The sequence below is a fragment of the Schistocerca americana genome, chromosome 11 (assembly GCF_021461395.2).
Source record: "Schistocerca americana isolate TAMUIC-IGC-003095 chromosome 11, iqSchAmer2.1, whole genome shotgun sequence".
In the NCBI taxonomy this organism is placed as follows: Eukaryota; Metazoa; Arthropoda; class Insecta; order Orthoptera; family Acrididae; genus Schistocerca; species Schistocerca americana.
Window position 1 is genome coordinate 21,913,012 of NC_060129.1, and position 72,089 is coordinate 21,985,100.

Genomic DNA, 72,089 nt, shown 5'->3' on the forward strand with positions numbered 1-72,089 from the left:
AAGCAAATAAGAGAAGACTACAAGGTGGAAGCGATATGTAGAGAGGAGAGGGGGAGGGGCTATACAAACTGACATGGCCACAACGTTAGATTCCTGTGAAATGTCTGAACACGAGAGACAATACAGTTCCTACCACTCAGCTAAGAAGGGACAGACTGGAGAAAGGAAAACCTGTGTTCATAGCATTTCCATATTCAGAGCAAAGTTTCGACAATGTTAACTGAAAGACACTCTATGAAGCTCTGGAGGTATCAGTGATAAAACACAGGGACACAACATTATATGCTTGCCGGTTTGATCGAGAGGTTCTACGCGCTTCAGTCATCCTCGGACATGGATGTGTGTGATGTCCTTAGGATGTTTAAGTAGTTCTAAGTTCTAGGGGACTGATGACCTCAGATGTTGAGTCCCATAGTGCTCAGAGCCATTTGAACCATTTTTTTGTTTATCAACACGTTGCCAACCTAACGAAGTATTTAATGAAAAGTAAAGCCTGTTCGTTCTGTTCCCTTTATATCTATGTGTGTGTCTAGTTAGTGAGGGTGAGTTTTTATTACTAGTATCTGTTTCGATAGCTTAAATAACTTGCATTCGATAATCTAACAATACAGGCTCATAAAAACCACACAATTTGTGTAAAAATTTCTTAGATCGCAGCTGAGCAGCGACCACCTGATATTTCAAAGAATATCTTACGCGCCACGGCGCAGAATACGAATTGTTCATAATTGCATCGATAGAGATATTTTCTGTTTCTTATTTTCTGACAGCTGAAGAATTGTAATCCTCTCCTGTTACCACAGTCCTGCTATATTTTTTAAAGACGGCGGACGCGTATATGGCGTGGTCCGCAATCGCTAATTAGTTGTTATAAAATATTACTATTGTGAGAATTTATGTGTGCAGCTAAGATAAAATGTCGAAAATGCTAAAGGACTTTATTTACAGAAACAGCCAGCATGATATAAAATTGAAATGTACGGAGCCTATTGTTAGCACTACTGACTAAGGCAATTAGATTGGTTATTGTGCTCTCAAATGCTGTAGTGCCTGCTGAGTACTTAAAGTATTTCAATGGTATCCATCTCCTATTAATGGCAACAGAAATAACGGTGTTTCTATAGTTTTCATACAGCTACCAGGGACCGACCGCATGTCGGCAAAACGTCGTAGTTAAGGCAGAAGGCTCATTGTCATTTACCTTGTTTGTGATTTAAATCCAATTTCTTTTAATGTGTGGTGTAGTATAACAAAGAATTTCCAGCTCTGTCTGGTCCCTTAGGTCTCTCTGTTCGTAGTTGCTATCTGTCGTATCCGGTCGTGATCGAACATGATCACGACACAAGTAAATTAAGTGGCAATGCGAACTCTGTTGTTAATCTTGAGAACGCTACGCCTTCTGCAAACGATTTCAGATGACCTATAAACTATCACATACAGTACTTAAGTTTTTGAAAGGTCTTTGCTCTTCCAACCAAGAAGTGGTGGAAAACTCACAACAGATTTCTAAATCTTGACGAGACAATAATAATTTAACGAAAATATAAATACATTAAAAAAAACACCACACTTTGCACCCGGACAAGGACTCTACTGAAGTCACGAAAATCAGTCCTCTTGTGTTTGCTGCTAATATAGATCGATGTATTTAACAAAAGATTTATTTCTCATGCGCACGCTACGCGCTTAAAAAAATTGTGGAGGAAAATTTCAGAGAGGAAAGACGAGCCGAAGGCGGAAAACGGAGAGATTTTACATCCAGTTGCCAACTTTCAAGACATCAAACGTAAGTTACGAAAAAATTTCCATATGCAGTTGTGACACTTCAGTAGTACAGTTGTCTTTCCAGCTACATTACCATTCTTCCTTTTACTTGCACGTGCACATTTAAAAAATCAGCTTGAAATTCTTTTTTGGTGAAAATGTAGTAGGATTTGCAACGTAGTATCTAAATCCCATTGTTGAGTCTTGGTTTCAATGTGTAAATATGGCGCCGTGTTACATGTAAAATGCTAGCGCTGTGTGCTAATTCAGTTGTTTAGTATGCCCGTCTTCATCTTCGCCGCTTCAGTTCACAGACGTTTGTTAGGCGAGTGCAACTCCCATACTTGACAGACAGCACGTGACCTGACGTCACAAGCAAAGGACAGACGAACCGCGTTGCAGACCACGTGTAGCTGACGTAGTACTGTTGACAAGCAGACACCGCGAGATGGCGGAGGGTAAACAGAAATGAATCCCGACAGCAGGTGGCAGTGACGATATGAACAGCACTCAATATTCGCTGCGCTCACGTGCGATTAGCATGCGAGTGGAGGCGGAGGCTAAGGGCCTGCCGCACTGGGATGCCGCGGCATCTCTGCTGGCAGAGACGGCCGATACAATACGTCGGGCTCGATGGGGCCTCCCGCACCTGGCCTCCAGCTGACGCTGCCAGCAGACCCGCCGCTCCAAGCCTCTGCTGGCGGCGCTGCCGATGAATCACGAGGCGGCTCATGGCAGCTCCCGCAGACCTGCCACGCGCTACCTGGCTCTCACCTGTGCTCAGTTTTGTTGCAGTTTTGCACGTGTGCCACGACGGATAGTTTCCATACGGAAGCTTTTATATGTGAAATTCAGGCGACACCAGCAATTTGGGACACATCATCCGTGGATTATTCGAACCGCGAACTGGAAAAAACGTGTTGGGAACAAGTTGTTGATATTTTCGGAGGAAAAGAATCGTCTTTGGAAGTGAATAAAGAACTCGGCAAGTGCTTCAAAAACATATTTTTCATTACTAAAGTTTACTGAACGTAAGTACTTTGCCATTTGAGGGGATCCTGATTAACAAAATACTCTGAAAATTTGTCTCTCACTGCAAGTGCAGATCGACCGCTTCTGCCCGAATGGGCTGCACATTCATTCTTCTCAAAACCAATTACTTCGAGTGAGTCTTCATAGACGAATCCATCTCTTGCACGTACAAAATTCAACGACCTTTAACTATATCTTGCGCAAAACCAATGCCCACATTTAGTGGTCGATGAAAGATTCTCGACTTGTTGGAGAGGATGCCAAAGGCACATTCCACACAACGCCTAGCCCTGGATAATCTGTAACTGAAGATCTTCTTCTCGCAACTAAGATTATTTCCACCGTATGGACGCACCAAATTTTCACTCGTGCCAAAAGCCTCATCTCCTACCAACACATAAGGAAAAACAGCTGTATGTTTTTCTGTCACTGGTGAAGCTTTAGGTATCTTGAGGGAATTGTTCATTGGTTTCTTGTAAAACAAACTGTCTTTGAACATTGCCGAATCATTACTTTTTCCATAAGCTCCGACGTCTACGAAAGTAAAGTTATAGGTAGCATCGCACAAAGCGAGAAAAACATTGGAAAAGTAATTTTTGTAGTTGTAGTACAAGGAACAATTTCTGTGATTGTTGTGTGCCCGAGACGGTATCCGTAATGCAGTTCCATGAAAGAACAGCCAGTCGCCAGACACCTGTAATAAATTAGGCAACAATGAGTACGACAAGCGATTCGTATGACTAGTTTTCTTCTTATATAAGGTAAAATGCCACATGAAAGTAAACGACTTTTCTGTGAAATATTAAAAGCTGTGCTATAATGGACGCAAAAACCAACCTTACAAATCCTCTTGCAAAAGTTAATTTTTCTGTATTCATCACTTTTCGATGTTTACTCGCGTCTAGATTATCAAGTTGGCATGTGTACATCAAAATTGAATAGGTATTCATCTTAATGTCGCTTATCGTAGAAAAGTACCTACTGTACATCGTACTTATCGACTAACTCAAGACGAATTTCTCCCCTGTTTTAGTGAATTATTAGTCATGTTTATCTTTAAGTGATGACGCCATTCTCTTGCGCTTTCGCGTATTTAAGAACTGAAGCGACACGGCGCCGCGATTGCCACTTGTTTGACATGCAATTGAGTTTGTGGTCTTTGTAACGCGCGATTAGTTAGTCATCGCCCGTGTATTTTTGAGCGAATAGTATTCAGCATGGAAAAGGAGGCAGTCTCCATGTCTGGAGCCTGTCCTCAATTTAAATAACGCAGTAAACACAATTAAATGGACATGTAAATGAAAAGAGTGATATAAAGAGGAGTGTTCTCAAAGAGGAAGACAATTAAGTAGAGAGGATATAAAATGTAGACTGGCAATGGCAAGGAAAGAGTTTCTCAAGAAGAGAAATTTGTTAACATCGAGTATAGATTTAAGTGTGAGGAAGTCGTTTCTGAAAGTATTTGTATGGAGTGTAGCCATGTATGGAAGTGAAACGTGGAAGATAAATAGTTTGCACAAGAAGAGAATAGAAGCTTTCGAAATGTGGTGCTACAGAAGAATGCCAGAGCGAGAGCACCAGCAGCAGCGAGTACTGTTTGTATAAATCGTTTTTGTACTTATTTGCTGCGCTTAGCTTTTAAATAGTTTTTGTGGGAAAACCTAGCGTAGTTTTCGCGTCTCGTATTTCAGTGAGTGTTTCTTGATTATCAGAGTAGCTCATCAGAAGATTTTCTTGGGAATTTGTCACCGTATAGAGTAGGGTAAACATAGTCATGTGTACGGACTGTGGTTGTTGTGAGCGGACGCAAGGAGAATTGGCCACTCTTCGGGGGCAGGTGGCGGCTTTGTCTGTTAGGCTCATCGAGCTCGAGGCGCAGGCGTCGGCTCGTAGTGGCGTTGGGGCAACTGTGGTGAGACCTATGCCTACTTCGGTGGCCTTGGAATCACATGGAACCCCTGATGTCGCTGCGTCTTCCGGCAGTGAGCATCTTACCGGTCAGCCATCACTCCAGGGTGAATGGCGGACAGTGGTGGGCTCGCGCGTGCCTGGCCGAAAGGCGAAGGTGGGATCTGGCCGCGTGGCAGCTGCCTTACCCCTTTCCAACAGGTACGGGGTGCTTCCTAGTGGTGATGACATCGTTTCCGAGCCACCACAGGATGCCTCGCCTGTTGGGCCAGTGGCCGATTCTCCGGCAAGGTCCCGACAGTCACAGAGGGCGGGCCTATTAGTTATAGGGAGCTCCAACGTTAGGCGGGTTATGGAGCCCCTCAGGAAAATAGCGGGTAGGTCGGGGAAGAATGCCAGTGTGCACTCGGTGTGCTTGCCGGGGGGTCTCGTCCGTAATGTGGAGGAGGCCCTTCCGGCAGCTATTGAACGCACTGGGTGTGACCGGCTGCAGATAGTAGCACATGTCGGAACGAATGACGCCTGCCGCTTGGGTTCTGAGGCCATCCTTGGTTCCTTCCGGCGGCTGGCTGATTTGGTGAAGACAACCAGCATCGCACGCGGAGTGCAAGCTGAGCTTAATATCTGCAGCATAGTGCCCAGAGTCGATCGCGGTCCTCTGGTTTGGAGCCGTGTGGAGGGTCTAAACCAGAGGCTCAGACGACTCTGCGACTATAATGGTTGCAAATTCATCGACCTCCGTTATTGGGTGGAGAACTGTAGGGCCCCCCTAGACAGGTCAGGCGTGCACTACACACCGGAAGCAGCTACTAGGGTAGCAGAGTACGTGTGGCGTGCACACGGGGGTTTTTTAGGTTAGAGGGACCCCCCCTTGGGCGAAACGATAAAATACCTGACGGCTTACCAGAGAGGGCATTATCATCGTTGATAAAGAACGTCCGTCCTCAGAGACCAAAAACAGGAAAAGTTAACGTAATATTGGTAAACTGCAGGAGTATCCAGGGCAAGGTTCCTGAATTAGTATCTCTTATTGAAGGAAATAGTGCGCATATAGTATTAGGAACGGAAAGTTGGTCAAAACCGGAAGTGAACAGTAACGAAATCCTAGACACAGAATGGAATATATACCGCAAGCATAGGATAAACGCCAATGGTGGAGGAGTATTTATAGCAGTAAAGAATTCAATAATATCCAGTGAAGTTATTAGCGAATGCGAATGTGAAATAATCTGGGTTAAGTTAAGTATCAAAGGTGGGTCAGATATGATAGTCGGATGCTTCTATAGACCACCTGCATCAGCAACCGTAGTAGTTGAGCGCCTCAGAGAGAACCTGCAGAACGTCGTGAAGAAGTTTCGTGATCATACTATTGTAATAGGGGGAGACTTCAATCTACCAGATATAGAATGGGATAGTCACACAATCAGAACTGGAGCCAGGGACAGAGACTCTTGTGACATTATCCTGACTGCCTTGTCCGAGAATTACTTCGAGCAGATAGTTAGAGAACCAACTCGTGAAGCTAACGTTTTAGACCTCATAGCAACAAATAGACCGGAACTTTTCGACTCCGTGAATGTAGAAGAGGGTATCAGTGATCATAAGTCAGTGGTTGCATCAATGACTACAAGTGTAATAAGAAATGCCAAGAAAGGAAGGAAAATATATTTGCTTAACAAGAGTGATAGGGCACAAATCGCAGAATATCTGAGTGACCACCATCAAACGTTCATTTCTGAGGAAGAGGATGTGGAACAAAAATGGAAAAAATTCAGAAACATCGTCCAGTACGCCTTAGATAAGTTCGTACCGACTAAGGTCCAAAGCGAGGGGAAAGATCCACCGTGGTATAACAATCATGTACTACGGAAACAAAGAAAGCTTCATCATAGGTTTAACAGTAGTCGAATCATAGCTGATAAGGAAAAGCTGAACGAAGCGAAAAAGAGCGTAAAGAGAGCAATGAGAGAAGCATTCAACGAATTCGAACATAAAACATTGGCAAACAATCTAAACAAGAACCCTAAAAAGTTTTGGTTATATGTAAAATCGGTAAGCGGATCTAAATCCCCTATTCAGTCACTCGTTGACCACGATGGCACCGAAACAGAGGACGACCGAAGGAAGGCAGAAATACTGAATTCAGTGTTCCGAAACTGTTTCACTGCGGAAAATCGTAACACGGTCCCTGACTTCAGCCGTCGCACGGACGCCAAAATGGAAAATATTGAAATAAACGATATCGGAATTGAAAAACAACTGCTATCACTTAGTAGCGGAAAAGCATCCGGACCAGACGAGATACCCTTAAGATTCTACAGTGATTATGCTAAAGAACTTGCCCCCTTTCTATCAGTAATTTATCGTAGATCGCTGGAAGAACGTAAAGTACCTAGCGACTGGAAGAAAGCGCAGGACGTTCCCATTTTCAAGAAGGGTCATAAATCAGATGCGAATAATTATAGGCCTATTTCGCTTACGTCAATCTGTTGTAGAATAATGGAACATGTTTTGTGTTCTCGTATTATGACGTTCTTAGATAATACAAATCTCCTTCATCATAACCAACATGGATTCCGCAAACAGAGATCATGTGAAACTCAGCTCGCCCTATTTGCCCAAGAAATTCACAGTGCCGTAGACACTGGCGAGCAGATTGATGCCGTATTCCTGGACTTCAGGAAGGCATTTGATACGGTTCCGCACTTACGTTTAGTGAAAAAAATACGAGCTTACGGAATATCGGACCAGGTTTGTGATTGGATTCAGGATTTCCTAGAAGAAGAACACAACATGTCATTCTTAACTGTTCAAAATCTGCAGATGTAGAGGTAATTTCGGGAGTACCGCAGGGAAGCGTGATAGGACCTTTATTGTTTACAATATACATAAATGACTTAGTTGACAACATCGGTAGCTCCGTGAGGCTATTTGCGGATGACACGGTTGTCTACAAGAAGTAGCAACATCAGAAGACTCGTACGTACTCCAGGAGGACCTGCAGAGGATTAATGCATGGTGCGACAGCTGGCAGCTTCCCCTAAACGTAGATAAATGTAATATAATGCGCATACATAGGGGCAGAAATCCATTCCAGTACGATTATGCCATAGGTGGTAAATCATTGGAAGCGGTAACGACCGTAAAATACTTAGGAGTTACTATCCGGAGCGATCTGAAGTGGAATGATCACATAAAACAAATAGTGGGAAAAGCAGGCGCCAGGTTGAGATTCATAGGAAGAATTCTAAGAAAATGTGACTCATCGACGAAAGAAGTAGCTTACAAAACGCTTGTTCGTCCGATTCTTGAGTATTGCTCATCAGTATGGGACCCTTACCAGGTTGGATTAATAGAAGAGATAGACATGATCCAGCGAAAAGCAGCGCGATTCGTCATGGGGACATTTAGTCAGCGCGAGAGCGTTACGGAGATGCTGAACAAGCTCCAGTGGCGGACACTTCAAGAAAGGCGTTACGCAATACGGAGAGGTTTATTATCGAAATTACGAGAGAGCACATTCCGGGAAGAGATGGGCAACATATTACTACCGCCCACATATATCTCGCGTAATGATCACAACGAAAAGATCCGAGAAATTAGAGCAAATACGGAGACTTACAAGCAGTCGTTCTTCCCACGCACAATTCGTGAATGGAACAGGGAAGGGGGGATCAGATAGTGGTACAATAAGTACCCTCCGCCGCACACCGTAAGGTGGCTCGCGGAGTATAGATGTAGATGTAGATGAAGGTGGGTAGATCACGTAACTAATGAGGAGGTATTGAATAGGATTGGGGAGAAGAGAAGTTTGTGGCACAACTTGAGTAGAAGAAGGGATCGGTTGGTAGGACATGTTTTGAGGCATCAAGGGATCACAAATTTAGCATTGGAGGGCACCGTGGAGGGTAAAAATCGTAGAGGGAGACCAAGAGATGAATACACTAAGCAGATTCAGAAGGATGTAGGCTGCAGCAGGTACTGGGAGATGAAGAAGCTTGCACAGGATAGAGTAGCATCGAGAGCTGCATCAAACCAGTCTCCGGACTGAAGACCACAACAACAACAACTAATACGTTTATTTGAGGGAAACAGCAGAGCAAACATTCAATGCGAAAAGAATCTGTCATGTCGGTAGTAAAGCCACGGATGCAGTCGAATAACTCTGCTGTCTAAAATCGTTTTGTTTATGTACGCCCTCATAGTAGGTGACGAAAATTAAAGAATATAAGAATGCCATAATGTAGAAATACCTAATGAAAGCAGTATGATATTTGCTTATATGACATATTTCGTTAGTATTTGCATGCGTAATGGGTGAATTTTAACTTGTAAATTCTTCCAATGCCATACCTGCGCATTATAAACGAGGTTATAAAGTATTGTGGCTGTTTGTGTGTGATTAGTGTCCTCTATGCTGTTGCGAACCTCACAGGAAAATGATCTGTCGATATTCTTTGTCCTGTCTGTTTTTAACCATAAAATTTATTAATTTCGTAAATGTCATTCAAACCATTTAAAAAAAATAATAATGACGATGTGTATGTTTGTCAAAGAGCAGTTATGGAGGAAATAAATGCTGCAGTGTTTCACGACTGCAAAACGTCCTTCATGCTGTGCTACCTCTTCTTCCACCCCTAAAACTTTTCAGGAAAACTATTCAGTGAATAACGCGTAAAACAGCTTGGATCGATCTAGCAAGAACAAAGTGATTTCGATGCCCTCTGGAAGTATAGTGAACATTGGTGCTTGATTCACACATACTGTCTGAGTTCTGAAACTTAAGTGTCAAGTATACTGTGGGTCCTCTTCCTCCAAGCAAATTATTCTTTGGGGGGTAGGTTTTTCCTGTCTTAGCTTTGGGTGCTTTTTCTGACATTGAAGTATGTTTCTTCGTAGGCTATTCATCTGAATACTGAGTTCTCCCATTTAAAGAATTCGGTACTAAATTGTTTTCTCTTATGTTTGCTGTGGAAGTTCCTGGCACAGGTGAGGCCAATTGTGCACGTTTTTTGTAACGCGTCCTTTAACTATCTGGCCAAATTTAAGACCCAGCAAGATATTAATTTAACATTCACCCCAAGCGCAGCCGAACGCGGTAAACCACGTGCGTCAACTGAAACGACGCCCAGGCGCCGAACAAAGACCGGGGAAACCGGGGGTGAGTGGGCGGGACTTGTTCCGGGTTCAATCCTAGCGCTAACGATTCCTCACAGAGCAGGAGGCCGCAGAACCACCGGGTTTACGTCACGTGACCGTGTGGAGCAGCTGCCGGTGGCGGGCAGTGCTGCACGGGAATTCGCGGCTGACTTGAAGGCGAAACCTGCCGCCGTCGCCGCAACTGGCGTTTACAGCGCCGATCAGTCGGGTTTGGTGAGAGAACTGCGTGCGGCCCGCTCTTTATCGTGTCGGCGTGGAAAAGAGACGGAGTCGGCTGCCCACTCAGTGAATGCAATGACACATTCTTGTACCGTAATGCCGGTGGTAAGTACGGGCGGTTTACTGTTTCTGCAGCTGTACATCTGTTTGCAAGAACCGCAACACAAATTAGGACCAAAAATAGAAAATGGACTGTGTAAGTGCAAACATATTGTGATCAACGTATCAAAACGTGAAAAAAATGGGAAAGAATAATTTACACCATTTCGTTCGAGAAGTATTCCTACCAGCTCCAGAAACCAATTCATTGCTTTTGCTGGATTCATGTTCTGGACATATCGACGCCTCTGTTTTTGTGGAGGGTGACGAAAAATCTGTGGACGTAATATGGAATCACTAGTGCGATTTGACCTCTCGATAAAGGATGTTTTCGACAGTGGAAAGCATTTTATCAGGAAATTACCAGACAACATCATTTCCGATACCTCTTTCTCGTTTCTGGTTTATCAGCGGAAGAGTATTCTTAAGCTACCGCCATTTGTGCATCGCCAGTTGTCTTGGCCACACTTTACGAATTACGTCAGTCACGCCTGGAATGAAGCGCAATGTGCAGAACAATGGCCGGGACCACTTGTGACTCCATCCCAGTTCTGTCTAAATAAAAATAGTGGTCGCTGCATCAATGTTTCCTTTGTCCGGTTTCTTTTTCTCATTCAACAGACACTTTGCATTTTTGTCACGACTACACAGAATAAAACAAACAACTGTTACGCTGATAGTCAAATGTACAACATTCGATCATCATTGCAAGCAATGGCCTACAGGAAATGTTATAAAATGTGGTACTGCAAGACACATTCCAGTTCAACAAGTTACAAGTCCTCACTGATGGAAGTCGCCTGCCACATCAGACACTGCCATGATTTTACTGTCTCTCCTAGCCACTGATACACGTGCAAGAGTGCAACAGCCGGTATGAAGTTATTCAGACAGTTGTCTGCACAGTTCAAGGCAGGTTTCCACAGCGGCAGACGGGCTGACGAGCGCGAGCGGCAGAGAACCCGCCCGGCAGGCCTCTTGCAGGTCTCTCTGGCGGCCGCACTGCAGCTGCTGGCGCCTCCCTGGCCCTCCCCTGTCACCTGATCGCAAAGTGGACACCTGCAGTTTGACGTGGAGTCCCAACCACGTGTCTTTCGTGGCCACTCCAACGTCTGAGGAAGTGCATGCTCGGTTAGAAATCACATTGAAAGCAGTTGTGGTCTGAACGGGATTTGATCCCGCTCTCTCTGGATCACGAAGCGGGCGCTTTGCCACTACATCATAGATCTTTTAGAGGAAAAAAGGACCATTAGACGTTACAAACCTAGTGGAAACGCTAGCTGTGTCGCCTCCTCTTCAGATGATACTCGAAGTCGGTAACTGGCGTCCTGCTTGTAATTTCCCCTCAGTGGTAGTGAGAGGCCAGGGAAAGGCGGCAGCCGACATACGAGGAAAACTTTGGACCAGTGGTAACGAGAGATGGAGATGCAATTCCAGTGCAAAGTGCACGATCTCCGCGCATGTCACGCTTCCGTAGAAGTTGAGACACTTAAATGCTCGCTTCCCTGCGCCATTTTGGATGCTCCGTCAAGAAGAGTGCGCTTGACAGGCAAAATAATCCTCACTGAACACCAAAGTTTCGCGTTGTGGCTGTAGCAGGACGGAGCTGTATCCTGTGTGGCGAGTATTAGCTCCAGAGAGTAGAAACCAGTAAGACAGCGTTCACAGGCAGTTCTCCTCCGTACAGACGGTTCCAGCCGCACACCAGAGAACGGCCTCCCTCCAGGACGACAACGCGCCACCAGCGGCCATCGCGTGGAGGCGGCGTCGGCGCCGCCCCCGACTGCAGGCGGACCGCGGCTTCGGCGGCGGCTGCCTCTGCGTAGCACAGACTTGTTCGTCTCTTACGATGCAGACTGACTATTCTGTATCCCGCCCGTTGCCTGCGACACGTATCAAAGTTGAGTAATCGTAATTGTGTTTCGCAATGAAGCTGATTCGTACGAGTTGTTTGACTGTTTATGTCTAGCGAACCGAGTATGCAGGATTCCTAGACACAACGTAAGCCAGGCTTCAGGTGCTCAGAATTGCTGTCTGCGTGTCCAGCGCTAGCCGGGCAGGGCTGTACAAACCGCTGTCGTAAGCTGCTCTCGGCGCGGCGAAAATGTGTGCACCGTATCGTCAACATTTTTTTACAAAACACTTGCAGTGCTCCTTAGCAGCTAAAAGTTTGGCAATCCATTTCTTTCGATGTTTTCTTCCTCTGTAAAAAATTTCAGAGTAGATTTCGACATGTCTTACTGGACTGTTCCGTTGTAAGTCATAGTTTGTATATACGCCCTGAACACGGAGCACACTGCAGCAGAATTTGGAGACGGAAGACGTTACAGCAGTGGTGACCTGCAGCCAGCACAGGTCACGTGACCGGCTTGTAGAGGCAGGAATAGAGCGGGAAACAGGTACTCGTTTGGCGCTTCTAACCTGGAGCGTAACAAACGGTCTGACAGATGCCCGTCAATTGTGTGTCTTCAAGGTGTAGCGCAACTATATTATAACAAAAGGTAGACACAATAGAATCCAAAACTCTTTGTTTCGTCATAAAAGGGTGAATCTTTCAGGGTACTAAATGTATTATATAGGAGAGAAGAACACGAGGACAAGCTCACTAGGGTATACGCCATGGTGCGAAATCGCTCGCGATAAATTCTTCGCGGCTGTCCGTGTTGTGACGTCACCAAAGTCTGTCGTGGAGAGAGCACTTCCGCTATCCGTACTTACTGGTACAACGTCGCAAAAAAACCTGCACAAATACTCACTAAGGCTTTGAAAAGATTCTTCCCTACGCGTTGCACGGCAGCAAAACATTTTCGTATTGCGATCAGAAAGCCGGTGACCGAAATTTCGTATAACATCTCGTCGCACGGAAAAGCGCCACTGTTTTAATCTCTGCCACCCCATCTGCGGTATCGTATCCGTGACACTCCCCCCACTAATTTCGCGATGGTGAAGGAGAACTCTGAAAATGACCAGTTGCTGCTCGATACAGTCTGCAGTTGGTTATTACAACGTTTACAATCTCCCTGCCGCACGGCTACACAAGAATATGTCAGCAGGATCGCAAAAGATGGGAGGTAAACTACACAGCGATCTAAAACGGCGTGTCGAGATTCCAGAAGCACTACGGCTGGTCCCGTGTAGCGAAATGACGAGGAGAAGAACGCATCAGAACCGCGCAACGCACAAGGTGGGCTCCTCAAACAAAACTTATTTTCTGATCTGAGGGGAAAATGAAAAATTTCCGCAACAGGTATCGCGAGCTACGTAAGTGAACAAGGAGGTTGGAATGCACTCTAGCACGCAACCAAACCGACAGCGGAAACTGGTGTAACGAAACGTTAAAAGTTCACCGCCTCAGGCCTAGCTGTTTTGTGCATAAAAAGCCACACTGATGCGGTATCTGACTACCAAGTAGCAAATTTAAAGCATTTGCAGAAGACGGTAGGAAGGCGAATGAGGTGTGAAAAAGTTGCATTGGTGAGGCATTTGATTTTTTTAAAACAGGTTCCTTGAAACCACGCACTTAGTATAGGACATTTCGTGAACAGAAAGTAGTAGGAAGACAAGGGACGCGTGAAACAGTTTATCTTTTCAGAGCCTAAGCTGTTTTGCGCTTAAAAGGATGCGTCGGTGTGATATTTAGCCGGCCGTTGTGGCCGAGCGGTTCTAGGCGCTCCAGTCCGGAACCGCGCTGCTGCTACGGTCGCAGGTTCGAATCCTGCCTCGGCCATGTATGTATGTGATGTCCTTAGGTTAGTTAGGTTTAAGTAAGAGTTAAGAGGCCCTCTGCTGTTGCTGGTCTCCGTACACCACTTACGAGACAATCTGAGCAGTGCTCTTAGATAGTGTCTAGCTGGTGCAGCCACTTACCGTCATGCAATGCCATCAGATGACCAAAACGAATTGCAAAATGACTTGGACAAGGTATCAGAATGGTGCAAGGAGTGGTAATTGACTACAAATCATGGAAAGTGTGAAGTCGTCCACATGAGCACGACAAAGAAACCACTAAGACGATAAATCACAAAAATCTGAGGGATATAAATTCAGCTAAATACTTAGAGTTTAAGTTGTTTATACCTTAAACTGCAACGATGACATGGATAATGTTGTGCAGAAAGCAAGCTAGAGACTACCATTTACTGACAGAAGAAGTAGAAAACGTGACAGGTACACTAAAGAGACCGCCTACACTACACTTGCACGCCCCCTTCTCGAGTACTGCTGTGCAGTGTGGGACCCGCCTCAGACAGGATTCACGGAAGAGATCGAAAAAGTTCAAAGAAGGGCAGGTCGTCTTGTATTACCGCGAAATGGGTGAGACAGCGCTACGGATATGATACAGCAATTAACATGGCAGCCGTCAAAGCGAAGCCGTTTCTTGCTACGGCAGGACCTTCCCATGCAATTTCAATCGCCAGCTTTCTCCTCAGAGTACGATAATACTTTTTTAAGTGTTTGTTTCTCCCGCGACTGTTCGAGAGTGGAACGGTAGGGGAGTAGCTTAAAGGTGGTTCGATCAACCCTCCGCCAGGCACCTAAGTGTGAATTGCAGAGTAATCATGTAGACGTAGATCAGGATCTGCACGGCCCCTCTCACACTGGACATGAGCCACACTCTCAGAAAGAATGTTGCCTCCTGCCTGCTGCTACTTCCGTGGCATCGCGCAACACGCCCTTCAGCTGCCACCTTTCTGTTTAGCAGCGCGCAGTCTGTTTTCCGACTAATCGTCCAGTCACCTACGTTTATTGTTTACGTTATTCGCAGTGTGCTCCGAAGTATTTAACGGGTTCGTCTGCAGGCATCTGAGCAGAGTTATCTAAATGAAAGATGTCGCATCCTCCAGCCACGCCACAGCACCCTCTAATGTAACAAATACGAGTCGCAGACCGGGGACTTCGAGTACATCAATTACCACGTTACGAGTTTTACGGCGAAGCCCTCCAACCTTTGGAGTCTTCTGCAAGTAGCGGAAACCGGTAAATACACCTGTTGCACATGAATAATAGTGGTAAACGAAATGAATGGTACTTATTCTCGGCAATTCCTGTAGTTCCCATCGCTAGTGGAACCAACACGACAATGTCAGCTTTTAGAGTAATTTACCCGAGATTTTAGGGGCAGAGCGTGCCCAAGTCAGGTTCCTGATACAGAGAATAATTTTTACCCGACGTCTTACTTACGTTGTGGGAAAGTGTATTTGCTGCTTCTTAAAGGTCACGCATTTTCTTTGGCCTCCAGGATTCTCACCTCTTTTTTGGTTGATTCTTTTACTGGTAATTCAGGGTGTAAAAATATGCTTTTCCCCGGGTGAAAATACACTTTTTCCGTGCTAAGTGACGGTAGGTTTCCAGTAAATTTTCCCTCGGAACTGTAAAACTTATCAATCCTTTGAATGGTTTACGGTTTATACACTGGCGTGGAACGTCCTGGAAAAAATGGAACGGGGAGAGAAGTTTTTGAACGGCCTTTCATTTGCAGCAACATATAGGCCTACGCTGCATACTTTCGTATTAGGAAACTATAAATTTGAATTGCACCAAACACGGCACCCTAGTTTCCGGAGCTTTGAAATCGAGATTGCGACGTCATGGCACGTGATTTGGCCAGCCGATGACAGCAGACATTCAGAGCATAGGACACGCGCTGTATTAAGCCAATAGCAATCACCTACGTAGCGCGAACACACAAATAGGAAAAGTTAGGTTCAAAAATGGCTCTGAGCACTATGGGACTTAACATCTTAGGTCATCAGTCCCCTAGAACTTAGAACTACTTAAACCTAACTAACCTAAGGACATCACACAACACCCAGCCATCACGAGGCAGAGAAAATCCCTGACCCCGCCGGGAATCGAACCCGGGAAAAGTTAGGGGTTTACATTAAAATATGTAGTGTAGCAACAAGAAAAGCCAAGCTTTCACATACAATATCGACGTTTATTGCGTGTGTTGTACTTTGAGGTACGTCGCACAAATTTGCCAGTAAATTTAAAATACTGACGTAAATGTCTGGTCTTCAGGGCTCGAAACGAGAGTCGAACGCTCTGTTTTTTTAAGACATTCATCCCACTTCCTCACACGCAACGTAATTCATCCTGCGTAGAAGCATATTTACTTTGAAAGTAACACTTTTCAAACCACCATTCGCAAAACTATCCCCAGACTGTCACAAATATCTTCGGCTTAGCAGTTGCCAGAGAGCGCCAGAAAACAGGCATTACTGCGCGTGCGCAGCTGCAGTGACGTAAGAAGGCCGCATGTTTGTGTGTATAAAGCACAAAGAGGTGTTACATTACACCATAAAAGAAACAGGACGTCAGAGGATACTCTGAGTGCATCGGAATTTCGTAAACTATACTAACGTGAATACTTCGGTCTGAAGTGCACACTGTCCAGATTCACAGTTAAGTAGGTCCCACCTGACATTAAGCTTTTCGGTGTGGTTTTTGGGACGTAAGTTTTCTTTCAGTAGCAGTACTGTAGCATCTCATGTTTTTTTTTCTCTTCATTATGACATAATGCCATACATGGCAGAACATGAAAACGTGCACTTTACATTCAACGAACAGCTGTGGAATGAAGCACTTCGTTTCAAATAAATTGACTTCCTCAGCGAGAATAGTAACGCCAGATTTGTGTAGCAAACTGACAACAATAACTTCATAGTTCTGCAAAGCAATTAATGCTTGACTGCCAAAAACTTTGAAATAAAATCCAGAAAAGTGAAACTAATAATATATTTTTGCCTTCAATAAATATGTTAATGTATTTTAATTCGCTTCATAGCTCCCGGCCACAGAAATACGTTTTGTGTTCATTAGACGTTGGAGCTGTATATGAAGAGGAAGCAGCGAATTATATCACTGAACGCAAACACGGGTCACGTGGACACTACCCCCCCCCCCCCCTTTCACTGCAACTCAGATAACTCTGCGCATGCGCGAATGCGGCAGCCAGGGCGCGCGATACAGCTAACGGCCGGAGCAGTCCGAGCAGCGGGCGAGTCAACTGCGCATGCGCATCAGCCCGCTGGCGACTGCCCAGATGAACCTGACGTAGCAGCTGTGACGTCACGCTCACAGAAAGGAGTTTATTGTTACAAAGTATCACATCGTCTTCGCCCCAAGGCCTTTGACATATTTTTAGCTGTGTTTTCTTGTCGTAAATGGCGCATTTCCTTTGCAACTAAAGATTTATTTTTTTCCCTCCCGTTCATGTTTCATTGCTGCAGTGTTATTCTCCAGTAGCGGGATACAATTTGCCACAGAATCAGTTCCCACCAGCCAAAATTACAAAAAATTATCTGTAAACTAAAACAATGAAAAAATTCACGGGTTCTTCCCAGATTTCCGGTTGTCCTCAGTCGTATACAACCTGTAATTTTTGAACACCCGTTCTTTGTACAAATATTTACTCGTCACTTTTCTTCCGAACGCTTTTTTACGCGCAAGACCCTCATTCGGTACGAAATCTCCGTACATGTTTCTGAATGTAGCCACGACTCCGAAGAAAGCAATAAACACACCGTAACTTCCCACCCGAGACTGCTGCACTTAACTATTTCCTGTACGATGTTAGTGAGCCGACGCACCGCAATCCCTCCTGCTTGTTCTTCGTACGTCTCTCGCTGATATGGCCACTTGGGCAGTTCTTGCAGCAGAACGGATAGCTATTTAGATGCAAGCAGGCGATCTGTGTGTCCAATTTGGTGGTGAGAGTAGCTAACCCATTTGAAGTAAATTCCAAGACGCCATCACAGTACATTTATTAAAGAATGCAGTAAAACAGTTAGCATTTGAATAGGTGAAACGGTTCACCACATGAAGTTACAAAAATCGGGACGTGTGTGTGTGTGTGTGTGTGTGTCAGAGGAGTTTGAAGTCTGACATGTGCTGAGATGAAATCTTGTTCAGAGCCCAAAGGCGACATTGCAGTTGTGAAAATAACTCTTACAGTAAATGGCGAATATCTACATACATTATTGAAAACAGGTTCCCCTTTTATGCAGAAAGAGTAATTTCTCTTGTTACCCAAACATGTTTAGGCACCTCTGTGCCATACCCAGTGGACATCTGATTATTGTAAGCTGTAGAAAGTGAACATATTTTATGTTTTAATTGATCTAACAAAGACAGGCCTAAAGAAAGTTTTTTTTCCTCTTACCGTGATTTTTACATTACACAGTTTTGCAGGACTATCTGTATGGTGTCCTGCACTGCACACCTCTTGATTATTCAGCGACGTAATTTTGGCGTCAAAACATTTAGCGTATACATGTTATTGCTCAATTTTTTTGCGACATCATTCTTTTTGCGTTCTGAGGGCACTGCACGCACAAACACACGTTGTGTTTGCTAAAGCCGTTAGCGTTCAACTCTTCTCGAGAGTATTTGGCGACGAATTTGAATTTTGTTTACACTATCGGTCTCTCTCTCTGTCTCTCTCTGTGTGTGTGGGCCAGTTTCTTTTCTCTCTACTAATTTGTTGGTTTAATTTCTGGATCATATGGGACTTGCCACTATTTTCCTCTGGTATATGTTTTATTGTGTGTAGCTGCTTTGTGTGATGGTGTTTGCTTACGGATGTTCTGTTCAGTCTGTAGAGTCCAAATCTGAAGCTTGTGCGGCACCGGGTGATTCGGCGGTTTGTGGACGGCGATGCTTCGTGGCTGTCGGTTTCCCGACTATTGTGAAGCCATGGTGTGGCGTTTCTCTTTCGGACGGCGATATTCAGAAAATTTAGTGTGTTTTATGTTTCCGATCATAGCCTGGTGTGAATGTGTGGGTCTAAGTTGTTTGTCTCGCCGTGTAGCGGTTACACACGTGACCGCCTGCTGCGCCACAGGTGGGCCCTGGCGGCCGATGCTGACTGAGGGGAAGTTGCAGGTCCGTCTCGCAGCCGAGTACTGGAGGCTGGCGGGCGCGAGTCTCTGTCGCGGCCCCACGGCTGGCTCGCGAGCCCTCACCCCAGCCACTCACCGTCACACCGCGCGGCGAATCCGCTGCCGGCGCATGGGCGGGGAACGCCTTCCCGCTCGCCGCCGCCACTGCTGCTGTATTCTGCACTGTTCCCTTAGCTGCAGCGTCACACTGAAACCTGAAATCTGGAAAAATCGATAGGGAAAGGAACCTCCCACGCTCAATCCAGCCAGTTCCCTTTCGACGTCAACATTTTATGAGTCTTTCACATCGCTTGGCACTTTATAAGAACCCCCTCTGTGCACACTGGACATGTATCTCTTCCCTATGTGTAACCACCAGGTATTCGCTTCAGTGCAGCACTGCTGTCAGAGGAACCGTGTTTCAAAAGTTAGTTGTCGTAGTGCGTTTCTTTTTTGAAATCCCCGCTGCTCGTTCCGTCATTTTTATTAAACGCCGTAGACTCAGGTGACGAAAGTTAGGAAATAACGACACGCTCATGTACAGATGGCGACACTATGGGAAAGTGTGTAATTTACATCGAGAGTCAGATCTACATTTGAATTAACGTAACAGCAAGTCGCTCATTAGAATCTCACCAGCAGCTGGAAGCACTTGCTCGATTAGTGGGCCAAAGTAGAGAATTTTATTTATTTTAGTTTTCGTCATAGTGTCACCTCTACGAATCTGCCTGATGCGTGACTCATTCCGTGTGCAGTGTTGCCTGGTATGTGGTGTAACTCTTGCTGGCAGTGTGAGGCTGCAATTAAAGGCGGCAAGTATTTTCGTACTGCAGATACATAAGTGAACTCGGCGTGAGATCGCAACTGAAGACACATTCTGACTGAACGACTTGTGTGCCAGTAATCTGAGTATGGTGCAGTTTATGCTGGTGTAACATAGCACCACGCACGCTAGCAGCATATAGTTTCCAGTAATGGGGTAATGCAGTGGTCTGGTCCGAACAACGAACGTTAGTGCAGCTGCGTGATGTGGTAGACAACCGACAATATTGCGCCATTCGTGTCTTCAAAGAGATTGAGTGCTGACGTTATCTTGAGAGGGACAGGTGGTGCTTAGTAATAGTGCAATGTTTATCAGTTGTTACTCAGCTTTTGCAAAAACTGATCGTGAAGTATTTTACAGACTGAAGGGCTCCTCACGTTAGTTTACAGGTATCTCTCGTCGTTGTCCCGGTGTTACCGGAGTTGTCATACGCAGCACAAAATGGTATGTACAAATAAACGAACAAAGGATTGATTTTTTGTATTCTTTATTTGAAAGACCAACGCATATGGTGTAACTGCTTGTGCTTCCTGAATGCCGTATGTCAGCGTTGTGTCAGCATATCCACCAGCTCCTGCTTTCTGTTCTGCCTGGCGAGGTCCAGGGGGGTCCTGCCACCCCTATCCCGGGCCCCCCTGTCCGCCCCCGCCAGGAGGAGCTCAGCCGCCGCCCCTGCGTGGCCCTCCTCTGCCGCCCAGTGCAGCGGCGTCTGCCCCCACCAATCCCTGGCGTTGAGGTCAGCAGAGGCGCCGACCAGCAGCCGCACCACACCAGCGTGGCCACACCGTGCAGCCCAGTGCAGGGGCGTGCTCTGCTCCAGGCTGGTCCTGGCGTCGACCTCCGCGCCGGCGCCGACGAGGCAGCTGACCGCCACCACGTGACCCCCGCGTGCTGCCCAGTGCAGGGCGGTCCAGCTGCTCCCCCACCAGTCCTCCTCCCTCGCCCCCACGTCCGCCCCCGCCGCCAGCAACTCGCGCAGCTGCTCCGCCGCGCCCTGCCTGGCCGCCTCTATCAGCCTCCTCCCTCTCTCCTGTTGAGAGAGGCTCCTGCACAAAACACCGACACTCTCTCACTCTACTACACACACACACACACACACACACACACACACACACCGAATGAAAGAAACCATCACAGACGCGAAACTTCCAGCAGCCCTCAATACACTTCTGCCTAGCCATGAGTTACAAATGTAGAAATCTTCCCTCTACGATACAGATCAACCAGCGTATGACAGACACATACCAGTATCCCACTATCGAAATCTGCAGCCGCTTCCCGTTAAAAATTGGTCCGCTCCATCTCATTACCAGCTGTTTTAACTTTTTCTCCTAATTCACTCTGAGGAGTCACCTCCTGTGACCTCAGCATCCTGCTGGTAACCGATGTTTGAGCTTCACACCTCTAACGGTTACTTGTGTGTGGAGCAATCCCTCCCGACACTCGGGAAGAAAACATAGGTAACTAATCAGATATCTAAGTACAGAAATACGTTTTTGAAACCACCATTCTCAGTATTTTCCCGCGACCTGTTAGAAATATGAGGTTCGTGTCAGCAGCTGACAGAGAGCGCCAGGTGGAAGGAGTCACCGCGCTTGCGCAGCTACGGGATGACGCAGGACGCCCTCATGTTCCTACGTGTAAAAAACTCTGAAAGATCTTACATTATGTCACGAAAGAAACAAGACATCACAGGATTACTTTAAGAGCATCGGGATTTCGTGCACCACGCTAAAATGCACAATTCGCCTTAAAGCGCACATTCCCAAGTCGAGATTCCGATGTTAATTTCCTTGCAGCACCAGTACTGCATTACATCATGTTTGGTTCTTTATTATGCCATAATGCCATAAGTGCACTTGATGCGCAGCGAACAGTTGAAACTAGGCAATAGTGTGAAATTAAACACTTTGTTTCAAATAAATTGACTGCCTGAGCGGAAAAGATTATTAAAAGCTTAATCTCTTTAGAGAACCTTGAAAAATAACTTGACTCTTCTGCAAAGCGATTACTTCTTGCCTGTCAGAAAGGTGGAAATAGAATCTGAAACTAGTAACATACTTTAGCGAACGTATTTTAATTCAGTTGACAGCTCCCTGTCACAAAAATCCGTTTTGTTTTAATTTAACGTGAGCGCAATAAACGAGGAGGAGACAGTAAAACCGCTGAAGGTATACACAGGCCACGTGGAGGCGACCCACCCGCCCACCACAGCTCGGGCTGCTCTCTGCACCAGCCCCGGGTCCACCGCATTTCCCAAGGGCGGCGACGTCAGACTGCGGCTCCCAGCCACACTTCTGTAACCACAACAGGGAGCAGGGACCGCTCACACGCCACGCCACTCAACTGCGCATGCGCGAGAGGCAGCCCGCAACTGCTCACACGAATCCAATTCAAACAGTCGTCACGTCACGCCCGTCGGAGGCAATTTGTTGTTATCGAGCACTGCACAGTCTTCCTAAAGCCTTCGACATACTTTGCTGTTGGCAGACGCTTGTACGAGCACTGTGTTTTGTTGTTGAATGTGGCGCATTTCCTTCGCAACTAAAGTTTTATTTACGTTTCTTTTCTGTCGTTCATGTTTTGTTGCTGCAGTATTATTCTGCAGTGGCAGGGTACAGTAGTATCCTTTGTTATAGTATTGGTTCTCACCAATCAAAACCACAAAAATTTAACTGAAAACTGAAACAGAAAAAGGCATGTGATGGGTCCATCGTGGTGTTTCGTCACCACAGCGGGTTTGTCCGGAACACTTCATGCCCGCTTCCCTGCTTTTCCATTTCTGCAAAGGCCAGGCACCTACCAGCTGCAGCGTCGAAATTCTGCGGCCAAGTTAAAGCGTGCTTTTTCCGCTGGCAGCGCTGCCCGCCGATTACGTCAGCATTTCCCCTCACACGTCTGCGCCCACGGCTTGTCATTTACATTTTTGTTCTTCATTTTCAGCAACTGTTTTTCAAGAATTTCGATGTGCAGAAATAGCACACTAGTTCCGCTGAAAATTATTTTTTTAGGAAATTGGTGTTTTGTTTGTTGACGTCGTAAATCTTGTCATTCCATTCAATCCCCCCCCCCTCCCTCCCACGCCACGGTGCAATCGGTGTTTTTGTTCTCTGCCACAAATACTTGATTCACACACTCAAAGGGCAAGATTGGACGTGATGAAAACTCTGAAAGTAGTAAGATTATTACACACTTGAAGGTGAGAATCATGTCCCACTACAATTTGAAAATAAGACAGCTTCAAATATTTATCGAAAATATAATATAAAATAAAAATATCACAGTCGATATTGCCGTTTTGATATCGACATATTGATATACCGACAGAGAATGATGTCCGATATACATCAATATTTTTTGGAGAAGATATTGATGTAACTACATTTCATCAACATCCTTAAGCTGAAGGCACGGGACATTCCATTTTGGAAATTCTTACGGATTCGAAAATTACGACATCCACAGTGATGTGAGTACGACAACAATACCAGATTTCAGGTATTGTCTGTCAGCACAGAGAACACAGCGGCCGACTGCCTTCACTTTACGACCGAGTGCAGCGGCGTTATCACAGTCGATTATTAGGCGCAGACTGAAGCTTGAGTAGAGACTGATGCAGACTAATACAGACTGACTAATCGGAGGTTATAATACCTCGCGCGTTCAGGTATCACTGCGCGAGTGTGATCCGCGAGGAGAAGAGGTTCTACGTTAGCAGCAATCTCATTGGCTGCGTTACACATTAACACGCGGATCGGCGGAAGCAGAATTTGGTCCGCCTCTAAGACAGCGCCATCTCGTAGTGCGGAGACGGACGAGCGCTGCGCCTGCGCTGTTGTGCTTAGCGGGGCGCGCTCTAGTGGGAAAGTTGTGTACGCGCTGACTACGCGGAACTATGTACACAACAACACGTCAATCACCGTGCAGGGGAGGATACTCTGATTGAAAGTCATTGTCAGCTGCTGGAGGATGAAGACGATGATTCCTTGCCTGTGTTGTTGATTGTATCTTTTTAACAGCTGTTGTTGTCACTGTGCCTCTTGCTTCGGACATGCGTTCGTGTGCAAAGGACCTCTACATCATTATTCTTAAGAGGTAGGGATACTGCAGCCACAAGAACGACAGAAATCGGCTCTCGGCATATATGCTGTCCAGCGAGCAGTCCGATCCGTGAAGGTGTCAGGGCTTGGTTGCACCATCACTTTCTCCCAGTGGGGCAGGGAGCCAACTCCAGAGACTTACTGGAACGTCAAACAACAGCGGCCAGCAGCAGTGTACCACATTGGTTCAGAACTGTGGTGTCGGTTAATGGGGAATACAGTGTTTGCAGTTGCTCACTGGATTTGCTGCCTTGTTTCACTGATGCACCAAATATTCTCAACTCCAAACCTGAACGCTTTGTCATTGAAACTTGGATGCAGCACCAGTGAGGGGCAGGCAGGGCTCGGCCTGACAGCTCCACCCACCAGCCTACAAAATGCAAGTGGCCGCTCACGCCGCGTTAAACCCTGGCCACGCCCTGCCACTGCGACGACACAGTTTGCGGTGGAGCCCCTAATTACTCTCATCAGTTTTACCCTCGACAGTAATAGTAGTGTAAAGTCCAGCAGTAGCTGTGGGTAGCTTTCACTATTAGTGTGTAAGCTGAATTTCACTCCTCTGCAGTCAGTATTGTTATTCCGTGGTGCTGTTTTGCCAGTTGCCCACAGTGATACTGTACAGAGCGTGAAGAGGCTGTTTCCCGTGTAAGAAGTTAATGTACCTGAAGTTCGCACATTTATGGAGCTATGCAGGTGGGAGTGGCACACAGTCAGGCTGTGTTTCCATGAAAGGCAGCTGACAATCGCTATATATCCGAGAAACGTGTCAATGCACGAAAATAAACCGTCGTTATAATCTAGTGAACTAGGGGGGAAAAAAACCAAATCATTGAGGCAGCCTGGTAGGGTTCTGGGCGGTGCAACACCGAGACGTTATCACAGACGGTTCTGGTGGACAGAACGATGCAACCCTCGCTTCACTAATAGAATAACGAAACTGGATTGTAACAGTAGGAGGCCGGTGGTTCGATGACAAGTAGATCCACACGCTGTACGTGTCTAAAGCTCAGCACGATATGTAACCAAGCCACGAAATCCGTGAGTCTCCGTATAGGGGGAGCAATGTGTTTTCTAAAGTCAGTGCATATATTTAAGTTACAGCATTTATTTTGCACCTACTTTCCCACTTGAAACTTAGGACACTCCTCTATTCTATTGCGTCTTGCTGCATTCTGCTCTGATCAGTTTCAAATGGCATGCTGAATAGTCACAATGTTGCTAGTCCTAGTCCTGTGGAGGTACTATTCTGGTACATCGAGCACCTTCTTCAAGTTCAAAAACAGCTATGTCAGTGGAGTCTCAACGAAGCCATCTTGTAAAACCTTTCAGCTGGCTGTAAGGCATATTTTTTCAGAAAGCCGACTAGTTATGTCCACTAACACCGGTCGCTGATTTCGAACAAGCGAGATGAATATTAGGAAGTTGTTAAGGAAAAAACTGCTCTGCGCTGACTGGAGATGCTGTGCTCGGGACGCCCGGCAGATGCCACCAGCTGCAGGGCGTGGTTTAAGACGGGCGGGGTGTGCAGTGCTGCACACGCCTCCACCCTGCCACGCCCACAGCACAGCTGACCTCGTTTCCCGCCTATCGTCGACGGGCACCGCAGCCGCCACCCCACCTGACTCCAACTTTCATTGTGGCTGATGTTTGCTGAATTTCTTCATTTCTAAACGCTACTACCAGAGCTTTAATTTGCATTAAGATCATCAGTGGCTGCTACGTACGAAAGTTGTGTTGTTGTGGTCTTCAGTCCAGAGACTGGTTTGATGCAGCTCTCCATGCTACTCTATCCCAGTCCCTACTGCAACCTACATCCTCCTCAATCTGCTTAGTGTTCTCATCTCTTGGTCTCCCTCTTCGATATTTACCCTCCGCAGTGCCCTCCAGTACTGAACTGGTGATCACTTGAGGCCTCAGAATATGCCCTACAATACGAAAGTATCCATCCACGAAAGTCATCTCAAGCAAATTCGAATAATATTTGAGGACACGCACGAAACAAGCCACATCAACACCCTCTGCTGTTAACAGCCGGTTTTGAGCCCACTTACTTCTAATTCTGCTTACTCTTACTTTATCACTGTTTTTATGTTTTCTTTTGAGCCTGTGCATACACCTGTATACGCAACGATTCATTAATGCATCCTCTGGGTTACGTGAATGCCGATGCACTGAAACCCTGGCTTCACACCCATTTCCTTCACGAGTAATTTGTAACACGCATAAAGACCATCGAAAGTGGCAACTACACTAAACACACCGTTAAGCAAGGAAATAATTTTTCCTGATAACTGTAACCTGGGCGCCATCTAACATTTGAAAAAGTATATGAAATTCGATTTCTTCGTTAGTATAACGTTTGGTTGACACGGCAGTGAGTGTTGGCGTGAGGGTACAAGTCGCGGACTTGCAGCGGCCACTCACCGCAGGCGGGAGACGGCGGCGCTGTCCGGCGGCGGTGGAGATCGGCGGGCGGCGGGGGCGGCGGGGGCGGCGGCGGGGGTCCGGCTGCTGTCGCTGGGCGGCCGGGCGGTGGGGGCGGCCGGCGCGCTGGAAAACAAGAGGCGCGGCTGGAGGCGGCAGACACCGAACTGGACACGAGAGCCCGGCCGCAGGGGCCAGCAGCTCTGCCTCAGTCACACAACACCTGCCGGGCACAACCTGGCAAGCAGTTCAAGTCGGCTGGCTTGTGAGGTTGGTTGAAACCTAATGTATGGAGGCTCAGTGATGTCACTGAAGACAGAGAGAGAGAGAGAGAGAGAGAAAGGGGGGGGGGGAGGAGATGGAGAAGATATAATCTGGTAACTCGGGGTACCAACTTACATACAGGAGTTGTTTGATAGGCTGATATTTTGATGAACAGTGGATAACTACCATGCAATACGTTTGACGCCTGAGGGAATGAAGAAGGTGATGGCCAGGAACTACAACAGCTATACTGCAAACGTTACAATGAGTAGTTTCAAAATTTGCTTTTCAGTAAAGCAGACAAAATCATACAGGCATGTAATGTCTCTATAATTCGATTTCTTGAAAAGACAGCAAGGGTTGTGTGTTTCTGACTCAAACATTATCTTCCGTTTTAAACTGGACAAGAGAGACTGACATTGAGAAGATTACACTACAGGCTGCTGTTACAAGAAAAAGTGGGTCAGGCAGTACAGGCAACATTGCCTCACAGGCAATGTTTACAGCTTGTCAAGTAATCTGTAGAGTATTGCATACACATTCCAAAAAATTTGAAAAATAAAGGAGACAGCCTTGTATGAAGCATACGTATCTGAGAGACAGAGAGTAACGAATAGGAGTGGGACCTAAGCGTCACATCAGTACTGACATTGTACAAGATGCTTCAGACTCAAACAGATCCATAGGCAACGTAATCTGGCGTATCCCAGTAGGAGCAAACTGGTGCATTCCACTGGACGGCCTCCAGCGGCGCCAGAGACGATTACAGACGTGACTGGAGGGCAGAGATTTGTCTGAGGTCTGGGGACCTGGAAGGCTAAGCATGACGAAAGTAGCGGCTGAGCACATGATCATCACCGAACGACATGCGCAAGTGATCTTTCAAGCGTCTTTCTTTTTTGTTCTAATAAAACCGCAGGTCATTCCAAGCATGGGTGTCAATTTTTACCTCCCTATCTACATTATTCCGTGGTTTATTATGTTTTCAAATTTATACTGACTTTTTGACCACCCGGTACATAACACTGGAACAGAGTATTGACGTTCTGTTAGATGTCGGTTCAGGAAAGTTAAAGGCATCAGAGGGACAATTTTGATACGGTGTTGATAATGGAAGCACGACTGAAGAAAAATCAAGCCACGTTCATAGGATTTGCCGACTTGGAAAAAGCATTCGACAGTGTGAAATTGAGCAAGATGTACGAAACTCTGAGAAAATTAGGGGTAAGCTTTGGGAAAGACAGGAGAGATGCAATATTTACAACAAGGAAGAGGGAACAATAAGACTGGGAAACGAATAACGAAGTTCTCGGATTAGAATGTGTGTAAAAGAGGGATGTAGTCTTTCTCTCGTACTGTTTAGTCTACACATCGAAGAAGTAATCAGGATGAAACGACATTAATGATAAGAACTGCTGATGAGATTGCTTTCCTCAATGAAAGTGGGGAAGAATTACAGGGAATGGAATGAAGAAGCTAATGAATGTGGAATATGGTTTGAGCTGAAATTGAATAAAAACGAAAGTAATGGGAAGTAGCAGAAATGAGAACAGCGAGAAACTTATCATCAGGGTTGATGGTCACAAAGTAATTGAAGTTAACGAGTTCTGCTTACTAGGCAGCAAAATAACAGATGGAGGAAGGACAACATCAAAAGCAGAGTTTCACAGGTAAAAATGGCATTTCTGGCCGAGAGAAGTCTACTAGTATCAAACACGGGCGTTAATATGAGGAAGAAATTTGCGAGAATGTATGTTTGAGCACAGCACTGTATAGTAGTGAACATGGGACTGTGGGGAAACTGGAGCAGGAGAGAATGGAAGTATCTGAGATGTTACACTGGGCGTCTCTGATTTCTTTACTTGACGTAACTGCTGACAAAAAGAGTTCAACGTGGAGCTTTAATAAACCAGTCGTGACAAGACAATTACGGCATCGTGAGCTGTCAGCGAATGGCATTCCGTGCACGGGTACTGTACAGTACTGGTACATCAGATGTGAGATGCTGACAAATATTTTAGTCTCAGAAATTCACACACACGCACACACACACACACACGTACGTTACTGGTAGACGTAGAACAACACCCTGCCCCGTGCTCACCTGGGTTCTGCTGGTGGCTCACCGAGCAGCCGACTGACTTCAATCAGATGCTCAGGGCAGCTACGCATAGCATCTGCCCAGCCCTGCGTCGCCATTACTTTGTGTGTTTGAGACCTTATGAAGTGGATGGCGGCCGCAGTTAGGCTGGGGCACGAGTGCCTCACCGCCAGCACAGCTGCAGCCGCCGCCGTCTCCACCTCCAGCTGTGCCGCCACCTGCTGTTCGCAGGCGGCCTTCAGGGCGGACAGGCCGTATTTGTCGGCTGCCGTCAACAGCTCCGGGGCCGTGTCGGTCAGCTGGGGGGCCTGCAGGGTGTACACGTAAGACAATAGCTGCCGCAGCACCGGGCCCCCCACGTCTGTAATTCTGACCTCGCCGCAGCTGGCCTCCAGCGTGTCGTGCTGGAACATGGCTCGGAACACGGGGCTCCTGGCGGCCAGGACCGCGCGGTGCGCCGCCAGCCGCGTCTCTCCCGCCACCAGCGTGACGACCGCGCCGTCGCCCGCGTCCAGCAGGGCGCCCAGGTCCACGGCCGCCGTCCTCTGAACCTCAGCAGCTGCCGACATGGCGGAAGGTCCTGAAACACGGCGCCACCGAGCCGGCCTTACACGGCACCCTCCACACTCGTACGGCGCACGAGCCTACTCGCGCCACACGTGACGAGCTGCACATCTCCGGCAACACAGCTTTCCGGACTTACCGTCTCGCCGCAGCACCCTGATTTTGGACGCGCCCTCAGGAGTGGTGCAGGCCTCATTTGCCTAACTTCTTTCTGCAGAAATGGAGACAGTAACTGTCCCAGTCTCTCCAGTTATTTACGAAAAGAATTGTATTTGACTCCAGAAATCTGTATTCTTCCGCGGCTAGCAGCTAGTTGCGCACGTCTCGTAGCAGCTCCCTCGCACAGTGCACCGAACTTCTGCTACTAAAGTCGGGGGTGACTTAACGGCGAACACTGCCACGGGGTAACTGTCGGACTCGGACTGCGAATCCTTCCCGGCCTTTTGGACGCATTCCGACAAGACGACACCTAACCGAGAATTGGTCAGCTGTGCAGCGGCTCACAGAGAATGTGTCTGTCAGTTGGCTGAGACATGAGCTATCGTTTTGTAACTGATGTCACACACTCACAATTTAAATGATGGTATTCGTAACAGCATCGTTTTCATTTATCTTATTTCTCAGTTACACTTTCTGATTCTAGGAGACCAAATATTTAATTGCATTTCAAATTCGGTGTTTATAACCTCTACTTTAGATACTGACACAATTCACCTAAACTAGGGGACAAATAGCTGCCCATTATTTATTGCAGTTACCTTAACACCACGACTTCTTCCTCTTCCCCACTCAAATTCGATCGAGTCACAATGTCGACCCATACTCTCATACAGTAAACTAAGCAACTCATGTCTCACTATTCCCCTTACTAACATCACAGATCAAATCTCGGTAAGTTATACGTTGTCACTAATGTATTTAACACTGACTGTCTGCGACTTAAGAGCCTCACTGTCCTATATTGTGAGCCACACATCTTGTGGTTACGCTTTTCCCCTCATGCTACATCAATACTAGCGATCATTATTTCTCAACACCTCCTCCTCCTCCTCTTCTTCTTTTTCTTCTTCTTCTTCTTCTTCTTCTTCTCACAGTCAATCTCACTACAATCGTCAGTTACCTAATGGAGGAGAGACACTTTGTTCTGTGTGTGTGTTCGCACTCTCGCTGCTTCTGTACCGTATTTTGTGCAGTGGAAATCGTGAACCGACCCAGCATGAGCGTAAACGAGTGTGGGAAACCGCCTGAAAACCTCACTGAGGCGGGCGGCTGCACCACCCACGGTCGGTAATCCGCTGCGCGGAATTTCCACTTCACCTGCCTGCCGCCAAGCGAGCGCGCTATACGTCACACTACAGGGGTGGGCGATCCTACTTCCTCCACATATGTTCTCATCATCTTTCACAGCCTGTACGGTGTCCTCTGCAGACTCTCTCCCACTTGACAAGTCACACTCCCTACATCACTCACTGCTGTCTGTTCTGAGCATTCACCAGTGACCGGTGTGAAGTAGCGCGTATTCGCTTATTCGAAACGGCTATCACAGAGTTCAAGACGAAAATAGGTCACTGTACAGTGTCAAAATGTGCCATACTGCTAGAATGACCAGTGCATTACAACTGTACTTGCTCAAGAGCCATAAACATATTTCCTCTTTTATATTCGTGTCTATTTCTGTTATGACTTTACACACACACACACACGCACACACACACACACACACACACACACACACACACACACACACGCACACAGACACTGTGAGTACTTTTTTTTTTCCTTTTCCACAGTAATGCCCAAATCTCTGCACTCAACACAGACTGCCATAATTCGCTAGAGGGTATAATTTCATACCTCTATGACATAACGAAGTGAAAAACAATAATGAAGCTGTAGCAATGTAATACAGCCTCGGAACTACCACATGTTCCTCCCCCGTCCATTTGCCACGAAACGAGTGAAGCTACCAGTCCAGAAAACTCGTTACCGGGGTTGCGTGACACACACGCTTCAGGAGTCCCTTCGAAACTGCTTTCATCTGCTAAAAATTTTATCATTCCAAGTCCAAAGATTATTCATTTGTGTCGTGGTAAAAACTGGTAAACCAACAAACTTCTTTTACTCGTAACGTGACATCATTTATATTTAAATCCAGACTGAGGATGATTTTCTTCCTCCTTATCTGTGACACACATCCATCACTGGATGTCTCAGAGCATACATGACTGAACTGTAAAGGAAGACGCCTCTCCCATTGCACGAAACCTTCACATTTAATCGACTACTCTACAGAGTTCCAGATATTTTCGCCACAAAAACTTCTCTACATCCACATCTACATGGATACTCTGCAAATCACATTCAAGTGCCTGGCAGTCGGTTCAATGTCCTTCAGAATTCTCTATTATTCCAATCTCGTATAGCGTATGAGCTCTGATTTCCCTTATTTTTTCGTTGTAATCGTTTCTCCCTATGTAGGTCGATGTCAACAAAATATTTCCGCATTCGGAAGAGAAAGCTGGTGATTGGAATTTCGTGACAACATTCCGTCGCAACGACAAACGCCTTTCTTTTAATTATGTCCAGCCCAAATCCTGTATCATTTCTGTGACACTCTCTCCCGTATTTCGCGATAATACAAAACGTGCTGCTCTTCTTTGAACATGTTCGATATACTCCGACAGTACTATCTGGTAAGGACCCCACACCGCGCAGCAGTATTCTAAAAGAGGACGGACAAGTGTAGTGTAGTCAGTCTCCTTAGTAGATCTGTTACATTTTCTGAGTGTCCTGCCAATAAAACACAGTCTTTGGTTAGCGTTCCCCACAACATTTTCTGTGTGTTCCTTCCAATTTAAGTTGTTTGTAATTGTAATTCCTAGGTATTTAGTTGAATTTACGACCTTGGATTTGAATGATTTATTGTGTAACCGAAGTTTAAGGAATTCCTTTTAGCACTCACGCGGATGACCTCACACTTTTCACACAATGGAATACGCTCCTACCCCGTGCATATCAGCTGATGTGACGAGGCACTACATGCTTAAAGGGGGCAACGTGAGGAGATAGACAGGCGTCGCACTTTCTGTCTTAATACGACACACTCACGGTTTATGTTTCCATCTAGGATTATAGCTACGCCAACACACAGTGCTTCAACATCTGAAGCACTCGTTGGTTAGCATAGGCAAAAACTGAGAAACTGAGTTTTGTTACCAGTTAGCTGCTACTTTCTTCTCAGTTGTATCGTGTGAGTTGTCCTACGTAGCAGTTTCCACTGTCTGCACAAATCACAGTAAATAACATCACAGCAATAGTCTGATCTCTGTGTAACATTGAGAGGCTTTTTGGCAACTTGGTCTGAGCTTACCTCCCTGGAGACAAAGGCTGTGAATTGATCTGCAAGTGAAGGGAACAACGTGTTTGAATTGAAAAGTATACGAATCACATTTCATTTGGAGAAACTGTTCACGTCGATAACTCTACACTGCACAATGTCGTCTCGACATTTGCGACAGTTTATTACAGTGGCGTCTTTCAGCTCCGGGAAAACCATTTTTTTCCCGGTTAGAACACGAAAGACGTGTAACGCTACAGGTGCAGAACACGAAGGCCCAGGGCATCGGGGAGACACGGCCACGACTACTGTGAAGCAGCGGGACTGTGGCGGCCACGTGGCCCGTACTACGGCCCCACCCTGTGCCCCTTTGCAAATTACAGAGCTGCCGCGCACAGACTCGGCAGAGCGGGGAGGCGCTACCGGCTGTCCGAGCAGTGCGGCGCCTGCTGGCAGCGTGGAGCCACTGTGCCGGCAGGCGGGCCTCAGCCTCTACTCACCTCAGACTCGGGGAGAAGTGACGTCACAAAGTCAGCGCAGCACGCAGAACGCTCCGTCGGTCGCCGGTGCAGCGGTGTCGGCGCGGACAGCCCGCTCCCCGCTTATATGGCTGGCGGCGGGGGCAGAGTCCGCGTGACGTCACTCTGTCCACCTGTTGCCGCGTGCGCGACCGTCAGGTGGCGGCCCCTATCAGGTTATCTCCGATCTAGAGCGCGCCGACCGACCGGGGTTACGTAACCTGTCTGTCGTTGCCGGCTGACACGTCTCACTTTCAGAAATTTTAAAATTTCGACGCCAGTTCTGTGTCTGACCGAAATTTGGTACTTCTCAAGTGATAAGTTCGCACACAATCTGTATTTCAATGGGCTCAAACAGTTTGTTTTCCATTGTCTGTGGAACAGGTGGAGTTGTACTGCTGATGGTTGTAAGTCAGTTCTCTTTCATTTGAGCGAATAGTCTGACGTGAAACAGACAAATAGTATGTATAATTTTTTTTGGACCTTCAGAATATTGGCCACTGCAATCGATAGTTCAGAAACTGCTCTGTCGCAGCCCGGCACCGAACCAGACTGAGCTCGGTCAGCCACCGCGTGCAGACCCCACCGGTGGTAGCGGCCAGCCAGCATCGTCTGCGACAGGCTGTCGGCGGCCCATCACCGAAAGTGTCCGGCGGCTGAGAGACTCGGAGAGTGCGCCAGCCGGGGGAGTAGCCCAGTGCCTTCCGTACTGAGGCAGGCCGGGTGTCGCGTTATCTTGTCGAAGAACTACTCTCGTGGACACCTCGAGGATGGGGTACGACACCGGCCTTGAAGCATCAGAAACGTAACACTCGTTCTCGAAATTACCTTATTGACGTTTATTCTGTGCTGTGGTCACAAAACTGAAATTTAAACTTGCAGCAGTTGTAAATTTATTGCTGCATCACTACATCTGGTGAATGATTTTCGAAGAAAGGTAATCTGTTGTCGATTCAGGGCAAAGAAAGACAGTTTGCTCCTCGAAATTATCACGAACCAGTAGAAAAGAGAATGTCAAATTCGAGTCCACTCGCTCCCTGTAGTGGTAAATTTATAGAAATTCGTGATATTTTATAGCAATTCGTGATATTAATGGCTCGAGATGTTTACCCCAAACGTAACTGCCGACTTATTTGTAGTTGCTATTATTGTGTTGATAAGAGTCACTCTGATGGGAGCTACCGTATTTTCTTAGCAGTTTCGCTAACGGGAATCACTGTTTGAAAAACTTAACTCTCCCCAGAGCACACAGCGCGGTACATCTGTCAGCCGACTTCACAATTGTTAAATTGCGATAAGGGTCACTTGGTAACCAGCTTATCTCTCCGAGCGCTTACTCCAAAGTGCGATAACGTCAACACAGCCGACGTCTGCAGATAAATCGAGCTTAACTTGAAAGGAGAGTCTGAAAGTGTCGGACACGCTATCTCACCCTTTAACAAAAGAATGTACATTTCTTCTTTCATTAAGTTTGATGTTACAAAATTTCTTTTGCTGTCCTCTCTGTATCTACACAGCTACAGAAGATCAGGGACACCTTCCGTTTTCCGGAATGAGAATCACCGTTTGTGTGTGTGTGTGTGTGTGTGTGTGTGTGTGTGTATACAGGGTGTATTAAAAAAGGATGGAGCAAACCTACCGAGCTGAAAGTACACGATAATAGGAGCACAAGTGTCAAGTAAACAAGGGTTCTAAAACGCATACCTTAAGAGCTATGAGGTATTCTTGGTTTTCAATATTGTGAAATAAATCTCTTCTACTGCAAGCTCTTTGCTTCCCATATTTTGGCAAGTGGTAGTACGGATCAAAACAAGAAAAACATGTCCAGTAAACATGTGCTCTAAAATGCATACCTTAACAGCTTCTGAACTGCTACCCCTGAAGAAACGTTATTACCGGCCAGTGTTCAACAGAAGATCCCAAAGAGGATGGCAATAGGTAATCACTTCAAAGTACAACATCAGTTCTGAGGAAAACAGCACACCACTTCTGAGCTGTGGTTGCCTGGCTGACGTATCTGAAGATTCCGGTGAAGATATCAAGAGAAGATACTGACAGGGTATGACACCATAAATTGACGACACCACCCGACTAGCGTATCAAACAGATTTTCAAGGAATAGTGTCAATAGGCAATCACAACATAATACAATCTACCTTCTCAGTTGTGGAATCAGTAGAAACGATTAGCGGTGTTAAAATATATTGATGTACAGTTGTAATCTCTCACGATCAATATCGTAAATTAATCCACAATATATAAGAAAACTTCTGAGTACACTACAGAGAATCCTTAGAGATGGATTCTCTACACTAATGTATGTTCGTTGGGCCTATACTTTGGTAACAACTTCGTTCAGTAATATAACACCACAACGTTGTAATTCCAAGTCGGCAAATCACAAATTCACAAATTACTGCCCTACTTATAGCTTCCGCCCAAATAAATGCCAATAGAGATACTAGTGGGACTCTCAGTGCAGAGACGCACAAAATATTACGTACCCGAGTATTGCAATCTGTAAGTCATGTTTGCTTACGATAAAACAATCCTATGCCTGTGCCATGTATTTGAAGAGGATTAATATAAAAAGGTATTTCTTTAGATGATAAAAGAAATCGTTATTTCCATCAGATTGATAAAACAACGTTAAAGAAAATTAACGACACAAAAACGACTATTTGCGTTCAGCTGATCTGATAGACAAATGACTGCTGTTTGAGTACTGTTTGGATGTGATAAAATATATCTTTTCTACCAGAGGCAGGTAACCTCTCTGACAGTTTAAACTTTATATCGTAACTGTCAAAATTCAATCTTATGCTTTTCACTTTAGAGAAAAACGTTACTAAATATTTCTCTTCAGAAGTATTTGTATTATTATTTCTGCATTTAAAATGATCAGAGACATTGACACAAGAATATAAGTAGTATTAACTAACTACACAATGAGTTCGGACACCAGTGGAATTTTGATTTTAATTTAACGATGAACATTAACTTATTGTCCTTGAGGAACGTTACACAATATTTCAGTCTTTTATGTTTCAACAATTTCAGTTGTTATATAATCTTTTGCTGGAAAAGATTTGAAAAAAAAGTCCCTACTTTCAGTATTGAATAATAAATCAAAAATAAAGAAAAACAAATGAGTAAGCTCCACCCCCACTTTTGTCCCTGCATGAAATAATGTACAAGACTCAACCTCTTCAGGCGTTGGACATTTGCGGTTACTAACCCTTTTTAAATGTAGAATAAGAACTTTTTTTTTAGTTTGTCTGGCAATTGTTCACTTTACTTACTATCAAATAGTAATGTCATCAGCGTAAGTGCTCACAGTAATTAAACTCGCAATTGCTTATTTCAGTATGAAATGGGAAGAACAACTATTACAATAGCATAAATTCCTCAGGTGAAATGGCCAGGATTTAATCACACAATCGTTTACACTCTCCACAGGGGTTAGTAGTCACAACCCCCAACAAATGGGTAAATTTGTGATTTGTGATTTGCCAACTTGGAATTACAACATTATGAGTTTTTATTTGGGTGCTGAATTGAGGTGGCGCTGTACGTATTCTGAAAAGAGAAAAAAAACTATTGATCCAATGAGTCGGTGTCAGATTAATTTTGTTGCATATAACGTACGCGTACAGGTTGCCTACACTTTTCGACACTAACGGCGTAAATAAAACTGTGGTGTTATATTACTGAACGAAGTTGTTGTTACCAAAGTATAGGCCCAACTAACACACATTAGTGTAGAGAATCCATCTCTAAAGATTCTCTGTAGTGTACTCAGAAGTTTTCTTATATATTGTGGATTGATTTACGATATTGATCGTGAGAGATTACAACTGTACATCAATATATTTTAACACCGCTAATCGTTTCTACTGATTCCACAACTAAGAAGGTAGATTGTATTATGTTGTGATTGCCTATTGACACTATTCCTTGAAAATCTGTTTGATACGCTAGTTGGGTAGCGTCATCAATTTATGGTGTCGTACCCTGTCAGTATCTTCTCTTGATATCTTCACCGGAATCTTCAGATACGTCAGCCAGGCAACCACAGCTCAGAAGTGGTGTGCTGTTTTCCTCAGAACTCACATTGTAGTCTAAAGCGATTATCTATTTCCATCCTCTTTGGGATCTTCTGTTGAACACTGGCCGGTAATAACGTTTCTACAGGGGTAGCAGTTCAGAAGCTGTTAAGGTATGCATTTTAGGGCACATGTTTACTGGACATGTTTTTCTTGTTTTGGTCCATACTACCATTACCACTACATATACCGACACCTATCATCAAAAAAAATCAATATACAACAGAGGCTTCACTTACACTTGTCGTCACTTTCTCATCAATTGATAGCTTCGCGTATTTTACAATGTTGTTGTTGTTGTTGTGGTCTTCAGTCCTGTGACTGGTTCGATGCAGCTCTCCATGCTACTCTATCCTGTGCAAGCTTCTTCATCTCCCAGTACTTACTGCTACCTACATCCTTCTGAATCTGTTTAGTGTATTTACCTCTTGGTCTCCCTCTACGATTTTTACCCTCCACGCTGCCCTCCAATGCTAAATTTGTGATCCCTTGATGCATCAGAACATGTCCTACCAACCGGTCCCTTCTTCTTGTCAAGTTGTGCCACAAACTTCTCTTCTCCCCAATCCTGTTCAATACCTCCCCATTAGTTATGTGATCTACCCATCTAATCTTCAGCATTCTTCTGTAGCACCACATTTCGAAAGCTTCTATTCTCCTCTTGTCCAAACTATTTATCATCCATGTTTCACTTCCATACATGGCTACACTCCATACAAATACTTTCAGAAATGACTTCCTCACACTTAAATCTATATTCGATGTTAACAAATTTCTCTTCTTCAGAAACGCTTTCCTTGCCATTGCCAGTCTACATTTTATATCCTCTCTACTCCGACCATCATCAGTTATTTTGCTCCCCAAATAGCAAAACTCCTTTACTACTTTAAGTGTCTCATTTCTTAATCTAACTCCCTCAGCATCACCCGACTTAATTCGACTACATTCCATTATACTCGTTTTGCTTTTGTTGGCGTTCCTCTTATATCTTCCTTTCAAGACACTGTCCATTCCGTTCAACTGCTCTTCCAAGTCCATTGCTGTCTCTAACAGAAATGCAATGTCATCGGCGAACCTCAAAGTTTTTATTTCTTCGCCATGGATTTTAATACCTAGTCTGAATTTTCCTTTTGTTTCCTTTACTGCTTGCTCAATATACAGATTGAATAACATCGGGGAGGGGCTACAACCCTGTCTCACTCCCTTCCCAACCACTGCTTCCCTTTCGTGCCCCTCAACTCTTATAACTGCTATCTGGTTTCCGTACAAATTGTGTGCTTCCTGTATTTTGCCCCTGCCACCTTTAGAATTTGAAAGAGAGTATTCAAGTCAACATTGTCATAAGGTTTCTCTAAGTCTACAAATGTTAGAAACGTAGGTTTTCCTTTCCTTAATCTTTCTTCTGAGATAAGTCGTAAGGTCAGTATTGCCTCATGTGTTCCAACATTTCTACGGAATCCAAACTGATCTTCCCCGAGGTCGGCATCTACCAGTTTTTCCATTCATCTGTAAAGAATTCGCGTTAGTATTTTGCAGCTGTGACTTATTAAACTGATTGTTCGGTAATTATCACATCTGTCAACACCTGCTTTCTTTGGGATTGGAATTATTATATTCTTCTTGAAGTCTGAGGGTATGTCGCCTGTCTCGTACATCTTGCTCACCAGATGGTAGAGTTTTTTCAGGACTGGTTCTCCCAAGGCCGCCAGTAGTTCTAATGGAATATTGTCCACTCCTGGGGCCTTGTTTCGACTCAGGTCTTACAGTTCTCTGTCAAACTCTTCACGCAGTATCGTAACTCCCATTTCATCTTCATCTACATCCTCTTCCATTTCCATAACATTGCCATCAAGTACATCACCCTTGTATAGACCCTCTATATACTCCTTCCACCTTTCTGCTTTCCCTTCATTGCTTAGAACTAGGTTTCCATCTGAGCTCTTGATATTCATACAAGTGGCTCTCTTTTCTCCAAAGGTCTCTTTAATTTTCCTGTAGGCAGTATCTATCTTACCCCTAGTGAGATAAGCCTCTACGGCCTTACATTTGTTCTCTAGCCATCCCTGCTTAGCCATTTTGCACTTCCTGTACATCTCATTTTTGAGACGTTTGTATTCCTTTTTGTCTGTTTCATTTACTGCATTTTTATATTTTCTCCTCTCATCAATTAGATTCAGTAGCTCTTCTGTTACCAAAGGATTTCTACTAGCTCTCGTCTTTTTACCTACTTGATTCTCTGCTGCCTTCACTACTTCATCCCTCAGAGCTACTTATTCTTCTTCTATTGTATTTCTTTCCCCATTCCTGTCTATTGTTCCCTTATGCTCTCCCTGAAAGTCTGTACAGCCTCTGGTTTAGTCAATTTATCCAGGTCCCATCTCCTTAAATTCCCACCTTTTTGCAGTTTCTTCAGTTTTAATCTACAGTTCATAACCAATAGATTGTGGCCAGAATCCACATCTGCCCCTGGAAATGTCTTACAATTTAAAACCTGGTTCCTAAATCTCTGTCTTACCATTACATAATCTATGTGAAACCTGTCAATATCTCCAGGATTCTTCCATGTATACAAACTTCTTTCATGATTCTTGAACCAAGTGTTAGCTATGATTAAGTTATGCTCTGTGCAAAATTCTACCAGACGGCTTCCTCTTTCATTTCTTACTCCCAATCCATATTCACCTACTATGTTTCCTTCTCTCCCTTTTCCTACTCTTGAATTTCAGTCACCCATGACTATTAAATTTTGGCCGGTCTTTGTGGCCGAGCGGTTCTAGGCACTTCAGTCCGGAACCGCGCTGCTGCTACGGTCGCAGGTTCGAATTCTACCTCGGGCATGGATGTGTGTGGTGTCCATAGGTTAGTTAGGTTTAAGTAGTTCTAAGTCTAGGGGACTGATGACCTTAGATGTTAAGTCCCATAGTGCTCAGAGCCACTTTTTTTATTAAATTTTCGCCTCCCATCACTTCCTGAATAATTTCTTTTATCTCATCATACATTTCATCAATTTCTTCATGATCTGCAGAGCCAGTAGTCATATAAACTTGTACTACTGTAGTAGGCATTTTACAATATAGAACTACTACTCTGAAGACAACGAAAGTTCAACCAAAGTCAGCTATGTCACTTTTCAACCCAAACAAAATTTATTCTGAAACTAACTTCAGATACTACATTGAACCTCTGTTCAACTTTCTAGAACAGCTCAGTCCTTGTTTTATAAACCATTTCGTAGCATCTATCTTTAAAACTTCCCATTTCAATTAACATAGGAACAATCTCCGACCGAGAATTATTCGCTTTTATACAACGAATTTTATATGGTTGTTCACTCATCTTAAGTGAAAACAGACTTATCTTCTTCAGAATTATACGAAAACATGAGCCTTACGTAAGTGATGACAAATTTCAAATTTTCCAATCAGGATAGAATCCAATATTATCTTGCTAATTTTCCTTTCTTTACGTATCGATGTAAATACTTAAGTCAGATCATAAATTCTCCCATTGCCAGATATAATATTAATTAAGCGTCAAACGCTGAACTAGTGTCCTAACCAAGAACAAACGACGAACTCTGTGTCTGCTTCAGACCTACTTCTCACATACTACTAAAATTCTTATTCTTTTACATCATTGTTGTTTTAAATGATTAACTCTTTTTTGGCCTTATGTATTCTTTTTTTCTTTAGACGCCAGGTCGCTGTTGTACCGCGATCGGCAGCCACGCCCACCACTTTGTCTTGCGGTCTATAACATATAACAGAATTCCTTTTAACAAATAAAATTTATGTATTCATTATCCTACCACTTTGCGTACTTTGAGGCTATGTACATCTTGTGCTGATAAAATATGAGCGAATTTTTACTCAGGGGCAGCACACTTTGAGCACCTGTTCACCTTCGGTACTTTGGAACACAACTCTTCCAGTGAACAAGTGCTCATAACTTTTGAGGTGTGCGTCTCGGGGCCCATTTCTACTCGACATTTGCGCTTCTACTGTCGTGTACTTTCAGCCGTGTAACTCTGCGCCGTCCTTTTTGGTACGCCCTGTACACTCGCGTACAAAACAGCCCGTCTGACCACGAGAGGCATTTGGACGACCACCTGTTCGAGGGGTGAGGGAGGATCATTTCCAGTGTCCGTACAACAGCACCGAAAGCACAGCGAGGGAAACGAAAACACTGCGTAAGCTCTGCGTGAGAAGGGTCGTCGATTTTGTAAGAACGCAGAGTGGAAAACGACGCGTAAAGCTACACGATCGTAGGTTCATCGTTAGACTTCACTCTGTGCCATACAGTAGACTTTTTGCATCGAAATGCAAGCTTACGTTACAACACTTTTACCAAAAGGCAGGTCACGAACTCACGTATAAATAACGGCGTCTGAAAATGTAATTAGTGTGATCCCAACTCCTGTACACCCAAGTTTCAATGGCTGTGCAACACTTTATTTTGAGCAGAAAAAGTTCGCTGTAATTATTATAAGCAGAGCGGAATGTAGCGACAAGCACGGCGATGATACACGCGTGCTTTTGGCGCTAGTATGTCGACATTTTGTTTCTCCGCGTTCCCAAAGTTCTTATTTTGGACCTCCGAAAGGTGATCATTCGAATGTGTCTCGTGCTAAGACGTGCTGTTTGGCATGCGAGTGCTTCGTAGCGTAATTTCTGGGATGAGCGACTTATATTCTAAGCTCATTTTCGTCGAGTTCTAACCGTTTGAGTTCTCGCGCTTACCTTTAAAGATCGCGGGACACTTTTTCAAACATCCTGTAGCATCCTCGACACAGAGGTGGGTGTTCGGCGGAGGGAGGTGTGAGGTCTGTAGCGATGTTATCCGCATACTGTCTTATTGTGGTCGTGTGGCAATCGAGGGACGATGTCTGCCTGCACACCTCGGTCTGCGCCCTGTACTGGCATTTAAGTACTGGCGCCGTAAGGAGGTGAGAATAGTGTCGACTACTTCGAGGTGTGTGGCTGGCGGATACTTTTACCAGCAGCACCTAACGCGTCTAACTTGGCACCTCCACAGTCTCTGGCTTCCATTACCATTGCAAGTCTAAATAGATTGACATACCAACACTAGTTTGAACAGACTGATATTTACCTCTTGTTTCCTGAAGAAGAAGATGCAGGGCCCATCTCTGTGGTAAAGAATGCAGTATAAAACGGTCATAAACAGCGTCGGCGTTTTATCCAGTGACTGCAAGCCACCGTGTATCCAGCCATCATTTTCAGGATGAGCAGTTCAGAGATGAGAGAGTCTGCCTCCCTTTCCAAAAGATATATTCTGGAGCTTTCAGACAAACACACACACACACATTCATATTGTCTGACAACAAGCGGTACATCCATTCAGACTCGTGGATTTATAAGCATTCCAGTGTGTACGAGTTACAGTGAACTTGTTTTCAATGTTCACGTAATTTCCAATGGCTGTCACGTTTCTTCTTCACTGCAATTTCCGTACAGAGGTGACACAGGTCAGAAATGATTTTAAGCTGGCATCAGTTTGATTCTTTACAGTAGTCTCATCAGTCTAAATTTCTCAATTCTCTCCTATTTTCCCACCGAAATTCGAAATTAATGGGTCAAACTTGTGGTCAAAGGACACTGTACCAGGCTTTTCAGTAATGAGTAAACATTTGGTCGAAGTTTTGGTATTAACATGTCTATCGCCTGGTTCCATCCTTCAGAGGCGTTGATAGTTGTGATGCTACAAAATAAAAGTGATGTTGCTATTCAATGGAAAGTTGGAAATTGAGATTTAGCTTGCTGTTTTATCAATCACAATTGGCGTAAGAATCATGGATTGACCATTGTCATAAAATATTGCATTATGAGATGTGAATAGTTTCTACTTGCAGTTTCGCGTGGCTTGAGGCAGTCACAACTAGCGTGCTATTGATTAAGAAGTTGCGTTATCGTCTTTCTAATTACTTCATGATCGTAGATACGATCATACCCGGTTGTGAAGTTATTGTTATGACAAAAAAATTTCCTAAGGGACCAGAAAGTTCTTAAGGGCGCAAAAACAATTGTAACATCACACAAAAGAGAAATTCAATATTAAAGCTGATGCAAGAAGACGATAAAACAGTTTTCTTTTTATCAATGTAACACGCACATTGGACTGCTGATCTTGGCGTCTGTAATATTAGCAAAATGCATAATTAAAATGAAAATAATACTGAGGAGATAATAGAAATGAGCACTGCTAAATGATTCAGTATTCCCAGAACAAATATTTATTATAACTAAAACATATATCGTACCTTAAGCTTAATACAACAATGACGGTAGATTTTTATGTCCGTATCATGTCCATTTAGCGCTCTTTTATATAGCCATTGTCTTCTTTGAGTCGCTCGTGCGTCGTCACGGTAAGTTATAACAGTTCTTTACACTTCACTCAACTCAGACATACACGTTTTTATACATTTAGTAAAAATTAGATCAGACTGCCACAAATCTGCGTCCGTCTTACTTCAGAAAAACAGTACAAGTCTTCTTAGCGCTCCAGGCTTCATTTGTTCTCCCGCGAACAAAATAGTGAAGGATCGTATATCTATCCGTATTTTTCTGTTTTTATTGCCGCCCAAAGACGACAAATTACATCACTAGAAAATTCCACCGTCGCTATGCGACGCCTCATTATACATTAATCATTATTTACAAACAAGTATTTGCCTTCTGGCTGAAAGTATTAACTACTCGTATTTGCTGTTTTAATTAAGTCAAAAATAGCGAATATCACATTGCCTCCCATGAGGAGAGAGGGAATGCCGAAGGATTACCTCGATCCTCATGTCCTCATGAGATATTCGTGATTTTTGGTGTGACATTTACATAATGTTACTGGCATACTATGTACTTAAATTGAAATTACATTTATAAACATATATCAGATATTTATCATTTTTCAAAATAAAGTTTTTCATTCTTTGTTCATCAGTCACTTCATTCCATAATACCAAGACTAACATTTATGTGCATTTTTAAGTTTGGTCCATATTTGCTTATAACAATAAGTGAACGTTCATTTCGCTCTTCAGGGGATAGAATTCAGAAATTACTTTCTCTTGAGCTTAACAACTAATACATGAGTACAGTGATTGCTTATTTTCACTAAACTAGAGTGGACAATGTTCGAGCATCTGTTGACTCATTGTGGTTCAATTACAGTTTAATAACGTAGCACTACACTTCGTGATGCTTTCACTTTCTGTGTTAGCTGTCTACGGCGTTCATCATGCAGTACATCTGTCCTTTCCGCTGTGGTGCCAGGAATTCATGCGGCTTCCCGGGTTTTTATTTACAATATGAAACAGAAGAAGTGGAAAATTATTAGTATGACTTACAAGCTACTGGATACATTTGTTAAGGATCGGGACTGGTCTGGAGTTTAGGGTCTTCCTATAGTGCACATTCATTTTCTTTGTCCATCAAGAGACAGGATTATAATTCATTTTAGCAGTGTTCAGGAGTGCCGGTATTAATGGCTTTAAGGCCTGTGTAATCTATCAATCTACTTCTCACTCATCTTAACTTCAACTCAAGAAAATTGCTTAATTTACGTATGAAAATGTAGTCACACAAGTGTACAAATGTCTTTCCTCCAGTATGTACGATGGAAGTCATGGCGGTTAGCAGTTTAAAGTTTGGATTGTTTCGTCACCCACACGGCAGCCACTCACAGCGGCTGCACAGTGTTGCGTGAGCTCCAACACTCAGTATCCGTTCGCGCTAAGGCTGTAACAGAGCTGCTGGTCGTCGATTGTTCCCTTTTTTTTTTGTGAATTTCGTATCACACGAGTGCATCGATACAAACACCTCGCGCGCGTTTCCCATCGGAGGAGCCAGACACTGAAGTTGCCTCCATACTTCTCTGTCAACTGCCTCCCATGAGGCTCACAGGTAAGTGACGACGAATGTTTTAGCTGTCGCTGCACTTAGAACAACACTGAACTTTGCGTTGCACCTGTTGTCGTAGCCTTGACTTCTTTTTACACTTGCAGTACAACACTACCACTAATATACAGTGAACAGTTATTTTTATTATGCACGTCGCACTTTAATGTGCATCTTCACACAGCATTCGTGCTTAGTTCCTTCGCCGATGGAGTTCATTTACAAAACAATCAATTTTGCACGTTTCCTCCACTGGTTTAGAAAGACTTATATTCTACTATTTACAAAATATCACTTACTGGCTAATATTTACAATTAATGGTCACTCCTTTTGTTAAGTCCAGTGAACAACTGCTTTATGAATGGACTCTTTATATCTCAAGATTTGCTTTCACTAGTGAACCTAAAAATATTCTTTCAAACTTTCTTTTAAGTGCTCATCTCCTCATTATGAAAACTACAGGTTTCGCAACACTCGTTGCATTTATTCTTTAGTGCACCCAAGATCATTTTCTACTGCCACGCAGCATATCTACTACTCAACGAGTACACATTTAACGCTGAATCTTTTTTTTTTTTTTTTTGTGCTTGACAATTTTTTTTTTTTTTTTTTTTTTTATAAATTTGAGGGCAGACTGGATAACAATAGGTCTCCCTCTTCGCTTCATGTACTCAGCAATCGTTCTCTGTTAAAAAAAAGAGGGTAACGCGTGTCTACTATTTTTTTCGCATGAATGGAATTACCGACAGTTCACTGGGTTTACGCAACCGGTCCATAACAAACATTACCAAAGCTAGCGAAGTTCATCACGCTACGTGTCTCATTTCTCATAAGCACTGCTTTGCTCCGAAGCACACGTGCCTTTTACAAGTCGACCCTTGGTCTGGGTTAATGAACCAGGATCAAAAGGAACGGGCAGAAGGAAAATGGATTTCATAAGAGGAGTGTCTTAGGAGACATTTTTGCAATAAAATCTGCACGTAAATAAAATTATCGTAATAAACATAGGCACATATATAAATTTCAAACTCTTTCATTACAGCATGCTTTGCTACTTCTACGTCTTACTCTGGTTATAGTCAGTATTAAGTTTAAATATCACTGAATTGCTTGTTCTTTGGATTAGCCTTCAATTAGGGTATTGAATGGTCGCTAGATTACACTACAAATCTTCTGAAGATCTTTACTTGGACTTATTTATGATACAGGGGGCTTGCTGTGTGGTTATTTAGTAACTTGATTCTACTGAAATCAATTCGTCAGCTAACATTCCTCATATACTCTTTACATTGGGCTCAGATCGCAGGGAAATAGTTTACTTTCATAGCAATTAATGGCCTCGTGGAGTACTTACGCTACATTATTGATTCTTCATGGTTTGCCTCCATTTGTACTGTATTTCACCTTACTTAGTTTACTACAGCTTATTGTCTCCTTGCGTGAACACATGTGGGTTACCACTTGTTTTTCCATTTAACAGCACGCTTTAACTGAACTTTAAGCTATTTCTTCTACTCCTGTCCACTGTCTGGAGTGTTTGAACATGTACCTTTTTTTTTTAAGCAGGTAATTTGGGCTTTTACAACAGAACTTCAAGTACTTACATTACTAAAAATAAATCTATAAATATTCTTGTACCTTGAGAGAAGTGCTTATTTACGCATCCTCCTCCATTTCTCACCTTTACATATTTATATAGCTCCGGGCAATCGCCTCGCAAGCACTTTTTTTTTCTTAATACTAACTTAAAATTAAATTGAAATTCTTGGTGCAACCCCAATTTCCTGCTTCAGCTTGTTGAAGAAATATCAGTTCATGTCCATCACTATAAACAATTTTTTCATACATAGCATTTAATACTTAAAGTTTACATGTAATAGCCGTTACCATGTAGTCAGTGCGCTGTTCAACACAATACTTATCATTAACAGTTCACACAAGGAAATTTCCAGTACGCAAGAGGCAGGAAACCGAAATAGATTCTATCTGCAGTTGAGGCTGCGTCTGTAAACTAACTCTCTGTTTCAATGGACCAATCGCTCGCGATATGGAGCAGCCCTGAATCGGCAATGATAAAACTTGTGAAACAGAAGACACCTGTCTGAAGAAACATGGTGACATGACATTGATGTTTGCTCCTGTATCAACAACGGCTGTGACAGGAATGTTGGCAATAGAAATCTTAATCGAAGCCTGGACCTGTTCATCATAAATGTCATTAATGTCTTGAGCTTCTAGGTCAGGTGCAAGGTCATCTCGTAAGTCGGTCTCATGGTCGTACCGTATCGCATTAACATACTCAGAATCAGAGTATTCGTTAGTACCCCCACTGGAACCGGCAGCGACCTCTAGGAGGCTGAAAGGCGCTGCCTCTAATTTTCCGCAGGATGTTTAACCTGTTTGTCATTCATGGCCTTAAGTGTTTGTTCCGTTTCATATTGGTGCTGGTTATGTGGTACAAATGCCGGTGTAAAGGGGTCAAATCCACTGGGTGCCTTCACTTGTGAATAGAATACTTGAGAAGGCTGATGTCGCCCGATCTTTTGGTTGCCGGCAAAACCATTTCCTTGTGAAGGAAAGTTCGCATTTGGTGCCATTTGAAAATTGTTCCGCGGTCCTCTATCCTGTGAATAGTTGTTCTTATGTTGTGCTGGGTGGCCTCCACCTTGCCCATGCCACTTGCTATTTTTCGACCTGTAACTTTGATTGTACACTGGCCAATTTGAAAAATTACCACTAGTTTGTGGAGAATTTCCATACTGCTCAGGCGCAGAATTAAAGGGTGGGTTTCCGTACTGATGTTGTTCCTGGTGGTTGTAAATTGGGTGGTATCTCTGCTGATTACTGTAATTGGTTTTCTGCTTCCATTTAAAGTTATTGCCATTTGCGTTTTCATAACGGCTGGCAGGTTGCCAACAGCGGTCGCAGTAGCTCGCTCTCTCCTTCGGCGCATTGTTGTCCGCGTGCGATGCATTCTGCTGGCAGCCAGGGAAGAATTTGCCGCTGCCAACCTTGGAGCGCACATCCTCGCTAATTAAATCTAAGGAATCCAGCACAGAAAGAAATACATCCGTGTCTTCTTCGGACACATTTACTAATTTCTCTCTAATAGACACAGGGAGTTTGCTTTTGAGAATCATAATTACGTCCTTGGAAGAAATCGGAGAATCCCAGAATTTAATTTTTGCTAGATACTTCTCAAAGTATCGCCGGAGACTTCCATGCTTCTCATTGAAAATTTTCGCACCATACACCTCCTTCCTCAATCTTTGCTGTACCCCATTACTCCAAAATTTTGCCAAGAACATTTTCTCAAACTCTTCATAATTCCTACACGTGTCTACCATTTCCGTTCCCCATAATGCTGCATCACCAGAAATAAAGCCAGTGACGAACTGAATACGCTGTCTGTCTGTCCAGCTCCTGGGAAATATGCCGGAAAAATTCTTTAGGAACACGATGGGGTGTATTTCTCGCTTCTGCGGATGAAAAACAGGAAAAGTGCGATGCTTAATCACACTTTCCTCTTGCATTAAACTCACGATTGTGGGCAGATCATTTAGTTTCCCTACTCGGGACTCAACAGGACTGTTGTTTTGCATGTAATCAGGCGGTGAACGATAAGGAGTTGACTGACATTCGTCACCGTCTAAAGAGTTGTTCCCTATAGTTTGCGTATGCGTGTGCGGATTTTCTACACAGTTTCTCAGCATTCTGACTTCGTCCACTACTTGCTGCTTCCACTCGGGAAGATCCCGTGTAAGTGTCCTCCGAATCTGTCCAAATTCAGAAACCACTGTGTCTCCAGACTTACCAGGAGCAGCTAAGATTTCATAAGTTACATCCTTGACAGTCTCCCTAAGCTCCTCCCTGACCTTCTTTTCGATAAAAATATCTTTACCCTTTATCCATTCACCGTAGTGTTCCGACAATGCCTCCGTGTGTGCTTTCACGGTGCTCTTAACCTGTTCTTCAATATTGATTGAGTCTATCTGCCTCGACAGATCCTCCACTACACCTTCAATGTCAGATACTGCATTTCTAACAGAGTTTATTTCTTTGGTAGCTGCCTGAATTTTTGTGTTTAATGTTCCAGATACTTCAGCTATTTCACTTTTCACCTGTTTCTGCATTTTCTGAATTTGATCACTGATCTTAGTTTGCACCTCACCCAAATGGGTATTTAATTCAGCCGTAATTTCTTTATGCAGATCTGTTTTGATTGTGCCTAGCTCTGTTTTTAATGATTCGCTTACAGCATCTAGTTGGGCGTTAACAGTCTCATTTTGTGTTTTTATAGTCTCATTTTGTGTTTTTATATTCTCATTTACTGCGTCAAACTGTTGTTTCAGCATTTCCATTAACGCACCGAGGTCATTTGTAGCTGCAGCGGGACGAGTTTGGACTTCAGGGTCACTTTCCCCTGTTACAGACATGGTTAGTTCAGTTTCCACACGGGAACCTACCGTTCGCGATCGTAAAGGGTATGGAATACTATTAACGTCTTCACTCCCGTCTCCTGTTGTCACCTGTCTCTGTTTACTATCTGCCATTTTCGTCAGTAAATCACGTGCTACGTAAGGCTTTCGTCGTTTGTCAGTGACGTGGTGAGTCCGCTAAGAGCACCACTCTCGCGTGAGCAACAAATGAAATTCTATCTGGCGAGAAGACAAGATGGAACCTAAACGTTTCAGACAAATGAATGAAGATGCTCTTCACTGCAAATTGCACACACTATCCACCATGTTGAAAATGTAATACAGCTATACTAACAATGGGGAGAAATAATTTCTATTATCAGACTACGAATAATTTTACTTTGAAAGATAAAATAAAGCAGATTTTCTATAGCGGGAAGGAGATAGAAAGGATGTGGATCGACTTGGAAAAGCAACGTTGCTACTGAAGCACTACACTGCGTATGCAAAATTCTGACTTACTTTTTGATGGCTTGATTACCGCTATGTTGTCTCAGCAAATTCACGTCTCTTTTCTTTTCTCTCGGTAATTAAACTGCGTTATTGGCCAGCGTATTTTCTGTCATTCTCACAGAGAGATGATGTGTACATGAAACGACAGAACATTTATTAACACAAGCACATAGAAAATTTTCCAAGAATTTGAACTAATTTTTGGTCACGTCCCTGTTCGGGCGCCAAGTGTGATGCTACAAAATAGAAGTGATGATGTTGCTATTCAATGGAAAGTTGGAAATTAAGATTTAGCTTACTGTTTTATCAATCGCAATTGGCGTAAGAATCATGGATTGACCATTGTCATAAAATATTGCATTATGAGATGTGAATAGTTTTTACTTGCGGTTTCGCGTGGCTTGAGGCAGTCTCAACTAGCGTGCTATTGATTAAGAAATTGCGTTATCGTCTTTCTAATTACTTCATGATCGTAGATACGATCAGTGATATTCGCTATTTTTGACTTAATTAAAACAGCAAATACGAGTAGTTAATACTTTCAGCCAGAAGGCAAATACTTGTTTGTAAATAATGATTAATGTATAATGAGGCGTCGCATAGCGACGGTGGAATTTTCTAGTGATGTAATTTGTCGTCTTTGGGCGGCAATAAAAACAGAAAAATACGGATAGATATACGATCCTTCACTATTTTGTTCGCGGGAGAACAAATGAAGCCTGGAGCGCTAAGAAGACTTGTACTGTTTTTCTGAAGTAAGACGGACGCAGATTTGTGGCAGTCTGATCTAATTTTTACTAAATGTATAAAAACGTGTATGTCTGAGTTGAGTGAAGTGTAAAGAACTGTTATAACTTACCGTGACGACGCACGAGCGACTCAAAGAAGACAATGGCTATATAAAAGAGCGCTAAATTGACATGATACGGACATAAAAATCTACCGTCATTGTTGTATTAAGCTTAAGGTACGATATATGTTTTAGTTATAATAAATATTTGTTCTGGGAATACTGAATCATTTAGCAGTGCTCATTCCTATCATCTCCTCAGTATTATTTTCATTTTAATTATGCATTTTGCTAATATTACAGACTCCAAGATCAGCAGTCCAATGTGCGTGTTACATTGATAAAAAGAAAACTGTTTTATCGTCTTCTTGCATCAGCTTTAATATTGAATTTCTCTTTTGTGTGATGTTACAATTGTTTTTGCGCCCTTAAGAACTTTCTGGTCCCTTAGGAAATTTTTTTGTCATAACAATAACTTCACAACCGGGTATGATCGTATCTACGATCATGAAGTAATTAGAAAGACGATAACGCAACTTCTTAATCAATAGCACGCTAGTTGTGACTGCCTCAAGCCACGCGAAACTGCAAGTAGAAACTATTCACATCTCATAATGCAATATTTTATGACAATGGTCAATCCATGATTCTTACGCCAATTGTGATTGATAAAACAGCAAGCTAAATCTCAATTTCCAACTTTCCATTGAATAGCAACATCACTTTTATTTTGTAGCATCACATAGTGTGATGGGGACTTCCACCGTAACTCCACATCTCTCTTGCCACATCCTCGTTATCAACCAGCTGGTCCAAAAATAGTCGAATAAGTTATGAAACTCTTGTTTTTCTTCTGAATAGACAGCCCACCATCATGCAGTATTTATAAGGTAACATAGGGTAGAGCTGCATACGTTCTTATGTGTGTATTTCTTCGTTGTGCTAAAGACAGGTAAGAAAATCAGCGAAACTTAACTTGATTCCACAAACGTTGATCAAAATGGAAATTGCAACCTATAATATCTGGCTCAGGGAAGAAATTTCCAGCTGATTCGACAACAGCGACTTCCAAAGCCATCATGAGAGAACCAGGATTCCATCCAAGCACGTTTCATCAGATAAACAAAAAACCGTATGTTTCACGCTTTTTATTGCGTAGAGAAACATACACCAATGAAATTGTGCTTGTTTCCTCCCAAGAACTCGTAATACTGGTATGTATTATAAACAAATGTCCAAACTACTTGTTCGAATTTTACAGCGTTACATCCGTAAAGAATGATTCACAGCTTGATGAATACGATTTTTTCTTTTCCGCCAACAGACACCAGTGCTGTCATTCAGTCCACTGAGATTATCCGCAGATAAAAGTTTGCTGCCATCATTCGCCAGTAAATTTTTTCTTGAAAGAATATTCCTCCAGAATTGGTCGGATGCAGTTTTTCCTAATGCAATGCAGTTACTGTTTTGCACTTGTACGAGACGGTAACGTAGTTAGAAAAGTCTTAGCCTCCATTGAAGCACTACTTCTTCAACGTAAACTGACGAAATTGTAGTATCTGTTTCTTTTTCACTTTTTTTTTTTTTAGTTGAAAAACATTTTCACACATCATTTGCTGCTTCATCTGGAATACAAGCGTGGGCACCATCTCCCAAAACTGCATTATTTTTAATGGTTGGTCTTCAGTTGATTCTTTATGATGTTTACACAATGGCAGTGAGTTACATCCCTTTTTGATGATATAGTCCACCATATACTGATGCCCATTCTTAATCATCCTTGACGTCCACAAGACTTGGAATACGAAACACTACTTGCCAGTCAGATGTCGCCTGCAGTACTGAATCCTGGGACAGAAGCCACACATCACTGCCGTCTGTCAACAGTCTGGACTGTGGACAGGGTTCTCAGTGCAGCGAGTGACCCTTCCCCACAGTGCGTCACATGCAGCGGGGTTAGGCTACGTCCGAGCACCCCGTTCCAAAGTCAAGTTCCGTACGGATGTCGACACATTCCGCCTCCAGACTCCTGGAGCGCGCACTGGCGGCTGACCCTGCTGCCAGCTCTGACCCCTCAACTACGCAGTCGCTCGGGCTGTTCGGAGTGACCTTCGCCTGCCTCGAAACGTGCGCGCCGGCACGCCGCCGGTCTGGTGTCCACGAGTGTGGGGAATTCCGATAAGGTGGTCTCGCCTTTCAGCTTATCACGTGTTGTCAGCTCACTGACATTTCCAGGTAAATGCATTTTAACCCGGCAGCAGTGTCTGATGTCAACCCAAGACAATAGGTCAACTCTTTCCCTAAGCAATTTATAATTTTTCCACTGCCAAGTCCTGTGGTGTACAAGTTTACATAGGTGTTAGTGCAGCAGTGACAAAGATCACAGCTGACAAACGGCCAAAGTTCGCTTCAGTCTAGCGCACCGTACCTTCTGAGGAGGCTGTACCCTCCCCCTTACTAAAAGGCCTACCCTGCTTGTGATATAAAATAAGACCGTGGATCGCGTGTATGCCTAATGGATTTTTACTAACTGGATAAGGCTATCTTTCCCGAAGGAGTAATATCAACAAGTAGGAGGAAAATGTACAACCGATCCTTGTGATGGAGATATGTACTACAAGTAAAAAGTAGTTAACCGAATAGGGCTATAATTTGGAAAAATGAAAGTTATTTTGTACATTCACTCAGGAACAACACTGATCAGAAAAGGGGTACCACTGATCACGAATCCAAAAGTTACAATAATGAACGAAAAGGAAATAATTAACGGTCGCCAGCACACTAGGGCAATTTACATCCAAATTCCTCTACAAGATGATGGGAGAGAAAAACATGTATTATTTATTAAACACTGACATGGTAACTGTAGGTTGTCACGTTTCTTGACACTAATTTTAAGTGAGTATGTAATGATAAAGAGAACTGAGAAGTCACTCTTACATTGTGTTTGGCATTAAAGTTTGAGTAAGGCAATCGAGTAATGATTTGAAAATATACAATTAAACTGTATGTTAGTACTGAACTTCGTTACGTGAACAATGACCTTCAGTGACGTCAACATAACGTCATCAAAGAAATTTAGAGAAAAGGCAACCACTTTTTACTTTGAAGTTAGTTATTTTGCAAACTGGATTTCATATTATTATCTGAACAACTGTGCCTTTTTCTTAATGAATTGAACAGAATTAAATACTAGAATACGTATCACACTAAAAAGCCACGTGCTCCAAGCTATATGTAAAATAAATAAAACTTCTGCACTCTTAATCTGCGCATTTTCTTTAGATTTGGATTTTTTCCAGTGATAGATTCTCAAACTTGAAAATTGAAATTGCTTTACTTTACTCAATACTGTTGTACTGTTGTACAAGCTCTCCTGCAGACCTTGCAGAACTAGCACTTCTGAAAGAAAGGATATTGCTTCTGTAAAGTTTGGAAGGTGGGGAACGAAGTACGGGCAGAAGTAAAGCTGTGAGGACGGGGCGTGAGTCGTGCTAGGGTAGCTCAGGTGGTAGAGCACTTGCCCGTGAAAAGCAAAGGTTCCGAGTTCGAGTCTCGGTCGGGCACACAGTTTTAATCTGCCAGGAAGTTTCAAATCTCTTATAAACCGCTCTAGCTGTAGCCTTTCTTATCGGATGAAACTTGACACACTTAGGAAATGTTTCCAGCACCACTAACATGTACGCGAAATTCACTGAAGTCTTGAGCAGTAGACCGTAGAGGTCCGTACAGGCCAAATCCAGCACATCGTTACGTCTTATGCTCTGCCTAGGGCCACGGTTCGTGCAGTTCGTTACCTTCACCCTCTGGCACTTGTCACATGTCCTTATTCGTTGAGCAACTCTTTTCTGCATATTACTAATATTTACAACTTCCGCCAGCTTCTCAGCGCACTTCTTTAGTCCGCAGTGACCATACGCTAAGTGATAGTAGTTTATTGACTGTAAATGATAGTAGTCAATCATGTCCGTGACGTACTTGCCTGGCCAACACACTCGCCATTTATAGCTTTCTTCACCTTTACGTATGTACAAGATATGGTTATATATTTTGTAATACTTTCTCAGTTTCTCCCCTTGTCTACTCTTTTCGTCATACTCGTTTTTAACAATTATTAGAGAGTCATCCGCGTTTTGCTGACGACGCATGTTTTTACAGACGGTCTCTACTCTTTTACGACCTTCTACATCTTGAAAGCAGTACAATTTCAGTGCGGCTTCAGACTCGTCCTCCACAAGCCGATGACCGGTTTCAGGCAGACGTGGCAGCGCGTCCGCTATACAGTTGGCCGATCCTCTCACGTGACAAATGTCAGAGTAAAACTGCTGCAAGAAGAGAGAGACCACCGAGTCGGTCTTTCACGCGGGAAACGACGATCCTTTGGATAAGTGAGCGCCTTGTGGTCAGTGTGAATTATCACCTTTCGGTCCCACAAATAACCTTTAAATTTTCTGAAAACCCATACGGTAGCGAGACATTCTTTCTCAGAAATCGTATAGTTTCCGTCACATTTCGTCAACGTTCGGCTTGCGAGCGCGACTGTTCTGAGTTCTTTATTTTCTCCTTCTCCTACTTCTTGAAACAATTCCACTCCCAAGCCATAATTAGACGAGTCCGTTCCCATACGAAATGGCAACGCAAGATCAGCATGGTACAATATGTTATTCTGCAGTAATTCATTTTTCAGTCTTTTAGATACGGCCTCACACTCGTCACTCCACACAAAGGGCGTATCTTTTCGCAACAAGCTGTTCAGGTTTGGATCGTTTAACGCATGGCCCTGCGCCGACTTGCGATAGAATCCTGAGAGGCCTAGGAAACTCTTTAACTGCTTCCTACTCTTCGGCGAAGGACAGTTATTTATTGCCTCATCGATTAATGAACTTTGCTTATGCAATAGTTCCCTAATTGTCACGTCAGGTAGGTGTTCTTCGCAAAGATGGCTGTCATCTTCCGAGATTTTTGGAGCAAAGTGCTCTGTTTTGTGTTCTGTCTCATCTCGCGAGCTCACGCTACCGTCATCAGCCTCGACTGCTTGTGTAACGTCAGGTCTGGCCCCGTGGATACTGCAGTCTACGTGGCTTTCAATTAGTCGTACCTGGTCATTATGGCCAAATTCATCTTGCCCCTCCTCGCAACATCCGCCTCTGTTTTCAACAGGACTAGCGTCGCTGGGCTTGGCTACTTCAAAAACTTGATTTGGACAAGCCTGCCGTTCAGGTACAGTGCTTTCCGTTTCAGAAACGTTAATTTCTTGAGGGCTGAGAAGCGTCGGTTTCTGTCCGCTCTCCCCATTAACACACCTCCCATACAATCCTCTCTAACTTTTCAGTTCGTAGTACATCCGACCGAACAGACCGACCACGCCTCCTCGCATTTCCCTGCTCGATTCCGGAAACTTTATTCGAGGTCGGCTCTATTTCTTCCGCTGGCGACTCGTACTCTGCTGAAACTTGGGTAACCGTTGTTGGGGCCGCTTCCTTCTCCCCTACCGGTACGCTAATATCGTTATTACTTTTACGAGTAGTGACAGCTGCGTCGCCTGCCGTCTCCAGCTCAGTTACCATTACTCTAGGTGCGCCGCCCTCTTTACTCTCTCGCACATTCCCCCATCGCTGAGTTATCCTTCCGGATTTGTCATAGCGGCATTGTCTAGGTTCTCGTTTGGGCCGCCGAGGTCTCCCCACCCCCTAACGGGCGCGGCTGGTTGCTTCCCTCACCAATTCCCACAGACCTGTGGCTGCCACACCGGCGTGAAGTGTCATTCCGCTCCTCTCTACAACCATTCCTCCAAGGACCACGTACCGTACTTACTTGATACTGGCCTCTATCATTTCTACAGTTGTTGTTACTGTTACTATAACCATTATTGTTATACTGCTGTGGATTGTTATTACCATGGTGGTTGATACCATTATTGCCACGGTGACTTTGGTGGTAATTGTTACCATTGCCACGACTTTTAACATTTTCGCCGTTATTCCGCTATTTGTATTCGTTTTCTGTTTTCTCTACAAACGCAGCAATCGTTCTCGAACTACTGCCCAAGTATCTGTTGGAGTCATCTGGAAGCTTCTGCCACAGCTCCCACACAAATCTCCGATTCACTTTTCCGATCGCGCAGATATTCCAATTTGCGGATCCAGTTTCCACAAAATTCTTTCATGGAGCCTCGCGTGTTTACATCGTAGGGCCTGGACATTACGAAATAGTGCCATACACACTCTTGTATCAGCTCTGACCACAACTCTTTCAAGAATACATTTTGAACTCTTGAAACGTCATGTTTGTTATGTCGAGGTTTAAACCCCATCGCTTAGCCTAGCCAGCTAACACGTCGATTACTGCATATATTTTTCCCTTGTCTGGCCATGATTCCGGCAATCCCCTTTCACAATTTTTAATCAAGTCGGCAGCGTGCAGTCCACCCAGCCTTTTGAGGGGATCTAAACGCTTTTCCTCCGCTAATATTTCGGCGCTATGTGCGTGGTATGACACACAGTGCTGATTTTCTCCTAATCGTCTCTCTAACTCATTTGTAACCAGTTGGCAAGTTGTAACTGATAACGCTTCCACCTCCTGCTTCTTTTCATTACACACAACCAATTGTCTATTTACTTTAGCACCTACGTCGGGTACTAAAGTCTGTAAACTCATTATTTTTCCTAGATCTTCTTCTCGAGCTACTTTCAATTTTTCAGCTCTCTATTGTGGGGCCAACAGTCCCTACCAGCTTCTGTTTGATCCTCCCTACTTCAGTTTCGAAACGATTATTTATGTCTCCCATCTTTATTTGGGATTCCTCCACATCACTCTCCAGATTACCGATTTCTGTACTCAGCTTCACTACCTCTGCTCCAATTCTATCTACCTTTGAGTTAATAATCCCAACATTACCGTTAACAGTTCCAACTGCTTTATTCTGGTTATCTATTGTTGGTGATTGGGCATCCATTTTACTCATTAACGAACTGAACAAACCTTTTATATTTCCGGAAATCACACGTTGCAACACCGGTTTGTCTTAATAGATTCCTCGTATGCGTCATCAGTAGGTTCCATTTTACTTTTTATTCTGTATTCCGTAGCACTTGCGAGTGCGTGGAATTCCATTTCCGCCATTGTTCGGTTTTCTGCAGCAGCGTCTGTGATGCTAGCCGCCGAACTCTGAACAATGCCTCGCGCTTCATGATCGTGCATTGTTCGACCGATTGTTCCGCATTTGGTACAATCAAATTACTTGTTTCGCCTAATTTATTCATGTTGGCCAGTTTGCTGATTACTGTGAAATTTAAATGTGCTGCTTATCTGCCACTTACTGTTATAATAATTCCAATCTCAAAGAAAGCAGGTGTTGACGGATGTGAAAATTACCGAACTATCAGTTTAATAAGTCACACCTGCAAAATAGTAACGCGAATTATTTACAGACGAATGGAAAAACTGGTAGAATCCGACCTCGGGGAAGATCAGTTTGGATTCCGTAGAAATGTTGGAACACGCGAGGCAATACTGACCTTACAACTTATCTTAGAAGAAAGATACGTTTCTAGCATTTGTAGACTTAGAGAAAGCTTTTGACAATGTTGACTGGAATACACTCTTTCAAATTCTGAAGGCGGCAGGGGTAAAATACAGGAAGCGAAAGGCTATTTACAATATGTAGAGAAACCAGATGGCAGTTATAAGACTCGAGGGGCATGGAAGCAGTGGTTGGGAAAGGAGTGAGACAGGGCTGTAGCCTCCCCCCGATGTTATTCAGTCTGTATATTGAGCAAGCAGTGAAGGAAACAAAAGAAAAGTTCGGAGTAGGTATTAAATTCCATGGAGAAGAAATAAAAACTTTGAGGTTCGTCGATGACATTGTAATTCTGTCAGAGACAAAACGGACTTGGAAGAGCAGTTGAACGGAATGGACAGTGTCTTGAAAGAAGGATATAAGAGAACATCAACAAAAGCAAAACGAGGATAATGGAATGTAGTCGAATTAAGTCTGGTGATTCTGAGGGAATTAGATTAGGAAATGAGACACTTAAAGTTGTAAAGGAGTTTTGCTATTTGGGGAGCAAACTAACTGATGATGGTCGAAGTAGAGAGGATATAAAACGTAGACTGGCAACATCGAGTATAAATTTATGCGTCAGGAAGTCGTTTCTGAAAGTATTTGCATGGAGTGTAGCCATGTATGGAAGTGAAACATGGACGTTAAATAGTTTAGACAAGAAGAGAATAGAAGCTTTCGAAATGTGGTGCTACAGAAGAATGCTGAAGATTAGGTGGGTAGATCACATAACTAATGAGGAGGTCTTGAATAGAATTGGGGAGAAGAGAAGTTTGTGACACAACTTGACAAGAAGAAGGGATCGTCTGGTAGGACATGTTCTGAGGCATCAGGGGATCACAAATTTAGCATTGGAGGGCAGCGTGGAGGGTAAAAATCGTAGAGGGAGACCAAGGAATGAATACACTAAGCAGATTCAGAAGGATGTAGGTTGCAGTAGGTACTGGGAGATGAAGAAGCTTGCACAGGATAGAGTAGCATGGAGAGCTGCATCAAACCAGTCGCAGGACTGAAGACCACAACAACAAATGGTTCAAATGGCTCTGAGCACTATGGGTCGCCACGTGTAACCTCCCCCTTACTAACCTGCCTATCCTGCCTGCGATATGAAATATGACCGTGGATCGCGTGTATGCCTGCTGGATTTTTACTAACTGGATAAGGCTATCTTTTCCGAAGAAGTAATATCACCAAGTAGGAGGAAAGTGTACAACCGACCCTTCTGATGGAAAAGTCTACTACAAATAAAAAGTAGGTAACCGAACAGGGCTATAATTCGGAAAAATGAAAGTTGTTTTGTGCTTTCACTCACGAACAACACTGGTCATAAAAGGGGGTACCACCGATCATGAATGCAAAAATTACACTAATGAACAAAAAGGAAATAATTAACGGCCGCCAGCCCACTAGGGCAATTTTTATCCAAAATTCTCTACAAGATGATGGGAAACAAAAACACGTATTATTAAGCACTGACGTGGCAACTGAAGGTTGTCATGTTTTTTGTCACTAATTGTGGGTATGTAATGATAAAGAAAACTGAGCAGTCGCTCTTACGTTATGTTTGGCATTAAATTTTGAAAAAGGCAATCGGGTAATGATTTGAAAATACATAATTAAACTATATGTTGGTACTGAACTTTGTTACGTGAACAATGACTTTCAGTGACCCCAACATAACGTCATGAAAGAAATTTAGAAAAAAGGCAAGCACTTTTTACTTTGATGTTAGTTATTTTGCAAACTGGATTTCATATTTGTCTGAACAACTGAGCCTTTTTCTTACCGACTTGAACAGAATTAAATACTAGAATACGTACCAAACCAAACAGCCATGTGTTCGAAGCTATATGTAAAATAAATAAAACTTCTGCACTCTTAAATTGTGCATTTTGTTTAGATTTGGATTTTTTCGAGTGATAGATTGTGAAACTTGAAAACTGGAATTGCTTTACTTTACTCAAATACTGAAGACTCTGTTGTACGACAGTTAGTTGAAAGTAGACTGAGGCTGAAGTTCTTAAAAGTGAAATTATTCATTAATAAACTGGCTGTAAATATTCAATTTGTTTCTTTTGGTACTCGGTTAGCATATAAGGGGAAAAAAATGGAACAAGGATCCTGGTTGGTAACGATGTCTGGCGACAAAGAGGACACAATCGCTCTGAATTTAACTGATTATTATTGAAATAAATTTTACGAATCAGATCACATTCAGTTGCGGTGCTGGGTTAGCCGTTAGTACTTGAGTGCTGTGCGTGCGACGAAACTCGGAGCCGGCGGCGAATCCGAGTTGCCGGAACTGCTGTTGTTGTTGTTGTTGTTGAGGGCGGCAGGATGTCGTGGAGGCACGGCTAATCACAGGAGCGGGCAGTCGTAGTCGACACAGCCTGTCCGGCCCGTCCACTGCCCTCCCTGCTGCTGCTGGACATGCGGCCGGCGCGCCGACACGATGCAGCCGGAACTGGTGCCCTCTGGTGCGAGAGCGTCGACGCCGCACTGCCGCACCCTGCAAGCGCCGCAACCTCTCTGCCTCTCTCCACGCCCACTCCGCGCAACACCTGCCTACCCGAAGGTTTTCCAACGCACGACCACTGCTATTATCGTTGCTAGTCGGCGCAAACAATAATTCCTTTGGCTTTTTGCCACAGCTTATAAGTATCACTGTAAGACACAGGTAAGTGCAATGAAATGCCAACAGACTTGTACCTAAATGCAGTGAAGCAAAGTCCTGACTTGTTAAAAGAAACCATTCAAATGAGAAAAATATTGAGACACCGTTCAGGAGGAAATCAGTGGCCGGCAGCGGTCGTCACGCCCCCGCACTTGGGGCTGGCGCCGCCGCGGCACACACGTCCCGCCGCCAGGGGGCGGCCCGGCTCTGCCCCTCGCCGCCCACCGCGGTCCACCCAACACGCCGCGCACCGAGGCAGACTGCGCTGAGGCGTGGCCGGCACGCAGGCCGCCCTGCCAAAATCCTCGCAACACTGCCGAGTCGCAGCAGTCGCGAAAATGGCGGTAGAATAGCCGATCAGCTGCAAGAAGCTGGTATAAACCTTTGGCACATCAGATACTGACGTCTGGGAATTTGTAAATGCCTGATAAAATGTCTTACTTTGGATCTCTCTGTCCTTATTTTCTTTTGGTGGTGACTCGTGTGGCTGGTTTGATGCGGGTCCCCACGAAATCCCCTCCTGTGTCAGGTTCTTCATCTCGGAGTAGCACTTGCGATCAACATCCTCAGGTATTTTTGTCGGATGTATTCCAATCTCTGCCTTTCCCAAAAAGTTTTTTCCCTCTACAGCCCCCTCAACTATCGCGGACGGTATTCCTTCACGTCTTTTATTCCTCCACATCTTTATACGTGTCCCATCACCCTTTCCCTTCTTTCTGTCAATGTTTTCCACTTGTTGCACTCATCGCCATTCCTGCGGAGAACCTCCCCGTCTCTTGTGAGTCCCCTCAGTTTTCGGAATCCTTTGACGGCACGAAATCAGAAACGCTCAGATTCTCTTCCTTTCCAGTTGTCTCCACAGTCCGTGAATCACTTCCCCAGACATTTCTTTCTACAAATGAAGGTCTATGTTTGGCTTCCCACGTAGCAAAATTCCTTCACTTTGCCTGCTCTGTTGCCGCTCCCCACAATTCTGATATTAAATTTATCACCGCTACACGTTATTTCTTTTGTACGTCTTCAGTTTTCTTTCAACCCACAACGTGTGCTCAGCACCCCCTTCATTACATTCAACACAGCAACGTTTCAATTCCGTCATTTGCGAATCTTGTCGTCGGCACCCTTTCACCCGGAATTTTAATCCAACTCCTGAATCTCTCTCTCATTTCTGCCATTACTTCAGTCATGCATACCTTGAACAATATGACTAGACAATACATCCATGTCTTGTAACCTCTCTAATCTGAGCACTTCATACCTGGTCCCCTTCTCTGCCTCTTTGTCTTTATACGTACCGTACGTCACGCACCTCTTCCCACAGTTTAGACCCAGTATTCAGTGGTTTTGGCAGACTTCCTGTAGACGTCCGTCGCTCATTTCCTGTTGGTCGTGTTTGTCTCTGACCTCACTCCCTCTTACTGTGCTGCCATTATCTCAGACACAGCACCTGCAAGTGCCTTGTACGTCAGCGTATCATTTTGAGGTGGTGCTGGCATCAGGGAAGGGCTAATCGCACCGTGGAGTGCGACCACTTTAAACAGTGAAATTCTACTCCACTATTCCACACGGGAAATGACAGACATGGTGCTCGCTGTGGTGTTAACCGAGAGGTACAGATCGGGTATGCTGAGCGACATCTTCAACACTGCACAGCATCAATCAGGTCGTTCTGGCGGCTTTCAGACATGGGGTACCTGCAGCAAGGACAAGACATGACATGCCGGGGAGGGGACAGGAGGGGGGAGAGGGCAGAGGGGGGAGAGGGAGGGAGGGGATAGAGGGGGGAGTGTTGCCACGACTAGGAGATGGTCCTGTAAAAAGTGTGTGGATAACTGTAGTTGTTGAGGCATTACGCACGCTCTCGGCTGGTCAGTTCTGTACAGACACTCACTTTGTCCACACCACTTGAAGCCTGTGCGAGCCCTCAAGTCATGGGAGATTAGAGTTCTACCAGTGGATGCTAAGACGGGGCACTGAAGATTCAGAGTTCACAACTTGCCTTTTATTCCCAGGTGAGGAGAGATAGACAATGAATTACCACAACAACCAAGTTTGGGCAGATGTAAATCCTCGAGTGCATATGGAAGCAAAACACAAGGTCCACTTTAGTACAACTGCGGGGTGACAAGTTCATCAGGCGCTACACCTGCACACGATCAAATCTGAGAGCAGCCAGGTTGTGGTCCTCACACTAAGGCTTCATTAATTTCGACAATGATTATGGGTATATAATAATACGGTAAGGTATCAGTTCCAAATTATTGGGAACAAAACGATACGAGAAAGCGTACAACTAATCACCAACATGGCCATTTACTGTACTGTCTCAGTCAACACTTAATTAAAATAACAGCAATCAATAAAGTTCATTTTTGATTGCTTACCTGGGAGAATGTTTAACTGCTATTCATAAGCTAAAAGTATGGTTTATTGTAATTTATATTACAAATGGAAAATCAGGTAAAAATACACTCCTGGAAATTGAAATAAGAACACCGTGAATTCATTGTCCCAGGAAGGGGAAACTTTATTGACACATTCCTGGGGTCAGATACATCACATGATCACACTGACAGAACCACAGGCACATAGACACAGGCAACAGAGCATGCACAATGTCGGCACTAGTACAGTGTATATCCACCTTTCGCAGCAATGCAGGCTGCTATTCTCCCATGGAGACGATCGTAGAGATGCTGGATGTAGTCCTGTGGAACGGCTTGCCATGCCATTTCCACCTGGCGCCTCAGTTGGACCAGCGTTCGTGCTGGACGTGCAGACCGCGTGAGACGACGCTTCATCCAGTCCCAAACATGCTCAATGGGGGACAGATCCGGAGATCTTGCTGGCCAGGGTAGTTGACTTACACCTTCTAGAGCACGTTGGGTGGCACGGGATACATGCGGACGTGCATTGTCCTGTTGGAACAGCAAGTTCCCTTGCCGGTCTAGGAATGGTAGAACGATGGGTTCGATGACGGTTTGGATGTACCGTGCACTATTCAGTGTCCCCTCGACGATCACCAGTGGTGTACGGCCAGTGTAGGAGATCGCTCCCCACACCGTGATGCCGGGTGTTGGCCCTGTGTGCCTCGGTCGTATGCAGTCCTGATTGTGGCGCTCACCTGCACGGCGCCAAACACGCATACGACCATCATTGGCACCAAGGCAGAAGCGACTCTCATCGCTGAAGACGACACGTCTCCATTCGTCCCTCCACTCACGCCTGTCGCGACACCACTGGAGGCGGGCTGCACGATGTTGGGGCGTGAGCGGAAGACGGCCTAACGGTGTGCGGGACCGTAGCCCAGCTTCATGGAGACGGTTGCGAATGGTCCTCGCCGATACCCCAGGAGCAACAGTGTCCCTAATTTGCTGGGAAGTGGCGGTGCGGTCCCCTACGGCACTGCGTAGGATCCTACGGTCTTGGCGTGCATCCGTGCGTCGCTGCGGTCCGGTCCCAGGTCGACGGGCACGTGCACCTTCCGCCGACCACTGGCGACAACATCGATGTACTGTGGAGACCTCACGCCCCACGTGTTGAGCAATTCGGCGGTACGTCCACCCGGCCTCCCGCATGCCCACTATACGCCCTCGCTCAAAGTCCGTCAACTGCACATACGGTTCACGTCCACGCTGTCGCGGCATGCTACCAGTGTTAAAGACTGCGATGGAGCTCCGTATGCCACGGCAAACTGGCTGACACTGACGGCGGCGGTGCACAAATGCTGCGCAGCTAGCGCCATTCGACGGCCAACACCGCGGTTCCTGGTGTGTCCGCTGTGCCGTGCGTGTGATCATTGCTTGTACAGCCCTCTCGCAGTGTCCGGAGCAAGTATGGTGGGTCTGACACACCGGTGTCAATGTGTTCTTTTTTCCATTTCCAGGAGTGTACAATACAGTCGGCACTCCTAGGGCAGATAATTTACTACTGAATCAATTAATTATAATGAGAATAATTTACACATAAGAATGGGTTCTACTCGCTCTGAAGACGTCATTCAGTAGTCGTGCTGACAAAAAGATTTGTCTTTTTTGGAAGAGTGAAATTTAATTAGGAGCAAATATTGTACCATTAAGTTAGTTTTATTTTACACAGAGATTGATAGACTCATAATCGACTGAATAGTGGATGTTCACAACATGATGATAATGAATGGTGTGACCTCACTCCTGCTGTAACTGCCAAAAACTGTAATAGATAGTTCTGTTCAGCTACCTGAATATCATTAATAACATTCCTTTAGCGTAATAATAAAGCCCCTAAGTGAACGACAAAACACTTTTTCGATGCTGCAATGCAGTAGGCAAGAAATCCACAAAAAACAGGTGAAAAATATTCCTTTATTTAGGTATATGAATGAATAAGTTAATGAATTTGACTAGATCATGTTCTTTTAAATAGTTCTTGCAAACATTAAATTTCAAATATTAGTGCTTTTAAGCGTCTTTGAAAAGATTGGTTACTTATAAACAATCTCAACTTTAAACCTTACTAAGGTTTTAGACTCATTTTTGGACGGTATTAATGATTTTCGTCAACGATTAAATGTATCATTGGACTGCTAATGCAGGACTATATGCCTTGGACCGGGATGCAGGTAATAATGAGTTGGGAAATTGCGAAGTCCCTACATCCGCATTTCACACAAAATTTGTGTGGTTGAGACGGTTGTGTGGGCGCGGGCAGTCGCTACTTGCCAGCCGCCACCACCTGATGACGCCTGGGGACACACAGAGCCGGCTGTCAGCCAGCGGCGGCCGGCCTTCCAGCTGCTCCGGGCTTCCCTCATTACCCTCGCCAGCCCTCGCGACTCTTCCTCAACTCCTCTGCTGCGACATACTGGAGCAACTCCGGGTACCGTGCTGCAGCGAACAGTGACCTCGAATAGACTCTTGTGTTCTCTCAGGGGACGACGACGTGTGCAGGGTGAGCGTACTCTGCTTCCGCTCCTCCGCCATCAGCGACACTCCAGGATCCGACTGGACAGTTTGCTTACTGTGTAGCTGTTCTCACTCTTCGACGTGTTCCTCAGGTCCGTTACTCCAATGTACGTCACCCGTGAATGCTGATCTAAAATGACTTTCCGAATTTTTGGAGTGAATACTGAAGTAAACCATATAAATACAGCCAAGTCCTCTTCAGTTGCTACAGCCGCATGTAATGAAGCGTTTACAAAGTTACTGTTCTCCAACCGTCACGTATGTTCCTCAGCTCCCTTGCTGTCACAAACTGTAGGTGCCAGGCAGGAGGGGACAGTAACCTAGAGTAACCTCTGCTGTTTGTTAACGATTCATTGGAGTGTGTTGCGTTACAAAGCAAACCCTCCTTTTGTTTCTGCGACAGTATTTGGACATGATATTCCAGGACGACAACGCATCATTTCTTGCTTACGCTGTTATTCAGCTCAACCATCCCATGTGACCCTTACCTGCCTTGCAGTTACATACAGGACCATCTCCTGCTTTTGTTGATGACACATTGAAGTAGGCAGAAGGAAAGATGTGCTACAAAACGGCTGCACAGGGCCCGTTCCTTGTGACTTTGTTCAGCTCCTCCTTTCGTCATGTTTCTCAGCTTCCTTACAGTAACAAAAGGCATCAGCTTTGGACATTATTTTACGAGCTACCATTATTTGAAGCTATCTACGGTTTCTGAACCTTCCTGAAAAATTATCAGATCAGGTCTCGTGTCCAGACACTCTGCCTCTCGTGCGCCGTCGTTGCACCAGCTTAGCTGTCCACTGTATACCTGTATACCTGGCTTCCTTCAGCCAGCAAGTCTTTACCGCTGTCCAGACTTCGAGGAGTTTCTGCTCCAATTCTTGCGGGACCAGCACCCCAGGTAGTAAGATTTTAGGGAGGACAGCGAGTCAAGATCCAGTAGTTTACTAAGTTGGGCAGATCTCCCTGAGTCACAAAGGTTTAGGGTTCGAGACCCGCTCCAGCACACAGTTTTAATCTGCCGCCAGTTTTCAAACTGAGTACCTCTGTGCTGTAAATTGAAAATTCATTCTGCAACGCATGTCTGGTATTTCTTAAGGAAAAACTGACGTTAACTGCGAGAATAATAAATGAGTCACCACCTGTTTCTGTAGCTGTCGTGTCACGTGATTCAGCAGCTCGACAATATTGCATTTCTTACTTGTCCAAATTTCCAGCTCAAACATTTCACATCTTCCTCGGGTTCGCTGGTATCTTCTTATGAGGAACGTGGTCTACAATGACATCTGGGTGTGTTGCGGCAATACTGAAGTGGGCAGCACCAGTAATTCCCAGTCACCTTCCGTTACCAAAACATGAGTGCGAACTGATCTCCCAGTTGCCTTTAGGTATCAAGATGTGAGGATGTCTAAAATAATTTTTAGCCTTGTTGATCAAATGTGAACCCTTTCACACGTCAATTTTTTCTCAAGGAAGGAAAATTTTTCTTTGTGTGGTAATGCTGATATGTGATTTACTAATGACTTTAGACGCAAGATTTGTACAAAAATATACACTCATTTTCAAAACATACATTGTACACTTGGCTTAAGTTTATGTACTAAAATGACTAGTTACGAAATACTCTTCGTTATAACAAATAGTAAAACGATCATTCAATAATTATCACGCAAAGTAACAATAACAGTATTTAATTATGCAGCGGAATATAGGGAACCAACGACATCCGTGTATTCTGGCTGTCACGAGATGCTGTCCACTGCTGCACCGATCTGCTGGTACTTTCACAGTGATGCCCAACAGTTGGCAGCACTTGTGAATGATGAGAAGGTTGGACGTTCACAAGTGCGTAGCTCAAGTTCCGATTGGGAAAAATTATTTCCGTCGCAGCTGAGACACGGTAAAAGTTGGTGTGCACTATTGTAGCCAGAGGGTCTGAAAGGGTTAACGTGAGCAAGACGAATGAGGCCTGTTCAGATACAGAATCGTCTTGTCGTTCTCTTCCAACTGAACGAATCGCCGTTCCTTGCTTCTGCTGTTACTCAGCTCAGTAATTTCTTATCTCTCTCAGCTGTCCCTGGCAGTCTGATGTTACGTTGTAAGGAATGTGGCCTAATAAAAAAGAGCTCTGGTTGCGCCGAGGAGAAACTGAAGTGGACTTGAAGAATAATGCCAGTCCAGCTTGCGTTTTCAGAACATTGACCGGAACTGGTCTGCCAGCTGGCCATTTTTCCTCAGTTCTGGGCAAGTTACGGGCGAGTGACGCCCTTCCAGACTGTGCTCCTGCATCGTTACCGAGGTGTGACGCTCCAGTGGCTCAGCGCCACTCCACTCGCTGGAGTCCAGACGGCTCGCTCTCTCCCTCCTTCTCCTCAGTTTTCCTCCCAATGGACGAAATTAACAACCGGCACAAAGGTCGTCAGTTACGAATGGGGAGTGAATAGGAAAATGGCAGAGACGGTTTACTTGGAAGTGTCAGCACTCGGTGCGTTCTTCGGCACAGTTAGCGAGTGCAGCCAGCCTCAGACGGCAGTGACGACACTGACAGAGACGGCGTCCCTCGCGCTCCTCGGCTGACCGCTCTCCAGCACGCTGCCGCAAGTTTTGTCTGTCTGGAAGGCCTGGAGCGGAATGTAGAGCGACTGAGTCAGCTACTGTTCCATTACACTGCTGGCGATACATCGACGGGGAGAATAAATGGCGTAAAACAGCCAGGAATAACCACCCAGGGAGGAGGGGGAAAGCAGGCGCCTGGCTGCGGTTCAGTGGATAAAATATCGAGGAAACTTAATTCAGCCGCGAAAGAAGTGTTTACTCGTTAGGCACAAATTTTCCGTTAACTGTTTCAAGTCTACAAGCAGCAGCTAACAACGAAAAAAACCGTATAACTACTACGACACACATCAGCTGCGAATGCTGGCCAAAACAAGAAAGTTGTCCGCCATGTTTTTGGCAGACGGTGCGTGGGACTTACAATTAAGTGACTTTGCAAGGTGCAAAGCAGTAGCCTATTATGTGGAACGAAAAATGGATTTCACAAGTCCCGTTAAAGGAACACTTACATTGTGTTTTAATAGCCTAAAGCGAACGCCATACCTATATGGCTGCGTATTTAAATAATGTAGTACGAAACAGTCTTCTCCAAAGCCATGTCTATGAACTACTATCGGCAGAACTAATGAAAGATATTTCGCGTACTTCGATATCCTGGGTGCAACGAAGCTAGGACGGAAAAAAAGTGTCTTTCGTTTCATTTCGGAGATACGAGAACGATTTTAGTGTTTCTCCATGCATATTCACCATTCGAGTTAATCGCAACAAACGTTTTAATATTTTTTTGTTGTACTGGAGGACACCGCGTGGGTTGCGACCCACATGTAAAATAGACAGAAATGAGAGAGAAAAATTTGAAAAACAGTTCACCACGTGGCCATCTATGAATTTTCCCGCTATTTTCGAGCTCAAAACGATCATAAATACCTCTTGTCATAGTTATTGAGCTCTTTGAGCTCTAGAACTGGACTTTATTATTTTTAAAGCACAAGGAGGTCGAAATTTAACAAAAATGGCCGTTTTTATGATTTTGAAAGACAATATTTACCGAGAGATTAACTAAATTGTGGCGCTCCATGCTGTTTTTCAGTACAAGAAATAATGTCTCTTCAAAATTGTTGTTCCATCAAGATATCTGAAAGTTAGTTCAAAAAGGTACTTTTCCGTAAACTTTTTGTAATATCTCCCAAATGAATTAAACGATTTTGACGGCATTCGACGTGCTGTTGTAAGTTCTTGCAGTTGCCTCCTCACAAAAATGTCTCTTGGTTAAGAAATCGAAAAGTTATTCTGAAAAAAACATTTTTTTTTTTAAATTTTTTAAAGAGATAACTTTTGGCCGAATTTACCGTTTTTTTTATACGCGTTATTTGACGTTGTTTGTTGAGACAAAGTGTTGATTAGATTCTGCAGTCAGTCAGTAGAGCCGTTTAAAAGAGATTAGAAATAAATTTTGAGAAAATACTAAAATGAAAGTTTTAAAAAAATATTTCAAATTTTCAAGATATCTATGGTTAGAATGTCCGTGGTCTTGGGGCAGCGTCTTTTATTAGGAACTAAAACGTCCTCGGTTCGAAACCCGCCACCGCTTAGACTTTGATTAATAATCAGCATTCTCAGCCGAAGACTTCTGGCATAAGAAGCCACCCTCACTCTGCCAACGGCCTTGTCAAAGAGGGCGGAGGAACGGACAGAGGTTCAGGACACTTCCCTGTACTTGGGTTGGGAACTGTCCCCAATGGAGCGTCGTGATCAACCGCATGAGGATGCAGAAGGCAATGGAAACCACTGCATTAAAGATACGTAAAGCGTATTCACAGGACATGTGGCCTGTAATTGAAAAACTGTCATGATGATCCCTGCATTAGCATAGATTCCGGAATAGTCCCCCATTCGGGTGTGGAGGAGAAGAAAAGCTTACAGGAGAATATGTTCCGTGATAAATTTCAGCTAGTAATAGCGAATACTCTGTTCAAGAATCGCAAAAGTAGGAGGTACACTTGGAAAAGACCGGATGATACAGGAAGTTTTCCAATTAGATTACATCATAGTCAGACAGAGATTCCGAAATTAGATATCAGATTATAAGGCATACCCGGGAGCAGATACAGACTCAGATCTAAATGTAGTAGTGATGAAGAGTACGCAGAAGTTTAAGAGATTAGTCAGCAAGAATAAAAATGCAAAGACCTGGAATACGGAAGTACTAAGGAATGACGAGATACGCTTGAAGTTCTCTAAGTCTATAGATGCTGCAGTAAGGAATAGCTCAGTAGGCAGTACAGTTGAAGAGGAATGGACATCTCTAAAAATGGCAAAGTTGGGAAGCAAAATATAGCTACAAAGTACGTAACAACAAAGAAACCATGTGTAACAGAAGAAATACCTCAGTTGATCGATGAAAAAAAAAGTACAAAAATGTTCAGGGAATTTCCGGAATACAGAAATACGAGCCGCTGAGGAACGAAATAAGTAAGAAGCGTAGGAAAGCTAAGACGAAACTGCTGCCTCAAAAATGTAAAGAAATCAAAAAAGATCGTCGGAAGGACTGTCTCAGCACATAGAAAAGACAAAACATTCGGTGAATTTAAAAGCAAGGATGGTAACATTAAGAGTGCAATGGGAATTCCACGGTTGTAGTAGATAGTGGATAGGTGGAAAGAGAAAACGGAAGGCCACTCTGACGGTGAAGACTTGTCCGATGGCGTGACAAAAGAAGAAACAGGGGATACGTGACCTAGTGCTAGAATCAGAATTTGAAACAGCTTTGGAAAATTTGAGATCAAGTACGGCAGATGGGGTTGGTAGTATTCCATCGGCGTTCCTAAAATCAATGGGGGAAGTGGCAACAAAACGTCGGTGTGTGGAACGTAAGAGTCTGGCGACGCACCACCTGGCCTTCGGAAAAACACCATCCACACAAATCCGAAGGCTGCAAGAGCCGACAAGTGCGAGAATTACAGGACAATCAGCTTAAAAGCTCACGCATCCAAGTTGCTTACAAGAATAATATACAGAAGAATGGGAAAGGAAACTGAGGATGTGTTAGTTGACGGTCAGGTAAAGGCACCGTAGAGGCAATTCTGACGTTGCGGTTAATAATGGAAGCAGGACTAAAGAAAAATCAAGACACATAGGATCTGTCGACCTGGAAAAACAGCTCGACATTGTAAAATGGTGAAATATTTTAGAAATTCTGAGAAAAGTAGGGGTAAGCTATAGGGAGAGACAGATGACACACAACATGTACAAGAGCCAAGAGGGAATAATAAGAGTGGAAGACAAAGAAGGAAGTTCTCGGATTAAAAAGGGTGTAAGAAAGGGCCTTTCGCCCCTACTGTTCAATCTGAATATCGAAGAAGCAAGGATGGAAATAAAAGAAAGGTTCAGAAGTGGAATTAAATTCAAGCTGACAAGATATC

At 44.3% G+C, this 72,089-nt stretch overlaps 2 protein-coding genes across 2 annotated transcripts; both read right to left on the reverse strand.

The window, feature by feature from the left end:
* Positions 1-20,357: 20,357 nt before the first annotated feature.
* Positions 20,358-26,464, reverse strand: LOC124553962 (GA-binding protein subunit beta-2-like; the record flags this gene model as incomplete). Its single annotated transcript, XM_047127976.1, has 2 exons — positions 20,358-20,933; positions 26,412-26,464. Coding segments are annotated over 2 exons (555 nt in total), but the record flags the coding sequence as incomplete, so codon positions are not given.
* Positions 26,465-28,775: 2,311 nt separating this feature from the next.
* Positions 28,776-33,243, reverse strand: LOC124553963 (speckle-type POZ protein-like). Its single transcript, XM_047127977.1, has 2 exons — positions 33,178-33,243; positions 28,776-29,356 (listed from the first exon to the last, which is right to left on the reverse strand). The coding sequence occupies exon 2, from the start codon at positions 29,343-29,345 to the stop codon at positions 28,776-28,778; it is 570 nt and encodes a 189-aa protein (XP_046983933.1). The 5' UTR covers positions 29,346-29,356; positions 33,178-33,243.
* Between the last annotated feature and the right edge of the window lie 38,846 nt (positions 33,244-72,089).

What these genes read in the sequence shown, in the direction of transcription:
- LOC124553963 (XM_047127977.1), bottom strand. Translation starts at nt 29,345, where the DNA reads ATGTCGGCAGCTGCTGAGGTTCAGAGGACGGCGGCCGTGGACCTGGGC.